General features: G+C 44.1%; 1 protein-coding gene across 1 annotated transcript; it reads left to right on the forward strand.

Annotated features, from left to right (window-relative positions):
* The first annotated feature begins 13820 nt into the window (after window positions 1-13820).
* On the forward strand, window positions 13821-49268 carry LOC139538464 (trimeric intracellular cation channel type B-like). Its single transcript, XM_071340544.1, has 6 exons — window positions 13821-14221; window positions 31624-31780; window positions 42234-42418; window positions 44472-44559; window positions 47343-47460; window positions 48166-49268. The coding sequence occupies exons 1-6, from the start codon at window positions 14098-14100 to the stop codon at window positions 48454-48456; spliced, it is 963 nt and encodes a 320-aa protein (XP_071196645.1). The 5' UTR covers window positions 13821-14097; the 3' UTR covers window positions 48457-49268.
* Window positions 49269-72089: the final 22821 nt, after the last annotated feature.

The following is a 72089-nucleotide window of genomic DNA, read 5'->3' on the forward strand; positions in this document are numbered from 1 at the left end:
TGCTTGTTGTGATAGTCTTTCTGACACAAACCATTTTTGAGATTAATGGTTTTTATACGACATCACATACATGACACACAACGATCGAATGACATATGTGACGTAGTGACGAGAGGACTTTTGACCCCTGCTGTATTCACATGCCATTGTCATACCTAAACGGGATGGCTACCATCACAAAGAGTGGAGACGGACAGTAGCGGTTCTTTGAAGGAATTTAAAGCCGAGTAGTAGTTTCACCGACACCCAACACTCCAGTTATAATAGAGCAGTCCCCTCCAGGCCTCCGGGTGGTGGTGTCATTAAGCTGGTCTAACTGGGAGGCAGTTCGCCTGGGAGTGATTAGGAGATTTCCCTCAAAACAGCCCTCCACCGCTCCCCTGTGGTGTGGTCTGCCTGCATCAGAAAAGACTGATCTGGAGACTCTTCCCTGTGTGACCATACGCTCCTAGATATTTTGCTGTGCACCAATGCAACCAGGAAACAAATCACCCGGATAATAATTGTTGTACTGATAGGCTTCACTGTGCAGTTGTTTCCAAGTGCCCTAGAGAAAAAAATATATAGTGCAGATTCATTCAATCCAAAGTCGACATATAACGAATATTAAAGAATGCATCGGTGGTTTGTATTTCTTGCAACTTTGTGAAGACGTGATGGGAATGCCTGTAACTACCACTTTGTGCAGTCAGTTAGCAATGCCGAAAACAGTCATTTCTAAAGAGTTTTCCCTAAAAAGTTCGAAATGAAATGCTCACTGCAAGTAGGCTTACCTGGCAGAAGGATAAGATAGCATGATGATTTGTATCAATCGTATCAATCGGGTGCTCTTTTGTCAAACAACACCCACTTGTCACAGACGTCAATTCAACGTCTATTCCACGTTGGTTCAATGTATTTTCATTCAGTGTGTGCCCAGAGGGATAGGGCAGTCTCTTGAAGTGAACAATTAAAATTAAAGGGCAATTATACCCTCCAAAATATATTTTTTTATTTACTTCCCCAGACCTCAAAAGGGTTCTCCTGAAGTGGTTTAAGCATCCAATTTACTTGTTTTTCTATTAAAATAGTATGATTTTGAGAGTGAAAATCGAAACCTGGAAAAACAAAACCGATAATTTTTTTTGTGTGGTTTTAGGTGTTATTATGGCTAATAAATGTATTGGCCTATAATTCTGAGTGGCTGGTATATTTTTTCATCTACCTGCCACAGTGGATGGTGGACCAAGAAGTTCGTTTTCATTTATCTAGGCATTTAGAAAACATATTCTTATTTTCAATGACAGCCTAGGAACAGTGGGTTAACGGCCTTGTTCAGGGGTAGAACAACATACGTTTACTTTGTCACCTCAGGGATTTGATCTTGCAACCTTTCGGTTACTAGTCCAACACTCTAACCACTAGGCTACCTGCCACCCCAGTTTGGAGGTACAGAAAGAAAAGGAAAGGGATAGCTTCTTTAGAATATCAATGATCATCGCAATGAATGAATGAATGACTGATCTCTTGCATGTTATCACTCACAACATGACGCTCTTAAAGAAAGGGTAGAATTAGCTATGTATTACATCTCAATACGTAGTCCTTTTACACAATTTTTGTATCAAAATGTTTGTTTTTTATATTAGTTTACAGAGCACAACATGTGCTTCAAAAGCAGCTAGAATTGATATAGGCCCACTATGCTAGAGCTCAATCAATAAAAAACATATATTAATATATCTTCTGGTGCTCCTAGATTTTGTGTTGGGAGCACCAGTGCTACCAAAAAAACATGTTCATTTAATGACTGTGGATTCTGTCAGACCAGAGATGGAGAGAGAAAATGGGTAGAAAGGCTGAGTGTATGTGTGAGAAAGAGTGAGAAAGGAGAGAGAGGAAGACAAAATGAGAGAGAGAGAGAGGAAAAGAGAGAGAGAGAGAGGGAGAGAGGAAAAGAGAGAGAGAGAGAGAGAGCTTGACGGAAAGAGAGAGAGGAGGAGGGAGAAAAGTAAAAAGAGAGAGCGAGACAAAGACAGAGACAGAGGAAGCGAATGAAAAAGAGTAAGGTTGAAGCCAACAATCCCCCAGCAGCCTTGGCGACACACAGGAACCCTCAGCAGCATTCCCAGCTTTCTCTGTTCCGCTCGGAAAACAGCCGCCGCATCCGGAGAAGGAAACATCTCCTGCCAACATCACAACAACAATCACACCAGCAAGATCTTTCCCACATCCTAGAACCGTTGAATGTAATGGCTTTTTCCATCGCAATTACAAGACTATAAGGATAGTTGTTGGTGGGGTATTTTGGAGCTATCTATCTATCTATTTATCATGTTATTCCCCTTCATTTTACAGCAATTGAAAAATGTTCCATTGCAATTTCAAAGACATTTCAAGGATGGTTGTTGGTGCTGTATATTGGAGCTCAGCTATCAAAGTTGTACGTAATCCCTTTTTGATTGTGGACTTTCTGATTAAATAAAGGTGAAATAAATGTGTTACTAAGGCAGGGCCTGATCTGACGTCAGCTGCAGTGTTCCATGTGTCGCTGTGTGTGAGGCAGGGGAGGAGAGAGTCATCACAGAGAGAGTGAGACGGATGTGCGAAGCTCGAGGGGTGGTGGGGTGGAGGGGTGGTGGGGTGGGTGGTGTGAAACATGCATGGAAGGACTGTGGTGAGGTCACATAATCGACATCGACGGTCTGACATTCCTGTGAAGGAACAATATAGTGACCTACACATCCCCTCTAACCCACTGTAACCACTGTAACCCCTCTAACCCACTGTAACCCTATGCAACCCACTCTAACCCACTGTAACCCACTGTAACCCACTCTAACCCACTGTAACTCATGTAACCCACTGTAACCCACTGTAACCCAATCTAACCCACTGTAACCCACTCTAACCCAATCTAACCCACTGTAACCCACTGTAACCCACTGTAACCCACTCTAACCCAATCTAACCCACTGTAACCCACTGTAACCCACTGTAACCCAATCTAACCCACTGTAACCCACCACGCTCTCAGTCAGGACAGTAGCAGGATGTACTAAATCTCTCTCTCCACAAAGTATGCTGCAGTGCAGACTCATAACGGAAGGGCCAGGCAAGAAGGGCCAGGCAGGAAGGGCCAGGCAGGAAGGGCCAGGCAGGAAGGGCCCTAAATGGAACTGTTGGCTCGACGCCACCGTCTGATTGAAACCAATTGTCTTGATTTCATACAATTAAAGTTAATCAGATGAGATAAAATGTTTGAAAAGAACAGGGATTAATCAGCTGTGTGTGTGTGCGTGTGTGTGTGTGTGTGTGTGTGTGTGTGTGTGTGTGTGTGTGTGTGTGTGTGTGTGTGTGTGTGTGTGTGTGTGTGTGTGTGTGTGTGTGTGTGTGTGTGTGTGTGTGTGTGTGTGTGTGTGTGTGTGTGTGTGTGTGTGTGTGTGTGTGTGTGTGTGTGTGTGTGTGTGTGTGCGCGTGTGTGTGTCCACAGTCATCTTCGGCATACCAGGGTAGCCTGAACTCTCAATCTCTTTATCATTAGGGGTAGCAAGCTGGTGGATTTAACAGGCAGACCATGGGGTCTGTGTATGGGTCCACGGCATACCCCTGTTTAAGCAGCGTGACAATGTGCTATTCACAGACTGAATGAAGAATATGCCACCAGTATAACCTCTTCCATGGTTTGTCATATTTGGTCTGAAACCACCAAAATGACACTGGTCTCAGGCCTCAGATATGTCGAGGCTCCTTCCACCCCTGCTCTTTCTAGGGATTAGTGGGCAGAGAGAGTCTGTATGACAATGTGTGTGTGAGTCACCATGCAATGTGTGTGTGAGTCACACAGGCACGTGACTGTGCCTGTGTCCTAAAGGGGTACCCTAGTCCTTATATAGTGCACTACTATAGCTCCTCTCTCTCTGACATTGACGTTTACGTTTGTGTCAGAAATATAAAGCAACCAAAATTACATTTCAGGAAGATTATGGTGGTGGGAGCAATACTGTAATCATAGACTTCTCAATGTCAGCGTTTCACAAAATGTCATGTGATATCCACACTGTGATGAAACCCACCACAGCCTTCAGACAAGCTCAGCTTCGGGAGGGGGAGGGAAAATATTTTTATAATAAAATGTGACTTGTTTCAGGAAACTAGGTACAGTTGAAGTCGGAGGTTTACATACACCTTAGCCAAATACATTTCAACTCAAGTTTTCACAATTCCGGACATTTAATCCCAGTAAAAATTCCCTGTCTTAGGTCAGTTAGGATCACCACTTTATTTTAAGAATGTGAAATGTCAGAATAATAGTAGAGAGAATGATTTATTTCAGCTTTTATTTATTTCATCACATTCCCAGTGGGTCAGAAGTTTACATACACTCAATTAGTATTTGATAGCATCTTCTTTAAATTGTTTAACTTGGGTCAAACGTTTCGGGTAGCCTTCCACAAGCTTCCCACAATAAATTGGGTGAATTTTGGCCCATTCCTCCTGACAGAGCTGGTGTAACTGAGTCAGGTTTGTAGGCCTCCTTGCTCACACATGCTTTTTCAGTTCTGCCCACAAATGTTCTATAGGATTGAGGTCAGGGCTTTGTGATGGCCACTCCAATACCTTGAATTTGTTGTCCTTAAGCCATTTTGCCACAACTTTGGAAGTATGCTTGGGGTCATTGTCCATTTGGAAGACCCATTTGCGACCAAGCTTCAACTTCCTGACTGATGTCTTGAGATGTTGCTTCAATATATCCACATCATTTCCCTACCTCATGATGCCATCTATTTTGTGAAGTGCACCAGTCCCTCCTGCAGCAAAGCACCCCCACAACATGATGCTGCCACCCCCGTGCTTCACGGTTGGGATGGTGTTCTTCAGCTTGCAAGCCGCCCCCTTTTTCCTCCAAACATAACGATGGTCATTATGGCCAAAAAGTTATATTTTTGTTTCATCAGACCAGAGGACATTTCTCCAAAAAGTACGATATTTGTCCCCATGTGCAGTTGCAAACCGTAGTCTGGCTTTTTTATGGCGGTTTTGGAGCAGTGGCTTCTTCCTTGCTGAGCGGCCTTTCAGGTTATGTCGATATAAGACTCGTTTTACTGTGGATATAGATACTTTTGTACCTGTTTCCTCCAGCATCTTCCCAAGGTCCTTTGCTGTTGTTCTGGGATTGATTTGCACTTTTCACACCAAAGTACGTTCATCTCAAGTAGACAGAACGCGTCTCCTTCCTGAGCGGTATGATGGCTGCGTGGTCCCATGGTGTTTATACTTGCGTGCTATTGTTTGTACAGATGAACATGGTACCTTCAAGTGTTTGTAAATTGCTCCCAAGGATGAACTGGACTTGTGGAGGTCTACAATCTTTTTTCTGAGGTCTTGACTGATTTCTTTTGATTTTCCCATGATGTCAAGCAAAGAGGAACTGAGTTTGAAGTTAGGCCTTGAAATACATCCACAGGTACACCTCCAATTGACTCAAATGATATCAATTAGCCTATCAGAAGCTTCTAAATCCATGACATAATTTTCTGGAATTTTCCAAGCTGTTTAAAGGCACAGTCAACTTAGTGTATGTAAACTTCTGACCCATTGGAATTGTGATTCATTGAATTATAAGTGAAATAATCTGTCTGTAAACAATTGTTGGAAAAATTACTTGTGTCATGCACAAAGTAGATGTCCTAACCGACTTGCCAAAACTATAGTTTGTTAACAAGAAATTTGTGGAGTGGTTGAAAAACAACTTTTAATGACTCCAACCTCAGTGTATGTAAACTTCCAACTTCAACTGTACATGTCGCGTGTCACTACTTCACAGGAGAGGCATTTGAACGTCAACATTTCTTTTTTATCAAAATGTGTTTTTGGGCAGAAATGCTTTCTGGAACAAGTTGTGGGTGCGTGCCCTCCTGTACTCCCTGTTCACCCACGAATGCGTCGCGCACACTACTCCAACACCATCATTAAGTTTGCCGACAACATGGCGGTGGTAGGCCTGATCACCCGACGACGATGAGACAGCCTATAGGGAGGCGGTCAAAGACCTGGCAGTGTGGTGCCATTGACAACTACAGGAAACGTAGGGCCGAGCACGCCCCTATTCACATTGACGAGGATATATTGGAGCGGGTCAAGAGCTTCAAGTTCCTCGGAGTCCACATTACTAACAATCTATCATGGTCCACACACACCAACACAGTCATGAAGGTCCAGAACAAATTCAAGGAAATGTACCAAAGCCATGAGTGCATGGAACTCCCGTCCATCTCATATAGTGCAAGTGAACAGCAAACACCTCACGGCACAACATCTCTCCCCCATGTGACCTACTTGTTGTGTGTATGTGTAACTGATAGATGCACACACACGCACACTACATGTTAATGTCTTTAAATGTTCAGTATGTAAATTGTAAAGTATTTTGTCTGTCATGTATTATTTGTTATGTGTCGGATCCCAGTAAGACTAGCTGTTGCCATTGGCGTTGGCTAATGGGGATCCTAATAAATCAAAAAATAAATCAAAGAGGGCACGGCAATGCCTCTTTCCCCCCAGAAGGCTGAAACTATTTGGCATCGGCCCTCAGATCCTCAAAAAGTTCTACAGCTGCACCATTGGGAGCATCTTGACCAGCTGCATCACTGCTTGGAATGGCAACTGCTTGACCGCAAGGCAGTACAGAGGGTAGCACGTATAGCCCAGTACATCACTAGGGCTGAGCTCCCTGCCATCCAGGAGCTCTATACCAGGCGGTGTCAAAGGAAGGCCCTAATAATTGTCAAAGGCTCCAGCCACCCAAGTCATAGACTGTTCTCTCAGCTACCTCATGGCAAGCGGTACCGATGCACCAAGTCTGGAACCAACAGGACCCTGAACAGCTTCTAACCCCAAGCCATAAGACCGCTAAATAGTTAGTCTGGGTAGCTATTTGGTTAATTATTTAACTATCTGCGTTGACCCTTTTGACGCTGCTGCTACTGTTTATTATCTGTCACTTTATTCCTAGTTATACCTGTTTGTTATACCTACCACATAGGCTGCATCCCACCTGGCGCCCTATTTGACCAGACCTCTGTGGACCCTATGGGCCCTGGTCAAAAGAGAGAGAGAGAGAGAGAGAGAGAGAGAGAGAGAGAGAGAGAGAGAGAGAGAGAGAGAGAGAGAGAGAGAGAGAGAGAGAGAGAGAGAGAGAGAGAGAGAGAGAGAGAGAGAGAGAGAGAGAGAGATGAGATGAGAGAGAGAGCGAGATGAGAGAGAGAGAGTGAGAGTGAGAGAGAGAGAGATGAGAGAGAGATAGAGAGGGAGAGAGAGTGTGAGACAGAGAGAGAGTGTGAGACAGAGAAGGAGAGAGAGAGAGAGAGAGAGAGAGAGAGAGAGAGAGAGAGAGAGAGAGAGAGAGAGAGAGAGAGAGAGAGAGAGAGAGAGAGAGAGAGAGAGAGAGAGAGAGAGAGAGAGAGAGAGAGAGAGAGAGAGAGAGAGAGAGAGAGAGAGAGAAGGAGAGAGAGAAATAGATTGAGTGAGAGAGAGAGAGAGAGAGAGAGAGAGAGAGAGAGAGAGAGAGAGAGAGAGAGAGAGAGAGAGAGAGAGAGAGAGAGAGAGAGAAAAGGAGAGAGAAAAGGAGAGAGAGAGAGACGAGAGAAAAATAGATTGAGTGAGAGAGAGAGAGAGAAAAGGAGAGAGAGAGAGACGAGAGAAAAATAGATTGAGTGAGAGAGAGAGAGAGAAAGAGTGGGAGAGGGATAGGGAGAGAGAGAAAGAGATAGGCAGATAAATATAGAGAGAGAACAGGGCTATGGATGGACGAGCATGGTGGTTCCCTGTATGTGCGATTTATAGCCCTCTGTCTCCCCTGCCTGCCTGTTCAACACAGGCATTACTCATCTGGACCAGCCGTGACGTGGTAGGGCCACTACCCAGCCAAACACTGCTCTGAGGCACACAGCAGGCATCGACCAATGATTGGCCCGGACCCAACCTGTGTGTGTGAGTGTGCGCGCACGTTTCTCTGTGTGTGTGTGTGTGTGTGTGTGTGTGTGTGTGTGTGTGTGTGTGTGTGTGTGTGTGTGTGTGTGTGTGTGTGTGTGTGTGTGTGTGTGTGTGTGTGTGTGTGTGTGTGTGTGTGTGTGTGTGTGTGTGTGTGTGTGTGTGTTTGGTGAGGGCCAGGCCACTCAGTGAGTGATAAACACACAGAGGTGATGATATCGGCTCTATTGTAACTCTTAGGCAGGGCAGGGGGTTGCCGGAGTGGAGGGATCAACCACTGAATCACCAGACCTGACTCAGACAGGAAAAGAGAATGGGAAGATGGAAGAGGCACAGCTGCTGCTCATGGAGGTCAATCCAGCTAATATAACAAACATCCAGAGGAAAACAGTCCCTCAGGATTCAGGAGTGTGTGAGTGGCTTTTGTGTATGTTTAGGAATGTCTTGTCACTATAGTTACCATAAATTGAATGTTTTGTCCCACTTTCCTTAAAAAACGGAGGTTAATGACTGACACGTCATTCATTCATTCATTCATTTGAAGCTCTTTCTTCAAAAAACAGACCAAACCAGAATGCTATTTGTCCCTAAACAGAGAGTACACAATGGCACCTAACCACTGTGACTGACCCAAAATGAAGGAAATCTTTGACTATGTAGACTCAGTGAGCATAGCCTTGCTATTGAGAAAGGCCGCTGAAGGCAGACCTGGCTCTCAAGAGAAGACAGGCTATGTGCACACTGCCCACAAAATGAGGTGGAAACTGAGCTGTACTTCCTAACCTCCTGCTAAATGTTTGATCATATTAGAGACACATACTTCCCTCAGATTACACAGACCCACAAAGAATTTGAAAACAAATCCAATTTTGATAAACTCCCATATCTACTGGGTGAAATACCAGTGTGCCATCACAGCAGCAAGATTTGTAACCTGTTGCCACAAGAAAATAGCAACCAGTGAAGAACAAACACCATTGTAAATACAACCTATATTTATGTTTATTTATTCTCCCTTTTGTACTTTAACTATTTGCACATCATTACAACACTGTATATAGACATAATATGACATTTGAAATGTATGTATTATTTTGGAACTTGTGTGAGTGTAATGTTCATTGTTCATTTTTTATTGTTTATTTCACTTTTCTTTATTATCTATTTCACTTGCTTTGGCAATGTTAACATATGTTTCCCATGCCAATAAAGCCCCTTGAATTGACATTGAGAGAGAGACAAATAAAGAGAGAGCGAGAGAGATAGTTGGGAGGGTTGGATAGTCACAGGGGGACTGTTGGGACAGAGGTGACAGTGAGGAGGAAGGGGAGGGGGATTGGAGAGTCACAGGGGGACTGGGGGACAGGGGTGACAGTGAGGAGGAATGGGAGGGGGATTGGAGAGTCACAGGGGGACTGGGGGACAGGGGTGACAATGAGCAGGCCTGGTGGGTGGGAACAGTGGAGATGTGGTGGGTGGGAACAGTGGAGATGTGGTGGGGGGTTACAGTGGAGATGTGGTGGGTGGGAACAGTGGAGATGTGGTGGGGGGTTACAGTGGAGATGTGGTGGGGGGTTACAGTGGAGATGTGGTGGGGGGTTACAGTGGAGATGTGGTGGGGGGTTACAGTGGAGATGTGGTGGGGGGTTACAGTGGAGATGTGGTGGGTGGGAACAGTGGAGATGTGGTGGGGGGTTACAGTGGAGATGTGGTGGGTGGGAACAGTGGAGATGTGGTGGGGGGTTACAGTGGAGATGTGGTGGGGGGTTACAGTGGAGATGTGGTGGGGGGTTACAGTGGAGATGTGGTGGGGGGTTACAGTGGAGATGTGGTGGGGGTTACAGTGGAGATGTGGTGGGGGGTTACAGTGGAGATGTGGTGGGTGGGAACAGTGGAGATGTGGTGGGGGGTTACAGTGGAGATGTGGTGGGGGGTTACAGTGGAGATGTGGTGGGGGGTTACAGTGGAGATGTGGTGGGGGGTTACAGTGGAGATGTGGTGGGGGGTTACAGTGGAGATGTGGTGGGTGGGAACAGTGGAGATGTGGTGGGGGGTTACAGTGGAGATGTGGTGGGGGGTTACAGTGGAGATGTGGTGGGTGGGAACAGTGGAGATGTGGTGGGGGGTTACAGTGGAGATGTGGTGGGGGGTTACAGTGGAGATGTGGTGGGGGGTTACAGTGGAGATGTGGTGGGGGGTTACAGTGGAGATGTGGTGGGTGGGAACAGTGGAGATGTGGTGGGGGGTTACAGTGGAGATGTGGTGGGGGGTTACAGTGGAGATGTGGTGGGGGGTTACAGTGGAGATGTGGTGGGGGGTTACAGTGGAGATGTGGTGGGGGGTTACAGTGGAGATGTGGTGGGGGGTTACAGTGGAGGTGTTGTGGGGGGTTACAGTGGAGATGTGGTGGGTGGGAACAGTGGAGATGTGGTGGGGGGTTACAGTGGAGATGTGGTGGGGGGTTACAGTGGAGATGTGGTGGGTGGGAACAGTGGAGATGTGGTGGGGGGTTACAGTGGAGATGTGGTGGGTGGGAACAGTGGAGATGTGGTGGGGGGTTACAGTGGAGATATGGTGGGGGGTTACAGTGGAGATGTGGTGGGTGGGAACAGTGGAGATGTGGTGGGGGGTTACAGTGGAGATGTGGTGGGGGGTTACAGTGGAGATGTGGTGGGGGGTTACAGTGGAGATGTGGTGGGTGGGAACAGTGGAGATGTGGTGGGTGGGAACAGTGGAGATGTGGTGGGGGTTACAGTGGAGATGTGGTGGGTGGGAACAGTGGAGATGTGGTGGGGGGTTACAGTGGAGATGTGGTGGGTGGGAACAGTGGAGATGTGGTGGGTGGGAACAGTGGAGATGTGGTGGGGGGTTACAGTGGAGATGTGGTGGGTGGGAACAGTGGAGATGTGGTGGGGGGTTACAGTGGAGATGTGGTGGGGGGTTACAGTGGAGATGTGGTGGGTGGGAACAGTGGAGATGTGGTGGGGGGTTACAGTGGAGATGTGGTGGGGGGTTACAGTGGAGATGTGGTGGGGGGTTACAGTGGAGATGTGGTGGGTGGGAACAGTGGAGATGTGGTGGGGGGTTACAGTGGAGATGTGGTGGGTGGGAACAGTGGAGATGTGGTGGGGGGTTACAGTGGAGATGTGGTGGGTGGGAACAGTGGAGATGTGGTGGGTGGGAACAGTGGAGATGTGATGGGTGGGAACAGTGGAGATGTGGTGGGGGGTTACAGTGGAGATGTGGTGGGGGGTTACAGTGGAGATGTGGTGGGGGGTTACAGTGGAGATGTGGTGGGGGTTACAGTGGAGATGTGGTGGGGGGTTACAGTGGAGATGTGGTGGGTGGGAACAGTGGAGATGTGGTGGGGGGGTTACAGTGGAGATGTGGTGGGGGGTTACAGTGGAGATGTGGTGGGGGGTTACAGTGGAGATGTGGTGGGGGGTTACAGTGGAGATGTGGTGGGGGGTTACAGTGGAGATGTGGTGGGTGGGAACAGTGGAGATGTGGTGGGGGGTTACAGTGGAGATGTGGTGGGGGGTTACAGTGGAGATGTGGTGGGTGGGAACAGTGGAGATGTGGTGGGGGGTTACAGTGGAGATGTGGTGGGGGGTTACAGTGGAGATGTGGTGGGGGGTTACTTTGGAGATGTGGTGGGGGGTTACAGTGGAGATGTGGTGGGGGGTTACAGTGGAGATGTGGTGGGGGGTTACAGTGGAGATGTGGTGGGGGGTTACAGTGGAGATGTGGTGGGGGGTTACAGTGGAGATGTGGTGGGGGGTTACAGTGGAGGTGTGGTGGGGGGTTACAGTGGAGATGTGGTGGGTGGGAACAGTGGAGATGTGGTGGGGGGTTACAGTGGAGATGTGGTGGGGGGTTACAGTGGAGATGTGGTGGGTGGGAACAGTGGAGATGTGGTGGGGGGTTACAGTGGAGATGTGGTGGGTGGGAACAGTGGAGATGTGGTGGGGGGTTACAGTGGAGATGTGGTGGGTGGGAACAGTGGAGATGTGGTGGGGGGTTACAGTGGAGATGTGGTGGGGGGTTACAGTGGAGATGTGGTGGGTGGGAACAGTGGAGATGTGGTGGGGGGTTACAGTGGAGATGTGGTGGGGGGTTACAGTGGAGATGTGGTGGGGGGTTACAGTGGAGATGTGGTGGGTGGGAACAGTGGAGATGTGGTGGGTGGGAACAGTGGAGATGTGGTGGGGGTTACAGTGGAGATGTGGTGGGTGGGAACAGTGGAGATGTGGTGGGGGGTTACAGTGGAGATGTGGTGGGTGGGAACAGTGGAGATGTGGTGGGTGGGAACAGTGGAGATGTGGTGGGGGGTTACAGTGGAGATGTGGTGGGTGGGAACAGTGGAGATGGGGTGGGGGGTTACAGTGGAGATGTGGTGGGTGGGAACAGTGGAGATGTGGTGGGGGGTTACAGTGGGGTTTGAATCTGTGTCTCCTAGCTAAAGCCTAGGGTAGGTATTACCTTAGGGTGCCAACTCAAGTCTTTTGTTTTCAGTCTTCTCTCACAGTCTTCTCTCACAGGCATAAACATGGTTGTTGTCACAGTAACCTGCTTTTGTAATTGTTCCACTGCTATAGGATGCATTTACCTCATCACCTGTCTAAACTGTACTCTCTCCCACTCGTACTGTGGGCGTGCCCTGGGCTACCTCAAGGTATTAAAATACATCCTTCACAGTTTCGGTGCTGTGTCATCAATCACATGGGGACGTTTCACCATGTCTGATATGAACTTCTCATAGGCCTATAATCCACTGTGAAACTAAATGTATATCTCTTTCACTTTAGGTAACAATTGCTGTCATCAAGGCAAAGGGTGGCTACTTTGAAGAATCACAAATATAAAATATATTTTGATTTGTTTAACACTTTTTTGGTGTTATGTGTTATTTCATAGTTTTGATGTCTTCACTATTATTCTACAATGTAGAAAATAGTAAAAATAAAGAAAAAACATGGAATGAGTAGGTGTGTCCAAACTTTTGACTGGTACTGTATGTTTGTCCAAGAAAACATTGAAAATCACATTAGCCTGCCTACTTATCAGGTTTCTGGTCAAATAAAGTCAACACCAATGTCACCAAGTATCTGATCTGTTGTCTCCATCGACTGGCCTTTACTGCGCACTACAGATCACTGGGTACTGGGCACGAGCTTTCCACATACATTTCCAATTGCTGACGAACAGAGAAAGCATAATTATACAATGCTGCCCTCTGGTGGCCAAATGATGTAGGTTCGTTGTGTCCGTTGAGCCTCAAACGGGATCAAAGTAGGTTCTTGTTCATGTACTGTTCCATCAAACTAAGCCTCCCCATAAAAACATGCATCCCCTCTTTCTTTTTGCCAAGGAGTCTACAGTAGGTAGCCTACACAAATTGCATTAAAAGTGCAATACTCTTAATATAACCGTGTGTTAGTGTGGCTTTTTTTGTGAATTTATGTAAATCACGAAACTCATCTGCAGAAACATTCTCAGCAACAAAAGAGTGATCAAATTAAGATCTTACACCTGTATACAGCAGTAGGTCTGCCTATGTAATTACCATGTAAACAGTCGCAACGATAATAACATGTGCATAACTGTACCCTTCTGCTCAGGTAATTACCATGATCTAAGTATATCTAAATAATGAACTCTCTGCCTATGTGTGTGTGTCCACGCGCGAGAACCTGTCCTCTGACTGTAAATTGTCCTATACCTGTAGCATTTCTACTCTAGACACACACACCTCTGATTGGCTAATCCTCCCACTATTTCCCAATCAGAGAGCTCGGCTTGCTCGATCTGCCACATCATAGCAATGGCGGACCGAAGTAGCAGGAATTCCGCGTCCTTGTATTTCCTATCCGGTGCCCATAGGGAGCCGTTGCTGAGCGACCAGCGGAGATCCCCAGAAGTCCGCAAACCAGCTGTTGGCTGCTTTTTTTGGCGCAATCGTCAGATCCAGCTGTTTTGGTCGGAAGACAAAACAGACAGGGACAGACCGGGGATAAACCAAACTGACTGCTTTGATGCTCGAAGTTGGACGTCTGCCGCGTATTGACACCTCGAGGATTAGACATAGGGAACACTCCAAGTGAAGGGTTCCACAGTAACAGAAATATGGATTTGTTTAGGGTTTTGAATTTGGACGAACTGTCCCATGGACTGGCTGGTCTGTCCATGTTTCCATACTTTGACACGGCGCACTATACCGTGTCAGTGATGGCTCTACGAGAACAGCCAGGTAAGCAAAGGACATTCAACAACGGGTTGTATTGGACAGATCTAGCTCATTACAATTGTTCAAACTTTTTTTATATAGCCTAATATACCAGCCTATTGAATGTTTTGGTTCTTTACTTTTCATATTTTAATGGCAATTTGTTGAATGTTAGGCAAGGCTACACTTTTTGCTCACCCACAGACAGAATTCAGCCCCTAGCCGCTAAATTAGCGTGTTTGAAAGAACATGAAAGTTGAGAGAACGTTCCACACAATTCTCCCTATTTGGCCACGTTGATATTGAGATCGTTTACTATCATGTTTACATTTTCTAAATCCCCACAACTGGATGGCATAATACAATTATGCAATGGATTATTGCTGCACGGATATTTTGAGTAGAGTAACATTTATGCTTTAGTCCACTTTCCAAATCTACTTATGGTTGACCTATTTGCCCAGTTGAAATTAATAAGGGCAAGTCACACCACTTTTGCACTCTTGAAGTATTTAAATATAACTTTTGAAGTACATATTTCTTAACAAAATACATGTGTTGTCCTAGTGATCTTAGTGGTTAGAGCGTTGGGCCAGTAACCGAAAGGTTGCTAGCTCGGATCCCTGAGCTGACAAGGTAAAAATCTGTTGTTCTGCCCCTGAACAAGGCAGTTAACCCACTGTTCCTAGGCCGTCATTGTAAATAAGAATTTGTTCTTAACTGACTTGCCTAGTAAAATAAAGGTAAAATAAAAAAATATTGAGTACTCCCAGTCCAACAACCATAGAGGTATTGTGTATTGTGCTGTATCAGGGTGGTTAGACTCATCATACTACAGTCATTTAGATCCAGATTGTACTGCTGAAGCTTTGCAGACATATTATATTCCTTTTGATACTCATTGCCAGGGATGGGAGGCGAGGCCCATCAATAATGTAATAGTCCTCCTTTCTGGTTATTTTCTCGCATCAAGGTTGCCTCAAGACTCACTGAGGAAACACATGGCCCAAATAAGTTCTAACAAAACTGGATTATAACACAGCATGTGCGATTCCAGTAGGAACCGAACAGGGCCAAGGCCTTGAGTTGCCTGACACTATGCCACATCTGTTATGTTGATATGTAACTCTGGTTGTGGCCCAGTCTGAAGACAGGTGGATTTTTACTGCCTCAACATTGACCTTTTCTCCAAACAAACCACACATGGGTTCAAGTACTATTTGAAATCATTCAAACACTTTTATTATTTACTCCAGTCTCATTGGAGTGCCAGATAGGCCAGGTTTGCGCTTTTGCAATATTCGATTGGTTCCATTGCAGCAGGCAAGTTCAATCAAGCCCAGATAAAGTATTTTAAATGATTTGAAATAGTGTTTGGGCTCAGGTCTGGATCAAACCTCCCATTGTTGTCCCTGGCGACCACAGTGTAACAGCAGTCTATTTTAGAGCAGCGTGGCTTCACTTACTTGTGTGGCATCTCATTCCTTCTGGCCTAGTGTCAATACCTCAGCCTGTACTCATATAGGCTATGGTTGTGTCTTAAATGGCACCTTATTCCCTATATACAGTAGTGCACTATTTTGACTGGAGCCCTATGGGTCAAAGGTAGTGCACTATATAAGGAATAGGGTAGCACTGGGGATATAGGCTCTGTTTCCCACAGGCTCTCTGGGAGTGATTGATGGATTGAGTAATGGAAGGGTTGGCCTGGTGCAGTTTCCCTTGGCTGTCAACCATCCCAAAATATCACACTGTCATCCAACACACACCGAGGGTCCTCGTGTCACCCCTCCTCTGGGTGTGTGTGTGTTTGTTTTTATTTGTTTTTATTTTTTATTCAACCTTTATTTAACTTTTCTTTATGTGTGTGTAACACGATATGTTTGTGGCCTTCATTTTCACGGATTCTACAACACATCAAGCCAAACGATAATAATGGAGTCTAGCGCCATATCAGAGATAGATTGTAGAACTTAAAACATTAGAACACTGGAGCTTATTAGAACACTGGAGCTTATTAGAACACCGGAGCTTATTAGAACATCGGAGCTTATTAGAACACCGGAGCTTATTAGAACACCGGAGCTTATTAGAACACCGGAGCTTATTAGAACACCGGAGCTTATTAGAACATCGGTGCTTATTAGAACATCGGTGCTTATTAGAACACACCGGAGCTTATTAGAACACCGGAGCTTATTAGAACACCGGAGCTTATTAGAACACTGGAGCTTATTAGAACACCGGAGCTTATTAGAACACCGGAGCTTATTAGAACACCGGAGCTTATTAGAACACCGGAGCTTATTAGAACACCGGAGCTTATTAGAACACCGGTGCTTATTAGAACACCGGAGCTTATTAGAACACCGGAGCTTATTAGAACACTGGAGCTTATTAGAACACCGGAGCTTATTAGAACACTGGAGCTGCTCTCTATTTTTAGACAGTGCTGGATCTTGTCATGATTCCCACAAAACACTTGGACTTGACATTTTTCCTTATAATAGCTGGCACATTCTAGACTAGAGGCTCAATGAAAAGCTCTACTGAACATTAGTTTGACCTTTACTGTTTATTATACAGACTTATAAATAGTAACATTATAATTATTTTTCACAGGGCCACTTTTACTTGTCTTTATAAAGAAGAGTTATCTCAAGCACTGTCCAAACTACACTGAGTGAGGTCTAACATGGAAAACAGAACATTAGTTATAAGTCATTGTACAGTGAACAATCTGTAACCTAATAATAAGTGTTCCATCCTCTAGCAGGACTCTCAGAGCAGAGAGAGAGAGAGCAGAGAGAGAGAGAGAGAGAGCCTCTCCCCAGTCTCTCCCAAACTCTAATGGACTATGTGATATAAGACTGTTTCCTCAGGGTGACATCTAAAGACACATAAAAGTGTTTTATGAACAGGCCTCTATAGAAACAAGGTGCTGTTTGCAACGTAATGAATGTACTCTGTAGACCGGAACTACAGAAGGACAGTGAGACAGGTAACACTACATTCTGTCCCTTCTGTTTGGAGAGCATTTGAAATGATCACAGACAGGGGCCATCTCTTCTAGCCTGGTTCCAGATCTGTTTGTGCTGTATAGCCAACTCCTATGTGGTCGTTGTTATTGAATGTGACAAGACAGCAAAAAACAGATCTGGGAACAGGCTAGAAGTCCCAAGGACAACACCAGAAGTGCAGGTAGAGCTCAGATCTGGGAACAGGCTAGAAGTCCCAAGGACAACACCAGAAGTGCAGGTAGAGCTCAGATCTGGGAACAGGCTAGAAGTCCCAAGGACAACACCAGAAGTGCAGGTAGAGCTCAGATCTGGGAACAGGCTAGAAGTCCCAAGGACAACACCAGAAGTGCAGGTAGAGCTCAGATCTGGGAACAGGCTAGAAGTCCCAAGGACAACACCAGAAGTGCAGGTAGAGCTCAGATCTGGGAACAGGCTAGAAGTCCCAAGGACAACACCAGAAGTGCAGGTAGAGCTCAGAGCTGTGCTCAGTTTGTCATTGCATCAGATTCCCACTTTACCCACAGGTAAGATTTGACTTGTAAATGCCCTCTGAATGCAAATCAAGCTGATTACCACAAGGTATCTTGAGTCCTGCTAGTCATGGTGTGACCTATACAGTCTGCTTAGAGATAGTGTACATCAGAGGAGGCTGGTGGGAGGTGCTATAGGAGGACAGGCTCATTGTAATGACTGGAGTGGAATAATGGAATGGTACATAACACATCCAACACATGTAAACAACATGTTGGATTCAATTCCATTTCTTTCTATTCTAGCCATTACAATGAGCCCATCGTCCTATACCTCCTCCCACCAGCCTCCTCTGGTGTGCAGTGCCTTCTATACTGGTCAACTAAACAAGCTGTTTCTACAGTGTGTCTCACTCTGCTGGTGTTTGGAACTCTGTGTCTCACTCTGCTGGTGTTTGGGACTCTGTGTCTCACTCTGCTGGTGTTTGGGACTCTGTGTCTCACTCTGCTGGTGTTTGGGACTCTGTTTCTCACTCTTGTTTGGGACTCTGTGTCTCACTCTGATGGTGTTTTGGACTCTGTGTCTCACTCTGCTGGTGTTTGGGACTCTGTGTCTCACTCTGATGGTGTTTGGAACTCTGTGTCTCACTCTGCTGGTGTTTGGGACTCTGTGTCTCACTCTTCTGGTGTTTGGGACTCTGTGTCTCACTCTGCTGGTGTTTGGGACTCTGTGTCTCACTCTGCTGGTGTTTGGGACTCTGTGTCTCACTCTGCTGGTGTTTGGGACTCTGTTTCTCACTCTTGTTTGGGACTCTGTGTCTCACTGTGCTGGTGTTTGGGACTCTGTTTCTCACTCTGCTGGTGTTTGGGACTCTGTGTCTCACTCTGCTGGTGTTTGGGACTCTGTTTCTCACTCTTGTTTGGGACTCTGTGTCTCACTCTGCTGGTGTTTGGGACTCTGTGTCTCACTCTGCTGGTGTTTGGGACTCTGTGTCTCACTCTGCTGGTGTTTGGGACTCTGTTTCTCACTCTGCTGGTGTTTGAGACTCTGTTTCTCACTCTGATGGTGTTTGGGACTCTGTATCTCACTCTGCTGGTGTTTGGGACTCTGTGTCTCACTCTGCTGGTGTTTGGGACTCTGTGTCTCACTCTGCTGGTGTTTGGGACTCTGTTTCTCACTCTGATGGTGTTTGGGACTCTGTTTCTCACTCTTGTTTGGGACTCTGTTTCTCACTCTGCTGGTGTTTGGGACTCTGTTTCTCACTCTGCTGGTGTTTGGGACTCTGTCTCTCACTCTGCTGGTGTTTGGGACTCTGTTTCTCACTCTGCTGGTGTTTGGGACTCTGTTTCTCACTCTGATGGTGTTTGGGACTCTGATTCTCACTCTGCTGGTGTTTGGGACTCTGTTTCTCACTCTGATGGTGTTTGGGACTCTGTGTCTCACTCTGTTGGTGTTTGGGACTCTGTTTCTCACTCTGATGGTGTTTGGGACTCTGTTTCTCACTCTGCTGGTGTTTGGGACTCTGTGTCTCACTCTGCTGGTGTTTGGGACTGTGTTTCTCACTCTTGTTTGGGACTCTGTTTCTCACTCTGCTGGTGTTTGGGACTCTGTTTCTCACTCTCCTGGTGTTTGGGACTCTGTTTCTCACTCTGCTGGTGTTTGGGACTCTGTGTCTCACTCTGCTGGTGTTTGGGACTCTGTTTCTCACTCTTGTTTGGGACTCTGTTTCTCACTCTGCTGGTTTTTAGGACTCTGTGTCTCACTCTGCTGGTGTTTGGGACTCTGTTTCTCACTCTGCTGGTGTTTGGGACTCTGTTTCTCACTCTGCTGGTGTTTGGGACTCTGTTTCTCACTCTGCTGGTGTTTGGGACTCTGTTTCTCACTCTGCTGGTGTTTGGAACTCTGTGTCTCACTCTGATGGTGTTTGGGACTCTGATTCTCACTCTGATGGTGTTTGGGACTCTGATTCTCACTCTGATGGTGTTTGGGACTCTGTGTCTCACTCTGTTGGTGTTTGGGACTCTGTTTCTCACTCTGATGGTGTTTGGGACTCTGTTTCTCACTCTGCTGGTGTTTGGGACTCTGTTTCTCACTCTTGTTTGGGACTATGTTTCTCACTCTGATGGTGTTTGGGACTCTGTTTCTCACTCTGCTGGTGTTTGGGACTCTGTGTCTCACTCTGCTGGTGTTTGGGACTCTGTTTCTCACTCTGATGGTGTTTGGGACTCTGTTTCTCACTCTGCTGGTGTTTGGCACTCTGTTTCTCACTCTGCTGGTGTTTGAGACTCTGTGTCTCACTCTGATGGTGTTTGGGACTCTGTTTCTCACTCTGATGGTGTTTGGGACTCTGTGTCTCACTCTGCTGGTGTTTGGGACTCTGTTTCTCACTCTGCTGGTGTTTGGGACTCTGTTTCTCACTCTGCTGGTGTTTGGGACTCTGTTTCTCACTCTGCTGGTGTTTGGGACTCTGTTTCTCACTCTGCTGGTGTTTGGAACTCTGTGTCTCACTCTGATGGTGTTTGGGACTCTGATTCTCACTCTGATGGTGTTTGGGACTCTGTTTCTCACTCTGATGGTGTTTGGGACTCTGTGTCTCACTCTGTTGGTGTTTGGGACTCTGTTTCTCACTCTGATGGTGTTTGGGACTCTGTTTCTCACTCTGCTGGTGTTTGGGACTCTGTGTCTCACTCTGCTGGTGTTTGGGACTCTGTTTCTCACTCTTGTTTGGGACTATGTTTCTCACTCTGATGGTGTTTGGGACTCTGTTTCTCACTCTGCTGGTGTTTGGGACTCTGTGTCTCACTCTGCTGGTGTTTGGGACTCTGTTTCTCACTCTGATGGTGTTTGGGACTCTGTTTCTCACTCTGCTGGTGTTTGGCACTCTGTTTCTCACTCTGCTGGTGTTTGAGACTCTGTGTCTCACTCTGATGGTGTTTGGGACTCTGTTTCTCACTCTGATGGTGTTTGGGACTCTGTGTCTCACTCTGATGGTGTTTGGGACTCTGTGTCTCACTCTGATGGTGTTTGGGACTCTGTTTCTCACTCTGATGTTGTTTGGGACTCTGTGTCTCACTCTGATGGTGTTTGGGACTCTGTTTCTCACTCTGATGGTGTTTGGGACTCTGTTTCTCACTCTGATGGTGTTTGGGACTCTGTTTCTCACTCTGCTGGTGTTTGGGACTCTGTTTCTCACTCTGCCGGTGTTTGGGACTCTGTGTCTCACTCTGCCGGTGTTTGGGACTCTGTGTCTCACTCTGCTGGTGTTTGGGACTCTGTGTCTCACTCTGCTGGTGTTTGGGACTCTGTGTCTCACTCTGATGGTGTTTGGGACTCTGTGTCTCACTCTGATGGTGTTTGGGACTCTGTTTCTCACTCTGATGGTGTTTGGGACTCTGTTTCTCACTCTGATGGTGTTTGGGACTCTGTTTCTCACTCTGCTGGTGTTTGGGACTCTGTGTCTCACTCTGCTGGTGTTTGGGACTCTGTGTCTCACTCTGCTGGTGTTTGGGACTCTGTGTCTCACTCTGCTGGTGTTTGGGACTCTGTGTCTCACTCTGATGGTGTTTGGGACTCTGTTTCTCACTCTGATGGTGTTTGGGACTCTGTTTCTCACTCTTGTTTGGGACTCTGTTTCTCACTCTGCTGGTGTTTGGGACTCTGTTTCTCACTCTGATGGTGTTTGGGACTCTGTGTCTCACTCTGATGGTGTTTGGGACTCTGTTTCTCACTCTGCTGGTGTTTGGGACTCTGTGTCTCACTCTGCTGGTGTTTGGGACTCTGTTTCTCACTCTGCTGGTGTTTGGGACTCTGTGTCTCACTCTGCTGGTGTTTGGGACTCTGTTTCTCACTCTGATGGTGTTTGGGACTCTGTTTCTCACTCTTGTTTGGGACTCTGTTTCTCACTCTGCTAGTGTTTGGGACTCTGTGTCTCACTCTGCTGGTGTTCGGGACTCTGTGTCTCACTCTGCTGGTGTTTGGGACTCTGTGTCTCACTCTGCTGGTGTTTGGGACTCTGTTTCTCACTCTGCCGGTGTTTGGGACTCTGTGTCTCACTCTGCCGGTGTTTGGGACTCTGTGTCTCACTCTGCTGGTGTTTGGGACTCTGTGTCTCACTCTGCTGGTGTTTGGGACTCTGTGTCTCACTCTGATGGTGTTTGGGACTCTGTGTCTCACTCTGATGGTGTTTGGGACTCTGTTTCTCACTCTGATGGTGTTTGGGACTCTGTTTCTCACTCTGATGGTGTTTGGGACTCTGTTTCTCACTCTGCTGGTGTTTGGGACTCTGTGTCTCACTCTGCTGGTGTTTGGGACTCTGTGTCTCACTCTGCTGGTGTTTGGGACTCTGTGTCTCACTCTGCTGGTGTTTGGGACTCTGTGTCTCACTCTGATGGTGTTTGGGACTCTGTTTCTCACTCTGATGGTGTTTGGGACTCTGTTTCTCACTCTTGTTTGGGACTCTGTTTCTCACTCTGCTGGTGTTTGGGACTCTGTTTCTCACTCTGATGGTGTTTGGGACTCTGTGTCTCACTCTGATGGTGTTTGGGACTCTGTTTCTCACTCTGCTGGTGTTTGGGACTCTGTGTCTCACTCTGCTGGTGTTTGGGACTCTGTTTCTCACTCTGCTGGTGTTTGGGACTCTGTGTCTCACTCTGCTGGTGTTTGGGACTCTGTTTCTCACTCTGATGGTGTTTGGGACTCTGTTTCTCACTCTTGTTTGGGACTCTGTTTCTCACTCTGCTAGTGTTTGGGACTCTGTGTCTCACTCTGCTGGTGTTCGGGACTCTGTGTCTCACTCTGCTGGTGTTTGGGACTCTGTGTCTCACTCTGCTGGTGTTTGGGACTCTGTTTCTCACTCTGCTGGTGTTTGGGACTCTGTGTCTCACTCTGCTGGTGTTTGGGACTCTGTTTCTCACTCTGATGGTGTTTGGGACTCTGTTTCTCACTCTTGTTTGGGACTCTGTTTCTCACTCTGCTGGTGTTTGGGACTCTGTGTCTCACTCTGCTGGTGTTTGGGACTCTGTGTCTCACTCTGCTGGTGTTTGGGACTCTGTGTCTCACTCTGCTGGTGTTTGGGACTCTGTGTCTCACTCTGCTGGTGTTTAGGACTCTGTGTCTAAGTGAGTTCCCGGTGAGAGATTGGATTCCAGCAAGCATTCATTGTGTCATTCATAACAATTTACCTACAGTACATGTCAGAATGCAGAAGTATAGTGCTCACCAAATCTTCACAGTGTAAACACTGCCTATCTCTCTCAGTACTGTATATTGTTGTGGAAATTCTAACAAGTGAGAGAGACTGTCATTTCTTCAAACAATAATTTGTATTAATAAAAATTGCAATAATGAAGCTGGTCGGCCACACACTCTTGAGTGTAGGACCGAGAGCTCAACAATACCGAAAATGCAGAAGTCTTATGTAGTAGACCTAAAAATGCTTTATCATGGCTGGTTCCACCCCTCCCCGGTAGATCAGGGCATCATAAACTATCAGGTGTGTGAAATCATAGCGCTAAAACAAGTGATAACGCCAGTTCCGTTACTCCCTTTTCTCAAGCCAGCCTCTGTTCTCTTCATATCTCAACACAGTTATGCCCTTGAAAGATACAAAAAGAACAGCTGCGGTCACTCTCAAAGGCTTTTTGTCTCTGGCCACACACCAAGTTTCTCAGAAGCAAAGATGATTAGAAACAATAACAGGTCTGTTCTATTCCTCAAGTTATCTCTATTTGGAGTCACACCATGAGACCAGTAGGCAGAGACCAGTAGGCAGAGACCAGTAGGCAGAGACCAGTAGGCAGAGACCAGCTGCAGGGGAACCATCCTTTCTCAGAAGCACAGCATTGGTAGTTATGAAAATCTCTTACTATTGTAAGAGGGAAAGGGGGATACCTAGTCAGTTGTACAACTGAATGCATTCAACTGAAATGTGTCTTCCACATTTAACCCAATGCCTCTGAATTAGAGAGTCAATATTCATGCAGATATAGTAAACAAAGCAGATAAATATGTAATTTTCCCTCACAATATCCACTGGGCAAATACTGTAATTCACAAAAAGGGACATTCAGTAGTTTCCATGACATAGTGTAGATGAAATATTTGAGGCTCTTCATGGGACTCTTGAAACACAAACATCTCTTGGACTCACTCTTTAAGTTCCCTTTACTTGCAGAAAAGCTTGTTTACTTATTCACCAGGGATGTTCTGTATTGACCAGCAACCTCTTCTACATGCAAAGTAGCAACAACCCACTCAATGAATAATGGTCCCTAGCTGGCAGCATTTTACATTTACATTTAAGTCATTTAGCTGACGCTCTTATCCAGAGCGACTTACAAATTGGAAAGTTCATACATATTCATCCTGGTCCCCCCGTGGGGAATGAACCCACAACCCTGGCGTTGCAAGCGCCATGCTCTACCAACTGAGCCACACGGGACCATGTTCACCCATTCTTAATGGCTTCTCTGTACCAAGGCATAGACAATTAGCCTGGTCCCAGGTCTGCTTTTGCTGTTTTGCCAAATGATCCTGGTCCCAGATCTGCTTATGCCTCTTGCAAGCAGTTGGGAACTTTGGAAAGACAGCACAAACTGATGTGGGACCAGGATAATAGACAAAGCACAAGCTTCACTAATTACAAATGTACTCAAGCTGTATTCACTGGAACTAAAAGTGTTCGTTGACAAAACCTCTCTTGTTTAGTTATGCTTTCTCAACCCACTAGGGACGAGGCCTACTGACTGTACGTAAGGATAGGCCTACTGACTGTACGTAAGGATAGGCCTACTGACTGTACATAAGGATAGGCCTACTGACTGTACGTAAGGATAGGCCTACTGACTGTACGTAAGGATAGGCCTACTGACTGTACGTAAGGATAGGCCTACTGACTGTACGTAAGGATAGGCCTACTGACTGTACGTAAGGATAGGCCTACTGACTGTACGTAAGGATAGGCCTACTGACTGTACGTAAGGATAGGTCTACTGACTGTACGTAAGGATAGGCCTACTGACTGTACGTAAGGATAGGCCTACTGACTGTACGTAAGGATAGGCCTACTGACTGTACGTACGGATAGGCCTACTGACTGTACGTACGGATAGGCCTACTGACTGTACGTAAGGATAGGCCTACTGACTGTACGTAAGGATAGGCCCACTGACTGTACGTAAGGATAGGCCCACTGACTGTACGTAAGGATAGGCCTACTGACTGTACGTAAGGATAGGCCTACTGACTGTACGTAAGGATAGGCCTACTGACTGTACGTAAGGATAGGCCTACTGACTGTACGTAAGGGTAGGCCTACTGACTGTACGTAAGGGTAGGCCTACTGACTGTACGTAAGGGTAGGCCTACTGACTGTACGTAAGGGTAGGCCTACTGACTGTACGTAAGGATAGGCCTACTGACTGTACGTAAGGATAGGCCCACTGACTGTACGTAAGGATAGGCCCACTGACTGTACGTAAGGATAGGCCCACTGACTGTACGTAAGGATAGGCCCACTGACTGTACGTAAGGATAGGCCACTGACTGTACGTAAGGATAGGCCTACTGACCGTACGTAAGGATAGGCCTACTGACCGTACGTAAGGATAGCCCTACTGACCGTACGTAAGGATAGGCCTACTGACCGTACGTAAGGATAGGCCTAATGACCGTACGTAAGGATAGGCCTAATGACCGTACGTAAGGATAGGCCTACTGACCGTACGTAAGGATAGGCCTACTGACCGTACGTAAGGATAGGCCTACTGACCGTACGTAAGGATAGGCCTACTGACCGTACGTAAGGATAGGCCTACTGACCGTACGTAAGGATAGGCCTACTGACCGTACGTAAGGATAGGTCCTACTGACTGTACGTAAGGATAGGCCTACTGACTGTACGTAAGGATAGGCCTACTGTAAATGATAGTCTGTAAATATCAGTTTCAAAGTTGTTGATAAGATCCCAAGAAAATTGCATTAGTTATCTAAACATATTTTAATAACAGCTACAGTAGCATTTAAAGAGTAAAAAAGCATTAAATGAATTGTTTTGACTTATAACCTTTATTTTACCTAGCTTGGTCCCAGATCTGTTGGTGTGGACATGACAACTGTTTGCATGAGGAGTTGGCAAGAGAGCACAAACAAATCTGGGACCAGGCTATATTTAAGCTTTGTTGCGTCTGTGTTATGGAGAAGGAGCCATGGCTTTCCTCCTCTTCTAATCCTGCGACCACTATTATATAACTGTTTCTTAAGCTTATTAAGAGGTTATTAAGGCTGTTAATAACCTGCCGTCAATTGACGACAACCTGCTTTCAATTGATGATTTGCATGATTGCAGTTATTTTGATTAGTGACGTTGTTGTGGTGTTGAGGTACCACAACCACTATTTCAGTTACTATGCTCCAATGCCAAACGCTGGCGACCATGGAGGCTGTCAGTTCTGACGTACGTGTGTGTTCAGATGGCTACTGCTGCGCAAAGCCGGCTGTCCATCTGTAGTGAACAGTGATGCACAAAATGTGATTTAATCAGCTATTCAATGGTTGTGCAAATGCTGGTTGTTGGTACGGCGACGCCTGCGAGTTGTAGTTGTGAAGAACTTTTGTGCTTGTTTTGTGTGTTGTGTGTGTGTGTGTGTGTGTGTGTGTGTGTGTGTGTGTGTGTGTGTGTGTGTGTGTGTGTGTGTGTGTGTGTGTGTGTGTGTGTGTGTGTGTGTGTGTGTGTGTGTGTGTGTGTGTGTGTGCGTGCGTGCGTGCGTGCATGTGTGTTATAACCTTGTACCCGGGTAATCACTCATCTGTATTGTTGTAGCCAACTCATGTGATGTTTGATGATATTAAACAAGAGTGTGTGAGATGCCCAGTGATAGTGAATGTTCCACTGCTGTTAGTTTGTCCTGTTAAACCTCTCTCCTCTTTGATATGTGGATGCTGGCTGTTTGGTTGGAGTTTAGTCTAGCTGTAACATTGACTCTGCCAACTCCAGACCACTCATTGTCCCAGGAGACCTGCATGTGTTCCATCTCTCCCCACTCTTTCCGTTTCTAATCCTGTTCTAATTTTCTCATTTCTAATGTTCCATTTTAAGTACAAAAAATCTTAGCCAGTTCATTACTGGTGTTAGGTTCTAATTCTCAGAGTACAAACTCAACGGACACTATGAACGCTTTAAACCAAGTTTATTCTTCCCAGAGGATCAGTAAGGCTGCGTTAGACAACATGGTTTCCCCCGTGGTAGTATACATACCCCACTTTGGATGGAGTCTCCTCCTTATCGCTACACATTGCATCATTATTGCTAGGCAGGAAGCTGAATGATATGAGCCCTAAACGGTTCCCCCCCTTATCAGTACTGCCACGTGTGATCGTTTTCCCTGCACTCAGCCCCTCCCAAGCTTCATTATGGCACCCCTCTTTTAGAACTAATGATTCATCATAGTTAAAGCTCAGAAACCAGACCTATCACTATACATGTATTTTACACAACACAACATGCTTGACCTTGCTGCTGTTGAGAGACTGAAACAAATATAGATAATGAAGTGTAGATTTACTCTGCGATGTCTGTAGTATTATAGACTACAGTAGTTGTGGTCAGGAGATAGAACTGTAAACTACATGGCTACACAGTTAGAACTGTAAACTACATGGCTACATAGTTAGAACTGTAAACTACATGGCTACATAGTTAGAACTGTAAACTACATGGCTACACAGTTAGAACTGTAAACTACATGGCTACATAGTTAGAACTGTAAACTACATGGCTACATAGTTAGAACTGTAAACTACATGGCTACACAGTTAGAACTGTAAACTACATGGCTACATAGTTAGAACTGTAAACTACATGGCTTCATAGTTAGAACTTAAAACTACATGGCTACACAGTTAGAACTGTAAACTACATGGCTACATAGTTAGAACTGTAAACTACATGGCTACATAGTTAGAACTGTAAACTACATGGCTTCATCGTTAGAACTGTAAACTACATGGCTTCACAGTTAGAACTGTAAACTACATGGCTACATAGTTAGAACTGTAAACTACATGGCTTCACAGTTAGAACTGTAAACTACATGGCTACATAGTTAGAACTGTAAACTACATGGCTACACAGTTAGAACTTAAAACTACATGGCTACATAGTTAGAACAGTAAACTACATGGCTACACAGTTAGAACTGTAAACTACATGGCTACACAGTTAGAACTTAAAACTACATGGCTACATAGTTAGAACAGTAAACTACATGGCTACATAGTTAGAACTGTAAACTACATGGCTACACAGTTAGAACTGTAAACTACATGGCTACACAGTTAGAACTGTAAACTACATGGCTACACAGTTAGAACTGTAAACTACATGGCTACATAGTTAGAACTGTAAACTACATGGCTTCACAGTTAGAACTGTAAACTACATGGCTACATAGTTAGAACTGTAAACTACATGGCTTCACAGTTAGAACTGTAAACTACATGGCTTCACAGTTAGAACTGTAAACTAGATAGCTACATAGTTAGAACTGTAAACTACATGGCTTCACAGTTAGAACTGTAAACTACATGGCTACACAGTTAGAACTGTAAACTACATGGCTACATAGTTAGAACTGTAAACTACATGGCTACATAGTTAGAACTGTAAACTACATGGCTACACAGTTAGAACTGTAAACTACATGGCTACATAGTTAGAACTGTAAACTACATGGCTACACAGTTAGAACTGTAAACTACATGGCTACACAGTTAGAACTGTAAACTACATGGCTACATAGTTAGAACTGTAAACTACATGGCTACACAGTTAGAACTGTAAACTACATGGCTTCACAGTTAGAACTGTAAACTACATGGCTTCACAGTTAGAACTGTAAACTAGATGGCTACATAGTTAGAACTGTAAACTAGATGGCTACACAGTTAGAACTGTAAACTACATGGCTTCACAGTTAGAACTGTAAACTACATGGCTACACAGTTAGAACTGTAAACTACATGGCTACATAGTTAGAACTGTAAACTACATGACTACATAGTTAGAACTGTAAACTACATGGCTACATAGTTAGAACTGTAAACTACATGGCTACACAGTTAGAACTGTAAACTACATGGCTTCACAGTTAGAACTGTAAACTACATGGCTACATAGTTAGAACTGTAAACTACATGGCTACATAGTTAGAACTGTAAACTACATGGCTACACAGTTAGAACTGTAAACTACATGGCTACACAGTTAGAACTGTAAACTACATGGCTACACAGTTAGAACTGTAAACTACATGGCTACACAGTTAGAACTGTAAACTACATGGCTACACAGTTAGAACTGTAAACTACATGGCTACATAGTTAGAACTGTAAACTACATGGCTACATAGTTAGAACTGTAAACTACATGGCTACACAGTTAGAACTGTAAACTACATGGCTACACAGTTAGAACTGTAAACTACATGGCTACATAGTTAGAACTGTAAACTACATGGCTACATAGTTAGAACTGTAAACTACATGGCTACATAGTTAGAACTGTAAACTACATGGCTACACAGTTAGAACTGTAAACTACATGGCTACACAGTTAGAACTGTAAACTACATGGCTACATAGTTAGAACTGTAAACTACATGGCTACACAGTTAGAACTGTAAACTACATGGCTACATAGTTAGAACTGTAAACTACATGGCTACACAGTTAGAACTGTAAACTACATGGCTACATAGTTAGAACTGTAAACTACATGGCTACACAGTTAGAACTGTAAACTACATGGCTACATAGTTAGAACTGTAAACTACATGGCTACATAGTTAGAACTGTAAGCTACATGGCTACATAGTTAGAACTGTAAGCTACATGGCTACATAGTTAGAACTGTAAACTACATGGCTACATAGTTAGAACTGTAAACTACATGGCTACATAGTTAGAACTGTAAACTACATGGCTACATAGTTAGAACAGTAAACTACATGGCTACACAGTTAGAACTGTAAACTAGATGGCTACATAGTTAGAACTGTAAACTACATGGCTACATAGTTAGAACTGTAAACTACATGGCTACATAAATATGCTTGTGCTTAGGACAGGAGGTTTCCCTGCCTGCCTCTCCAGGAGTCTTTAATCCTTCAGATTAACCAGCCAGACTCTACAGGAGTCGGGATAGAGTTGGGATAACCTTGTACACAAGACCAGGAAGTAGATTACTTGGGAACTGGAAAATGAAGACTAAGAAGGGCCAGATTCATAGTGCTATATATGGCTCTTAAAAGGGCATCAGCTGGCGTGTACCTCCTATGCTCACATGATGGACTAGTCAAATACAAGATCAAGTAGTCAAGTACAGATGAAGTTGTTGCGAACCTGATCCTGTGCATCAGCTAGCTATAGCTGGTTCATGATGTATTGCTTGTTTTCCTTTTATTTTGAAGCGCTGTGAGATAGTAGGAACTGGATCCTATTCTTGACCAGTACAACATCACCGTGTGAGCATACTATATTTAGCCTTATTTTTAATTGACCGTAAAATGTGTTAGTCATAGTAGGTGGGGTTTATTAGCTTGCTTGCCACACAGTTTGTGGTTTAATGACCTTTTGGCTGACCTGAGTGACCCCGCTACCAGTGTCTGTCCCTAATACTCAGAAGTCTTCAACTAGGATCCAGGATCAAGTAGTATCTAGAATTTATTTACTTGAGGCAGTGTCCATAGTCACAATCCTGAAAGGCTTTGCATTTGGGGAGACAGTACGGATACTGAGCAGATACCAGCACTAATCAACAATCAACTTTTGAGCTCTAAACGGATTCTCATATCCGTAGAAAACGGTGTGTAGGCGAGATGAGCACATATCCTGTCTCTGGGCCTGACCTGTTCTCAGTTGTATATCTACTGTCCCTGGAAGTCTGAAAGGACCTTCCTCAAACTGTTCATGAATGTTTAACAACCCTGGAAGTCTGACAGGACCTTCCTCAAACTGTTCATGAATGTTTAACAGCCCTGGAAGTCTGAAAGGACCTTCCTCAAACTGTTCATGAATGTATAACAGTCCGCAAAGTCTGAAAGGACCTTCCTCAGACTGTTCATGAATGTTTAACAGTCCGCGAAGTCTGAAAGGACCTTCTTCAGACTGTTCATGAATGTTTAACAGCCCGGGAAGTCTGAAAGGACCTTCCTCAAACTGTTCATAAATGTTTAACAGCCCGGGAAGTCTGAAAGGACCTTCCTCAAACTGTTCATAAATGTTTAACAGCCCGGGAAGTCTGAAAGGACCTTCCTCAAACTGTTCATAAATGTTTAACAGCCCGGGAAGTCTGAAAGGACCTTCCTCAGACTGTTCATGAATGTTTAACAGCCCGGGAAGTCTGAAAGGACCTTCCTCAAACTGTGACGCTCCTATAATGTGAAACTCCTCCACTGTAATCTCTCCTCTCACTATGAACATATTGCTCTGCTATGCTTTAGCTCCTCTGCAGTTTTACAGCAACACGTTTGCTAGAGCTGACAAGAAGAGAGCATTAAACAACAATTGTTCTAATTAATCAATCAATCAAATGTATTTTATAGAGCTCTTTTTCTTTACATCAGCAGTTGTCACAAAGTGCTTTACAGAGACCCATTGCGGCCTTTTACACCAGGTCAGCAGCTGTCACATTGTTCCAAAATAAGGTTAGGATGCTGATGAGAGAGAACGTCTATCAATAGCTGATGACTTCAACATGTACGATGATGACGATGATGATTAGGAGAATGAGGATGGAAGTCTCTGCTAATAGATTACTAAACCCCTCCAGGGTTTCTCATCATCCTTCACATGGTGTTTGATGTTATGCTATACTTGTTTTGCTATTTGACTTTAGTTTTAGATGAATTACACTAACCTCTGCTGGTGACTGGGTTACAGGAGCCCTGGAGGTGGCGAGGAGGAGCCCGTTTGCCTGCTGGTTCAGTTCTATGCTGTACTGCTTCGGAGGAGGAATTCTCTCTGGCCTCATGATGGCTGAGGCCCCCATAGCCCCTCTGTCCAACAGCATCAACGTCCTCATGGCCTCAGTCATCTGGTGAGTGGAGAGGAGAGAGAGGGGGAGGGAGGGAGAGAGAGAGGGAGGGGCAGAAGGAGGGGGAGAGAGGAAGACTGGGAGAGAAAGAGGCTGGGGTCCCTATAGCCCTTCTGTCCAACAGCATCACCGTCCTCATGGCCTCTCATCTGGTGAGAGGAGGAGGAGGGAGGGAGGGAGGGAGGGAGGGAGGGAGGGAGGGAGAGAGGGAGGGAGGGAGAGAGGGAGAGAGGGAGAGAGGGAGAGAGGGAGAGAGGGAGAGAGGGAGAGAGGGAGAGAGGGAGAGAGGGAGAGAGGGAGAGAGGGAGAGAGGGAGAGAGGGAGAGAGGGAGAGAGAGAGAGAGAGAGAGAGATCACAAGATAACATATGGTAAAGACATTTGACCAGTAGAATACTGTCTGTGGACCCTGAAAACCACTGTACCGTAGATTCTCTATGAGGCTCAGTGGTGGGAAAAGTACTCAATTGTCATACTTGAATAAAAGTAAAGATGCCTTCAATAGAAAATGACTCAAGTAAAAGTGAAAGTCACCAAGTAAAATACTCCTTGAGTAAAAGTCTAAAAGCATTTGGTTTTAAATATACTTAAGTATCAAAATGCATTATACTGTATTAAGCAAACCAGATGGCACAATTAAATGTTATTTAAAAAAATAAAATAATTACAGATAGCCAGGGGCACACTCCAACACTCAGACATAAGTTACAAACAAAGCATGTGTGTTTAGTGAGTCCACCAGATCAGAGGCAGAGGATGAGCAGGGATGTTCTCTTCATAAATGTGTGAATTGGACCATTTTCCTGTCAAAATATAACCAGTACATTTGGGTGTCAGGAAAAATGTGTGGACTAAAAAGTACATTATTTCTTTATGAAATGTAGTAAAGTAAAAGTTGAAAAATATATAAATATTAAAGTACAGATACCCCCAAAAAACTACATAAATAGTACTTTTTATGGCAAGTCAGTTAATAACAAATTCTTATTACAATGACGGCGTAGGAACAGTGGTTTAACTGCCTTGTTCAGAGGCAGAACGACAGATTTTTACCTTGTCCGCTCGGGGATTTGATCTAACAACTTTTCAGTTACTGGTCCAATGCTCTAACCACTAGGCTACCTGCAACTCTGACACCAGTGATGAGGCTCCCACATTCCAGATACACTATAACACAGCAGTAAACAGCTGATAGAGAAATGCTATTTTTGGAAAAATAATTGGGGGGGATGTATCAGAGAAACTGGTGTGTGACTGAAAAATAGAGGACCCATTAAGTTCCTTGATTAAAAAACATCCACCATGCTTCCTCTTCAATACCATAGTGTTTTAGTGCCCTCTGCTGGGCTGAAAGCCAACATGTATTTCAAATCAAATCAAATGCAATTGGTCACACACATATTTAGCAGATGTTAGTGTAGAAGAATGGAATTAAGAAATATATAAATATTAGGATGACCAATGTCGGAGTCCAGAGAATAAATATATATATATATATATATATATATATACACACATATATACACCCACTCATTAAAGGGTTTTTCTTTATTTTACTATTGTCTACATTGTAGAATAATAGTGAATACATCAAAACTATGAAATTACACATGTAATCATATAATAAACAAAGTGTTAAACAAATCAAAGTATATTTTATATTTGAGATTCTTCAAATAGCCACCGTTTGCCTTTATGACAGCTTTGCACACTCTTGGCATTCTCTCAACCAGCTTCATGAGGTAGTCACCTGGAATGTATTTCAATTAACATGTGTGCCTTCTTAAAAGTTAATTTGTGTAATTTCTTTCTTTCTTAATGCGTTTCAGCCAATCAGTTGTGTTGTGACAAGGTAGGGGTGGTATACAGAAGATAGACCTATTTGGTAAAAGACCAAGTCCATATTATGGCAAGAACAGCTCAAATAAGCAAAGAGAAACGACAGTCCATCATTACTTTAAGACATGAAGGTCAGTCAATACGGAAAATGTAAAGAACTTTGAAAGTTTCTTCAAGTGCAGTCACAAAAACCATCAAGCACTATGATTAAACTGGCTCTCATGAGGACCGCCACAGGAATGAATGACCCAGAGTTACCTCTGCTGCAGAGGATACGTTCATTAGAGTTACCAGCCTCAGAAATTGCAGCCCAGATAAATGCTTCACTGAGTTCAAGTAATAGACACATCTCAACATCAACTGTTCAGAGGAGACTGTGTGAATCAGGCCTTCATGGTCGAATTGCTGCATAGAAGCAACGACTTAAGGACACTAATAAGAAGAAGAGACTTGCTTGGGCCAAGAAACATGAGCATTGGACATTAGACCAGTGGTAATATGTCCTTTGGTCTGGAGTCCAAATTTGAGATTTTTGGTTCCAACCGCCGTATCTTTGTGAGACGCGGTGCGGGTGAACGGATGATCTCTGCATGTGTATTTCCCACCGTAAAGCATGGAGGAGATGGTGTTATGGTGTGGGGGTGCTTTGCTGGTGACACTGTCTGTGATTTATTTAGAATTCAAGGCACATTTAACCAGCATGGCTACCACAGAATTCTGCAGTGATACGCCATCCCATCTGGTTTGGGCTTAGTGGGACTATCATTTGTTTTTCAACAGGACAATGACCCAACACACCTCCAGGCTGTGTAAGGGCAATTTTACCAAGAAGGAGAGTGATGGAGTGCTGCATCAGATGACCTGGCCTCCACAATCCCCCAACCTCAACCCAATTGAGATGGTTTGGGATGAGTCAGACCGCAGAGTGAAGGAAAAGCAGCCAACAAGTGCTCAACATATGTAGGAACTCCTTCAAGACTGTTGGAAAAGCATTCCAGGTGAAGCTGGTTGAGAGAATGCCAAGAGTGTGCAAAGCTGTCATCAAGGCAAATGGTGGTTATTTGAAGAATCTCAAATATAAAATATATTTAAACTTAGTTTATGTGAACTTCTGACCCACTGGAATTGTGATACATTGAATTATAAGTGAAATAATCTGTCTATAAACAATTGTTGAAAAAATTATTTGTGTCATGCACAAAGTATATGTCCTAACCGACTTGCCAAAACTATAGTTTGTTAACAAGAAATTTGTGGAGTGGTTGAAAAACGAGTTTTAATGACTCCAACCTAAGTGTATATAAACTTCTGACTTCAACTGTACCTCTACTGGTATACCGTCAAGCCCTGTTTTTTTTCCAGACTGAAAAGATTTTATTGCCTCAAAGTTCCTCGTCTGTAAGTTGGCCTTCACACCAGTCTTTCTGTAAATGTGTTAATTTTACATTATTATTATTATTAGGAAAGAAATCCTTACGGTTAACATCATTCAGTGGAAATGGAGGAGACTGAAAATAAAACATATGCTTAAAATATTTTGCTTCCTCTTTCAAAATATAATTTGGTGAATCATGGATAACTCCATCATTTGTAACGAGTTTCTGTAAATTATTTTTGTTAGAATTTCTGTGTTGAAGATTCAAGGAAAATGTTGTGCATTTTTTCCCATTTTCCATCCAATTTACTTTATTTTTGGAATACATTACACTTGATCCTTCTTGAATAAGTACCTGGATTTCTTTTAGTTTTTCCTCTAACCTATTTTGTGCCTCTATAGTACAGTTTCCATTACCATCTACCTGCTCTGTTGCTTCCTCTATTTCCTTTATTAGTCTAATCTCTTTTGACCTAAACTGCCCTTGTTTTAATGATGAGTATTGAATGGCTTCTAAAAGTACATTTGAAAGTGTCCCTATGTTGTACAAAAAAAAGTAAATAATGAATTACTTTGTCTTAGTTAAGAACAAATTGTCATCCAATAGGCTTTGATTAAATGTCCAATATACCCGTCCACGTGGAAATTCTGTAAGAGTTATATGGAAGCCAATTAGATAATGGTCCGATTCATTTCTGTCTCCTATTAATACGTTTTTTAACTTTTGATGCCAGCAAGAACGAGACTAGGAAGTAATCAAGACGGCTAGCTTGATTAAGCCTCCTCCATGTATATCTCACTAGGTCAGGGTTTTTAAACCTCCATATATCCACTCGTTCTAATGTATCCATGATCTTTGTGATCTCCTTATGTGCTTGAGGGTGATAGTTTGTAAAATGATTTCCTTTACGAATCATTGAGGTACTTAAAACGGTATTATAATCTCCCGCCATAATAATAGATTATTTTAGTTGCTTGTGATAGATTATTATATATATTTTCGATAAAGTGTGGATCATCATTATTTGGCCCATATAGATTCATTTGCCAGATCTGTTTTTGGTCCAATAGCATATTTAAAACAATCCATCTTCCTTGCGGATCTGTTTGCACAATCGGATCAACATTTGTATTAATTAGTATAATCACCCCTTTGAGTTTCTTTGACCATGACAAAAATATATTTCCTTTTTCCACCCAATCTCATCTATATTTGTAAAATGAGTTTCCTGTAAACAATAGATATTATATTCTTTATTTTTTAGCCATGTAAAAATGGATCTTCTTTTTTTATGATCTGCTAAGCCAATACTTATTTCCACACTTACCATAATGATACCCAAGTTTCAATTATACTTACCACAACCAATGTTTGTAAACTTACCATTAAAAAGCGGCATGATAATTAAGTGTCCATATAGCTGTACCATAATAATTTGCACTGTTAATAAGCATACTGTAGATGCAACTTTGTAAACCTCCAATTGTCCTAATATTCCACCCACTAAAACCTCCCAACATATCTAGGTCTGTTGTCACTAAGACCATCACACCATCACCCTGACTTATGACGCACCTCTGCGTCCTAAGGCAAACCCTTGGCCGCCAATTTGCGTTGGCCAGAGGGAAATATGGGCAGTCCCATGATAACATAATTGTCTATGAGAATGCCTAAGAGAACTAACCAAATAACATTAAAAAATAGTAACAAAAAATTAAAACAATAATAGATAATATTAATATAAATAATAACAGCACAATCTTATACATGCCTGCTCAAATGTGAAAGTCCTAGCAAGGCTATAAGCATGTCAGCCCAGCCTGCTCACTTCATTGGATGCAATTGTTCGTAAAATATTTTAAATATATGAAAAAAATAAGATAAAACAACCTTAATATATCACAAGACCAGAGTCCCCTTTTTAAAATGTCCATTACATGCAAGACATATTTCATGTAGTCCTCATCATATCCTGTTGTAATTCTGACAAAAAAAGGAAAAAGGAACATAGATTCAAACGGCCGCTAATGACTGCAAGTAAAAATGTGTCTTAGGCATCACATTATATGCTGTTGTATCGTGCCAGAGCCGACCAAAAGCCAACCCCGGGGTCTCCCTTATGGGAAGGCATACTCAAGTTCAATTCACAATCGATTCCGACACAGCCATGACACAACAGCCAAGAACACATGCAGTACTGACAATCCAGAGCGAGTAAACCTGTAAAACCAACCCTCTCTCCACCTTACACATTATGTTTTTTATTCCAGGGTCGTTGCTCTATCACCTCTATCCACATTTTGGGGTTTTGGTAGGTTTTAATAGTCACGGTGGGAACAACATCACCTATACACTTCCTGATAAACTCAGTCACCGTGTCCGTGTATACGTCAATGTTATTCTCATAGGCAACCCGGAACATATCCCAGTACGCGTGATCAAAACTATCTTGAAGCATGCATTCCGATTGGTCAGACCAACGTTGAACAGACCTTAGCACGGATACTTCCTGTTTTGAGTTTCTGCCAGTATTTTTTTTATAGAGTAGCTTACTGACTTGAACTAGATTGATTGTTTATTTTGTCTCAATCCAATATTTAATTTAGATATGTATATTTAAGAACCTGTTAGGTTCTGGTTACCTTTTGCATTATACTGTATAAGTATACTGGAAGAGTAGCTTCTGCCTTGAGAGCAGCTAATGGGGATCCCTAATAAAATACAACTAAGTAGTAGCCATATTAGGGATATTTTGATCAGTGGAGGATGGTGGGTGGAGCTATTTGAGGACGGGCTCATTGTAATGGCTGGAATGGAATTAATGGAATGGAGTCAAACATGTGGCATCCATTTGTTTGATGTGTTTGAAACCATTCCATTCTAGCCATTACAATAAACCTGTCCTCCTATAGCTCCTCACACCAACCACCTCTGATTTCAATAGCACCCACATTGGATGATTGTGACTATGAGCTAGTGTGACAGAATATACAAATAAGCGGGTAAATGACCACACAGAGGAATGGACAATAAGCCAATTATTCAGCCATTAGCCATGCTCCAGCCTGAGAAGATGAATCACTGTATCATATCAACACACAAGCTCAAGCCAGGCAATGCACATCATAGAAAACCCAAAACAGAATCATTCGTGTTTGCTTTTTTTTTAAATAAAACAAAATGCTGCACACATTGTAAATCTGTCAACTGTGCAGTATTTCTCAGGCATTGAAGGATTGGTTTGTTCTCCAGTGGGACGTGAATATTGTATTTATTCAGCTTACTACTACCTGACTGTATATTCTTGCCCGCAGACCACCGCCCGGCGACCAAGGGGGTCACATCACATGTTAGAAAACGCTTTTCACATGTCTTGTCTTATCATCAGGGGAATGATAATGGCAAGGGGAAGTCATCAACATTTTCAAATAAATAGATACAGTAGATATTATTTCATTATTTTTACCTCACATTATATACTGAACAAAAATATAAACGCAACATGCAACAATTTCAAAGATTTGACCGAGTTACAGTTCATATAAGGAAATCAGTCAATATAAATCCATGAATTAGGCCCTAATCTATGGATTTCACATGACTGGGCAGGGGTCCCGCAGGTGAAGAAGCCGGATGTGGAGGTCCTGGGCTGGCATGGTAGAGAAATGAACATTAAATTCTCTGGCAACAGCTCTGGTGGACATTCCTGCAGTCAGCATGCCAATCGCACGCTCCCTCAACTAGACATCTGTGGTGTTGTGTGACAAAACTGCACATTTAAAAGTGGCCTTTTATTGTCCCCAGCAGACGGTGCACCGGTGTAATGATCATGCTGTTTAATCAGCTTCTTGATATGCCATACCTGTCAGGTGGATTGATTATATTGGAAAAGGAGAAGTGCTCACTAACAGGTAGCCTAGCGGTTAGAGCGTTGGGCCAGTAACCGAAAGGTTGCTAGATCGAATCCCCGAGCTGCCAATACAAAAATCTGTCATTCTGCCCCTGAACAAGGCAGTTAACCCACTGTTCCTAGGCTGTCATTGTAAATAAGAATTTGTTCATAACTGACTTGCCTTGTAAAATAAATACATTTCCAAGAAATAAGCTTTTTGTCAGAGATTTTTTTATTTCAGCTCATGAAACATAGGACCAACGCTTTACCTGTTGCGTTTATATTTTTGTTCAGTATAATTGGAAGAGGAAGGATATACTCTAACATAGGAGTTACCTTTCAATCTTACAGGCCTTTTCATTAAGAGCAGCTGTTTAGCTGGTGAACAGAGGTTAGCCATGTGTCGGCAGAAATGTATTAAGTCAAGAAAGCTTAACAGCAGCCAGCGGCACTTTCCGCACTGGTAGCCAACTGACTGGTAGCCTATTGACTGGTAGTCTATTGACTGGTAGCCTATTGACTGGTAGCCCATTGACTGGTAGCCTATTGACTGGTAGCCTATTGAATGGTAGTCTGTTGACTGGTAGCCTGTTGACTGATAGCCTATTGAATGGTAGTCTGTTGACTGGTAGCCTGTTGACTGATAGCCTACTGACTGGTAGCCTACTGACTGGTAGCCTATTGACTGGTAGCCTGTTGACTGGTAGCCTGTTGACTGGTAGCCTGTTGACTGGTAGCCTATTGACTGGTAGCCTACTGACTGGTAGCCTATTGACTGGTAGCCATTGACTGGTAGCCCATTGACTGGTAGCCCATTGACTGGTAGCCTATTGAATGGTAGTCTGTTGACTGGTAGCCTGTTGACTGATAGCCTATTGAATGGTAGTCTGTTGACTGGTAGCCTGTTGACTGATAGCCTACTGACTGGTAGCCTATTGACTGGTAGCCTACTGACTGGTAGCCTATTGACTGGTAGCCTGTTGACTGGTAGCCTGTTGACTGGTAGCCTATTGACTGGTAGCCTACTGACTGGTAGCCTATTGAATGGTAGTCTATTGACTGGTAGCCTATTGACTGGTAGCCCATTGACTGGTAGCCTACTGACTGGTAGCCTATTGACTGGTAGCCTATTGACTGGTAGTCTATTGACTGGTAGCCTATTGAATGGTAGTCTGTTGACTGGTAGCCTATTGACTGGTAGCCTATTGAATGGTAGCCTATTGAATGGTAGTCTGTTGACTGGTAGCCTATTGACTGGTAGCCTGTTGAATGGTAGTATGTTGACTGGTAGCCTGTTGACTGATAGCCTACTGACTGGTAGCCTACTGACTGGTAGTCTGTTGACTGGTAGCCTATTGACTGGTAGCCTATTGACTGGTAGTCTGTTGACTGGTAGCCTATTGACTGGTAGCCTATTGAATGGTAGCCTATTGAATGGTAGTCTGTTGACTGGTAGTCTGTTGACTGGTAGCCTATTGACAGGTAGCCTATTGAATGGTAGTCTGTTGACTGGTAGCCTATTGACTGGTAGCCTGTTGAATGGTAGTATGTTGACTGGTAGCCTGTTGACTGATAGCCTACTGACTGGTAGCCTACTGACTGGTAGTCTGTTGACTGGTAGCCTATTGACTGGTAGCCTATTGACTGGTAGTCTGTTGACTGGTAGCCTGTTGACTGGTAGCCTGTTGACTGGTAGCCTGTTGACTGGTAGCCTGTTGACTGGTAGCCTATTGACTGGTAGCCTGTTGACTGGTAGTCTGTTGACTGGTAGTCTATTGACTAGTAGCCTATTGACTGGTAGCCTATTGACTGGTAGCCTGTTGACTGGTAGCCTATTGAATGGTAGCCTATTGACTGGTAGCCTATTGACTGGTAGTCTATTGACTGGTAGCCTATTGACTGGTAGCCTGTTGACTGGTAGCCTGTTGACTGGTAGCCTATTGACTGGTAGCCTGTTGACTGGTAGCCTGTTGACTGGTAGCCGGTTGACTGGTAGCCTGTTGACTGGTAGCCTGTTGACTGGTAGCCTATTGACTGGTAGCCTGTTGACTGGTAGTCTGTTGACTGGTAGCCTATTGACTGGTAGCCTGTTGACTGGTAGCCTGTTGACTGGTAGCCTATTGACTGGTAGCCTGTTGACTGGTAGCCTGTTGACTGGTAGCCGGTTGACTGGTAGCCTGTTGACTGGTAGCCTGTTGACTGGTAGCCTATTGACTGGTAGCCTGTTGACTGGTAGTCTGTTGACTGGTAGCCTATTGACTGGTAGCCTGTTGACTGGTAGCCTATTGACTGGTAGTCTATTGACTGGTAGCCTGTTGACTGGTAGCCTATTGACTGGTAGCCTATTGACTGGTAGCCTGTTGACTGGTAGCCTGTTGACTGGTAGCCTGTTGACTGGTAGCCTATTGACTGGTAGTCTATTGACTGGTAGCCTGTTGACTGGAAGCCCGTTGACTGGTAGTCTATTGACTGGTAGCCTGTTGACTGGTAGTCTATTGACTGGTAGCCTATTGACTGGTAGCCTATTGACTGGTAGCCTGTTGACTGGTAGCCTATTGACTGGTAGCCTGTTGACTGGTAGCCTGTTGACTGGTAGCCTGTTGACTGGTAGCCTGCTGACTGGTAGCCTGTTGACTGGTAGCCTGTTGACTGGTAGCCTGTTGACTGGTAGTCTATTGACTGGTAGCCTGTTGACTGGTAGCCTGTTGACTGGTAGCTTATTGACTGGTAGCCTACTGACTGGTAGCCTATTGACTGGTAGCCTACTGACTGGTAGCCTACTGACTGGTAGCCTGTTGACTGGTAGCCTATTGACTGGTAGCTTATTGACTGGTAGCCTATTGACTGGTAGCCTATTGACTGGTAGCCTATTGACTGGTAGCCTGTTGACTGGTAGCCTACTGACTGGTAGCCTGTTGACTGGTAGCCTATTGACTGGTAGCCTGTTGACTGGTAGCCTGTTGACTGGTAGCCTACTGACTGGTAGCCTATTGACTGGTAGTCTGTTGACTGGTAGTCTGTTGACTGGTAGCCTATTGACTGGTAGTCTGTTGACTGGTAGCCTGTTGACTGGTAGCCTGTTGACTGGTAGCCTGTTGACTGGTAGCCTATTGACTGGTAGCCTGTTGACTGGTAGCCTGTTGACTGGTAGCCTATTGACTGGTAGCCTATTCGTGGGTGATTTTTCAAAGCCTATGTCAGATACTCCAGTGAGTGTAATTTGCTTAACATTAGGTGTTGAGAAATATCATTAGAATGAATGTGATTCAAAATTATTTTATTCTGTTGTTGATAGCGATATTCATAAAAACATTGGGGGGGGAAATGAAGTCTATTTGTCTATGTTCTAGGTACCTGGTGTTCTACTGCCCCCAGGACATGGTGTATTCCTGTACTGCCCTCTTTCCTGTGCGTCTGGTGCTGACGGGCATGAAGGAGGTGACCCGCACATGGAAAGTCCTGGGGGGCGTGGCTGAGGCACACAGCAAGTACAAGGATGGACTGCTGGTGATGATCGCTATAGGATGGGCTAAAGGTAGGAATATTGCTGTTTTAGTATATACTGTACATGTATATATACACAGACAAAGTCTCTCTTCATGGTATAGTATAATTTGTTTTTAAGGTAAGTACCTTTGTTTACAAGTACACGACATGGCCAAAAGTATGTGGACACCCCTTCAAGTTATTGGATTAGGCTATTTCAGCCACACCCGTTGCTGACAGGTGAATAAAATCGAGCACACAGTCATGGAATCTTTATAGACAAAAATTGGCAGTAGAATGGATTTACTGACGAGCTCAGTGACTTTCAATGTGGCACCGTCATAGGATGCCACCTTTCCAACAAGTCAGTTCGTCAAATTTCTGCCCTGCTAGATCTGCCCCAGTCAACTGTAAGTGCTGTTATTGTGAAGTGGAAACGTCTAGGAGCAACAACGGCTCAGCCTTGAAGTGGTAGGCCACACAAGCTCACAGAATGAGACCACAGAGTGCTATTCGCGGAGCGAATAAAAATTGTCTGTCTTTGGTTGCATCACTCACTAGATGCCAAACTGCCTCTGGAAGCAACGTCAACACAAGAACTGTTCATCGGGAGCTTCATGAAATGGGTTTCGATGGCCGAGCAGCTGCACACAAAAGCCTAAGTTCACCATGCGCAATGCCAAGTGTCGGCTGGAGTGGTGTAACGCTCGCTGCCATTGGACTCTGGAGCAGTGGAAGCGTGTTCTCTGGAGTGATGATCACGCTTCACCATCTGGCAGTCTGACGAACGATTCTGGGTTTGGCGGATGCACAACCTGCCGGAATGCATAGTGTCAACTGTAAAGTTTGGTGGGGAAGAATAATGGTCTGGGGCTGGTTTTCATGGTTCGAGCTAGGCCCCTTAGTTCCAGTGAAGGGAAATCTTAACACTACAGCATACGATGACATTCTCGACAATTCTGTGCTTCCAACTTTGCTTCCAACAGTCTGGGGAATGCCCTTTCCTGTTTCAGTATAATAATTCCCCGGTGCACAAAGCGAGGTCCATACAGAAATGGTTTGTCAAGATCGGTGTGAAGAACTTGACTGGCCTGCACAGAGCCCTGACCTCAACCCCACGAACACCTTTGGGATGAATTGTAACGCCGACTGCGAGCCAGACCTAATCGCCCAACATGATTTTGGAATGAAATGTTCGACAAGCAGGTGTCCATATACTTTTGTGTATGTGTTGTGAATGCAATACACACAACCATACAGATTAAGGGCTTGTAAGTAAGCATTTCACTGTAAAGTCTACCTACACCTGTTGTTGCGCAGGTGACAAATACAATTTGATTTGAATCTGTCAACCTCTGGCCACCATGCGCTATGCTAGGGAACCACTCAGTGGTGTAGTTCAGAGTAAAACCAAGTAAATACAGTTTACCCACCTTTTGCAGGAAAATGCATTGAAAGTATAGGGAGCGTTACCTCTTTCAGTGCGACCGACGGTCAGATTTTACCCACCTATTTTTTATTTACCACTACATCACTGGTAGCACTGTGTGTGTACTGCTCACTGACAAGCATGTGGAAGATATGGCCAGATCTAGTACACACACACAGATATATAAACTCTCTCTCACACATTCAATATAAATTGGTTATAAATCAATTTGGGGGGGGGGGGGGGGGCTGTTGGTAATCATTCATAAGACAAGTTTCGGGAATGTAATGGATATTAAACACATTACTATTGTGGTTATTAGTCCTGACCTTTTGGTCCGTACGAATGCTGCTAAATAACATGAGGTTGCGTTGACACTAATTGTGATCCTGAAGATTATAGTTTCGCTGTTCAGCTCTGTGCTTTGAATAACAAGCAGCCCAGCAGCCCTTACACATCACAAAGAAATAGAGCTTTCTGATTTGACTTTGTTGAGGTGTTATTAGACCTTAAGACTTTTCAGCTACTAGCCTGGTCGCAGATCTGTTTGTGCTTTATAGCAAACTCCTTTTTATGCCAAACAGACCATAGGAGCCAGACAGCACAAACGGGTCTATAAAGATGTTATACCAGTCCAGGACAATGACGCAGGGTCGTATCTCTTTCTCTTCAGGTGCTGGAGGAGGTCTGATCAGTAATTTTGAACAGCTGGTAAGAGGAGTCTGGAAGCCAGAAACCAATGAGCTTCTCAAGATGACCTAGTAAGTCCCCTCCTCTCCCAGAGCTCGTACTGTAGGATCAGTTAGTAATTCCTCTGCTCTCCTTGGGCTTGAACTATAGGATCAGTTAGTATGTCCCCTCCTCTCTGAGGCCTCGTGCTGTAGGATCAGTTAGTATGTCCCCTCCTCTCTGAGGCCTCGTACTGTAGGATCAGTTAGTATGTCCCCTCCTCTGAGGCCTCGTACTGTAGGATCAGTTAGTATGTCCCCTCCTCTGAGGCCTCGTACTGTAGGATCAGTTAGTATGTTCCCTCCTCTGAGGCCTCGTACTGTAGGATCAGTTAGTATGTCCCCACCTCTGAGGCCTCGTACTGTAGGATCAGTTAGAAGGAGGAATGTGTTCAGTGTCTGTGTTAGCCTGGTCCCACGTCTGTTTGTGTTGTTTATAGCTAACTCCTATGTTTGGCATGACAATGACAAGCAACGCGCATGGCCCGCCCTCCTGAGGATCTTTTACTCCTGCGACTCTTTCATACTTTTGTCGTTTTTCCCCCGTTAACGTTACGACCACGTAAAGGTTTGTAATGACCTGTCAAACACATCACAGTAATGGCTGAAATGGACTCAATGGAATACATTGTCTTTCCATTGCCTCTATAAGAATGATAAAGCTTAGTCGGGATTTAACGCATCGTCTCAACACTTACATGAGAAGAAAGATAACTTTATTTTTATGGGTGTTATTTTTTGTGGATTTGAAAAAAGTAATAATTTAATACAGTTGAAATGATTACCAATGAAATGCCTCGAAATGAAAGCTACTTCCCAAAAATGAACATTCAGATTGTATTGATGATATGTCTGATCTCGCAAACATTGGAAAGTCTGTATACATGTAGATAGGTGTAATCTAGAGCCAAGCGTGTTGATTTGTAATCTGAGGGCATCCGGCTGTTGACACACCTTGTTGAATTATGCAGCAGAACATGACAACAACAGTAATTCATGACGCAGTCTAGACAGCACAGGTGATTGCATGTAGGCCTAGGCCCCTAGATAGAGCAAGGTTTTGGTGGTTTAAGCCCCGCTCCACCCCTTTATGTTAATGTATTAATATATGCAAATACACCGGTGTATTTATGCAAATGAAGCACGTATAATTTTCTTTCTTTTAACACAAAATACCTTATAACATTACAAAATCTATATATGAGTGCAATCTAAGATAAAAAAAAATAAAAAAAACATTTTACAATAAATTGAATATCTGAATTCCAACAAATCCCTGGACTCATTTTTTGTTAGACGGTTCGGAGTATCTTCATCCATTGTCCAACTGTTGCGTTTATTACAGTTGTTTAAAAAAAACAATTGACAATTTTGATGACTGTCGCTACAATGACGTGTCAAACTCATTTCATGGAGGGTCGAGTGTCTGCGTGTTTTCGCTCCACCCTTGTACTTGATTGATGAATTAAGATCATTAATTACTAAGGAACCCCCCTTACCTGGTTGTTTAGGTCTTAATTGAAAGAAAAAAACAAAAACCTGCAGACACTCGGCCCCCCGGTGGAATGAGTTTGATACCTCTGATGTAGGCTTTAAAGCACAAACTGATCTGAGACCAGGCTAGGTCTGTGTGATGTTGTACACAGAAACCAAATGATGTAATTGGAGATTCACTGAGTGACACATCGGTTACTGGCTTGCTGAGTATGTAGACGTTGACCTCTAAAACCGCTGTGATGAATGATAATGCATGTCTTTATTCTCATGAGAGAGAGAGAGGCCCTCCTTGTCCCCAACCAAGGAGGGCCTACTGCAACACCTAGATCTTCTGCACAGATTCTCAGTAAGACAAAAATAATTGCGTTCCAAAAATACAAATTCCATCGAGACACCGTTGCCCTAGAGCACACAAACAACTATATATACCTTGGCCTAAACATCAGCGCCACAGGTAACATCCACAAAGCTGTGAACGATCTGAGAGACAAGGCAAGAAGGGCCGTCTATGCCATTCAAAGGAACATAAAATTCGACATACCAATTAGGATCTGGCAAAAAATACTTGAATCAGTTATAGAACCCATTGCCCTTCATGGTTGTGAGGTCTGGGGTCCTCTCACCAAACAAGAATTCACAAAACGGGATAAACACCAAATTGAGACTCTGCATGAAGAATTCTGCAAACATATCCTCTGTGTACAACATAGAACACCAAATAATGCATGCAGAGAAGAATTAGGCCGATATCCGCTAATTACCCAAATCCAGAAAAGAGACGTTTAATTCTACAACCACCTAAAAGGAAGCGATTCCCAAACCTTCCATAACAAAGCCATCACCTACAGAGAAATGAACCTGGAGAAGCATCTCCAATCCAAAGTTAAATCTAGAATCGGCTTCCTATTTCGCAACAAATTTGTTTTTCTGCTCTTTTGTACACCAGTATTTCTACTTGCACATCATCGTCTGCACATATATCACTCCAGTGTAAACTGCTAAATTGTAATTACTTCGCCACTATTGGCCTATTTATTGCCTTACCTCCTTATTTATTTTGCACACACTGTATACAGATTTTTCTAGTACGTTATTGACTGTATGTTTGTTTATCCCATGTGTAACTCTGATGTTTTTGTCGCACTGCTTTGCTTTATCTTGGCCAGGTCGCAGTTGTAAATGAGAACTTGTTCTCAACTGACCTACCTGGTTAAATCAACGTGAAACAAAATAAATTAAAAAAGAGAGAGAGAGAGAGATCTGTTCATAGCCATAATGATGAAGTTACTAATCTGACTGACCTCTGACTTTGTGTGCAGCCCTACTAAGATCACCCTGATAGGAGCAGTGCTATTCGCCCTGCAGCAGACCCAGTACCTGGCCATCCAGAAGCACCACCTCATGTTGCTGTACACCGTCTTCACTGTTGTCAACAAAGTCAGTCACTAACCTGATCCTATCCCTAGCCTCAACCCTAACACTGACAGGGCAGGGCCTCTACAAAGACATAGGGCCAGTTTCCTGGACCCAGATCAAGCGTAGTCCCAGATCTGTTTGTGCTATATAGCCAACTCGTATGGTCATTGTGGCACAATCAGATCTGGGATCAAGATAGATCAAGCCTACATCTGGACCAGAAAGCATGCTCAATGGAGAATCTCAACTACTTTTTAGTCCAGAAATGGCTTCGATCTTGATCTGGGAAACCTATCAATACATAATGTTTATGGCAATCAAAAACATTCTTTCTCCATGTTGACTATCTCACAACATCCAGTCCATGTTATTTGAAGGACCTATCTTTATACTTATATTTAGCTATGACTCAACTTTAGTCTTGTATTGCCTCTAGCAGAGGAATTTTGCATCATTTTCTTCTCGTTGCATCATTCCTCCTCAATCCTCTCACAATGAGTGATGTTTCCTGCTCTTGACATCTTATAAATCTAATCACAGGTTCTCAGAACTCTCCCAACTGTTAGATTAGAGTTCTCCTATCAACTCATTAAAGTTACATTTAATCTGATAAATCATATGATAAATCTTGTCTACTTCTTTATTAGTCATTCTGTAGTCATTTTCATCACTTCATCCTGTCTCTCCATCTCTTTAAATCCTTCCATCTATTTATTTTCCCCCCAGACAAGTATGATGCTGACCGGCTCCTCCTCTTCGCCCTTCGCTCCCATCGAGTCTGTTGTGCACCGCACGTTCTTTGCCGGGCCATCACCATCCTTCACGTCTGAGACCAAGACCTCTGTTGTGAAGAAGGGCACCGGTGAGAGCTTGAACAGAGCAGCGGTTCCTGAGACCTCCAAGGCCCCAGGGTCCTCGTCCAAGACTGCAGCACACAACAGGGGAAAGGGCTCACCAAAGAAGGCCAAAGTGCAGTCGGAGAGCACTGAGACAGACAGCTGCAAGAAGAGTGACTAGAGTCCTTATACTGCGGTGTACTGTATAGAAATAGAATCTATAGAACGGACAGTTGTTTAGCATACTGTAATTTGACTGGTAAAGCCATGGGTGCACTTAATGGGGCTGTCCATTCTAGAAATGATATTTATATTCTGTGCTGCCCTTCTTATCCTGGCTAGGACAATCTATTCTCTGTGTCCTGTGGCACTGTCGTCCTGTGATAGGTCCCAATTTGCTACCACACCTTTTTTTGTCCTAACCCTTTGATGTTTGTAGATCTGTAAGCTGGAAGCAATATGATAGAAGCTTCACCACTACACTGCTTATGTTCATTGTATACCTGTCCAGAACCTTCAGATCTTCAAACATGGAAGGGTTATGGGCGAGCTGGAGGAGTAGGGAGCAAATTGGGTCTGTCTGTCTCACTCTAGGATGAGAGCAAATAGAATATGTGCTGATTTTAATATATTATACAGTAACGTAGCTTTATAATCCTTTTCTAATTCTGTGATGATGCATCCTGTTTTCTACGGAGTTTTGGTGAAAAATACTGTCCATGGTGCTGATCAGCCACTTTTTATCTGTATATTAATAATAATATATTCTGTTTTATGTACCCGTACATTTCCTACTATGAAATGTTTTAAGAATTTACATGACAATTTATATAATTATTACTCAGGTCTTCTATTATATTTATGCTTAAGAAAATGCACTTGAATGCAGGAATTTCTAAATGGAATGCTTTTTGCGGCACTTTGCTGCAAACACTGCCTCTTTTGTGAATACTTTAACTTCTATTGAAAAGTAAATGTTCACATGCACTTTAATCTGACTTGTTGTCGTTCTTATCACAACCGAAATACAAAAACTTGGTCATTTGTAAACGTTTGTGTGATAAACCTTTTAGTGAATAACCTTTTAGTTAATAACCTTTTAGTTAATAACCTTTTAGTTAATAACCTTTTAGTTAATAACCTTTTAGTTAATAACCTTTTAGTTAATACACTTGTAGTTAATAACCTTTTAGTTAATAACCTTTTAGTTAATACACTTGTAGTTAATAACCTTTTAGTTAATAACCTTTTAGTTAATAAACTTTTAGTTCATACAAGTAATGTATCTCCCGAGTGGAGCAGTGGTCTAAGGTACTGCATCTCAGTGCAAGAGGTGTCACTACAGTCCCTGGTTCAAATCCAGGCTGTATCACATCTGGTTGTGATTGAGAGTCCAATAGGGCGGCGCACAATTGGCCCAGCGTCGTTTGGCTTTGGCCGGGGTAGGCCGTCATTGTAAATAAGAATTTGTTCTTAACTGACTTGCCTAGTTAAATGAATCATATTTTCAGATACACAGCCTCCATGCTCTGTGGAGTCAGTTGTTATGAATGTATTTGAAATATTCACATATTTCCTCAATGATATTCTGAGCATTGGCAAGGTTCTATAGCTGTTGTTATTGTTAGCTGTGGTAATGTCCAGGGCAAGACACATTTAACAAGGCAAAGGAAAGGTCAGATTTAGCTGAAGAAATACATCAATATCTCAGTCTGCTTTACCTTTAAATGGAAAAGAGGTGCAATTATTTTAATTATGTAATTCGTGCAATGTGTCTCTGTCTATGGCTTGTAATTGCCCTAATGTTTTCTTAATTGATTTGGAACAGAAACCAACGGGAGCTCACAGACGTAACCTTTCTTCCTTTGAGATGAAAAAAGAGTGAAACATTGCATCATTGTAGCATCAGAATGTGATTGATACTTCATCCACTTTAAGCAGCGTAGGAAAATGAAATCCTGAAATCCTGAAATCCCTTCAAATTCACGAGATTACCTTTAGAGAGTTTGGAAAAGAGTCCCACGGGAATACAAATTAAGAACAGAGGTAGTGCTCAAAGACTAGAAGTAAATGAGTGTTGTAGCAGATATCTGTCCATCTGTAATGATCAAAGTCCACAGAAGTGCCACCACCTCCGCATGTTAATTAGAGTGCCATCTACCTCTTGTGTGTACTGAGTCTCAGGATGAACTCTGAGCCCTGGGAAGTTTAAAGTAACATTTACAGGCAGGGATTTTCATTCTCTCTCTGTCTCTCTCTGTCTCTCTGTCTCTCTCTCTCTCTCTCTCTCTTTCTCTCTCTCTCTCTCTCTCTCTGTCTCTCTCTGTCTCTCTCTCCACTATAGAATGATGCAGGTGAAGAACAGCTCTGCTCCCAGCCTAGCCCCCCCCCCCCCCCCCCCCCCGGTACACAAAAACCATGGCATGGCCCGATAGGCCTGGGCAGGGGTCCCAGAATAAGCCAAGGGCATGGCATGCTATGCATTGGGACTGTCTGGTTGTCTCTCTGTGTCAAACGGAAAGGAGAGAGGAGATTAGGCTGGAATGGCGGCTCAGTTAAATAGAGGGTCTGTGTTCCAAATGGCACATGCTTTTGAGCAGTGCCCAGAGGACTCTGACTTTAACCAGTTAAATATCCATTAATAACCATGAACACTCTAAATGCTGGAAATTCCATTTAAGACAATATCACCTCCCATGATGACATCACATCCCAAACACCAGGCATACACAACAGCGCTGTTGCTTGACAAGTGGGCACGCTAGTTACCATACCAACAGAATGCTGGTTGCAGGGAGATTCTAATGTGTTTTAATCCCTCCCACCTGGACCGATTTGCTCTCTGATGTCAGTTGGAAATCCACACTGAATGATTCTCATTTAAATCCCAACTGTAACAGACAGTCAGCAGAGTGCTTTCACTGGAGCTCTGGTCAAAAGCAGTGCACTATTTAGGGAATAAAGTGCTTCAGATGCACCCTCAGACTGGAGAGGCACACTATCACCCCCACCACTAGTGTACTTGTTATTTCATCATCACGGTAGAAAGGGGTGCATGTACAGGTATCTTCCACCGGGGGGCATGGGGTGTCCCTCCTTGTCTGGCTGGAGGAGGAGAGGAGAGCATGCAGAGAGGCCGCTATTGGCCGGGACGGGAGGAGAGGACGGTGCTGGTGGGCTGGCCAGCTGGGGGCTCCTCTCCCTCAGAGGGAATGGTAGCTGTCCACAGCACAGCCACAGAGTGGCACGTCCCTAACAAAGGCGGGCAGAGTCCATCAAAACCAAACAAAGAGACCTCAGTCACACACACACGGCACGCAGACACACACACGTATGGAAGTGCACACACACGGACACACATGTCTGGACGTGCACACACACGTACACACACACACTTCCCACCAACGACCAGCGACCAGCCGTGCAGCCAGACGCAGATAAAGACCCTGTGTACATCCTTCTCCACACACACCAATACCGAACACACACCAATACCGAACACACACCAATACCGAACACACACCAATACCGAACACACACCAATACCGAACACACACCCACACCAACAACTCACACACACCAATACCTCACCCACACCAATACCGAACACACACCAATACCGAACACACACCAATACCAAACACCTACCAAAACTGAACACACACCAATACCTCACCCACACCAATACCTCACCCACACCAATACCGAACACACACCAATACCGAACACCTACCAACACCGAACACACACCAATACCTCACCCACACCAATACCGAACACACACCAATACCGAACACACACACCAATACCGAACACACACCAATACCGAACACACACACCAATACCGAACACACACCAATACCGAACACACACACCAATACCGAACACACACCAATACCGAACACACACACCAATACCGAACACACACCAATACCGAACACACACACCAATACCGAACACACACCAATACCGAACACACACCAATACCGAACACACACCAATACCGAACACACACACCAATACCGAACACACACCAATACCGAACACACACCAATACCGAACACACACACCAATACCGAACACACACCAATACCGAACACACACCAATACCGAACACACACCAATACCGAACACACACCAATACCGAACACACACCAATACCGAACACGCACACCAATACCGAACACACACCAATACCGAACACACACCAATACCGAACACACACCAATACCGAACACACACCAATACCGAACACACACCAATACCGAACACACACACCAATACCGAACACACACCAATACCGAACACACACCAATACCGAACACACACCAATACCGAACACACACCAATACCGAACACACACCAATACCGAACACACACCAATACCGAACACACACCAATACCGAACACACACCAATACCGAACACACACCAATACCGAACACACACCAATACCGAACACACACACCAATACCGAACACACACCAATACCGAACACACACCAATACCGAACACACACCAATACCGAACACACACACCAATACCGAACACACACCAATACCGAACACACACACCAATACCGAACACACACCAATACCGAACACACACCAATACCGAACACACACCAATACCGAACACACACCAATACCTCACCCACACCAATACCGAACACACACCAATACCGAACACACACCAATACCGAACACACACACCAATACCGAACACACACCAATACCGAACACACACACCAATACCGAACACACACCAATACCGAACACACACCAATACCGAACACACACACCAATACCGAACACACACCAATACCGAACACACACCAATACCGAACACACACACCAATACCGAACACACACACCAATACCGAACACACACCAATACCGAACACACACCAATACCGAACACACACCAATACCGAACACACACCAATACCGAACACACACCAATACCGAACACACACACCAATACCGAACACACACCAATACCGAACACACACACCAATACCGAACACACACCAATACCGAACACACACCAATACCGAACACACACACCAATACCGAACACACACACCAATACCGAACACACACCAATACCGAACACACACCAATACCGAACACACACCAATACCGAACACACACCAATACCGAACACACACCAATACCGAACACACACACCAATACCGAACACACACCAATACCTCACACACACCAATACCGAACACACACCAATACCGAACACACATCCTCCATGTCTTTATTCAACCTTGATCTAAGGTGGTTGTTTCTTTCAAAAGTAAAGGACATTAGCTACACTACAACATATGACATCCAAGATTTGGATTACAAATGTATGGTCTATCTTGTGTTTCTCACTGCCCCTGCAAGCAAACACTCTTGTATGGTGTTGGTGGTGTGTTCCTTAAGTTGTGTGATTGATAGTCGTCTGACTATCCTCTGGCTTTACATTGGAAAGTGACAGGCTTCCCAGCTAACAATTCTAGGGAGAGAGAACGTTTTTATAATGTTAACCGTAATGTTCCCCAGAGTGTTCAGTTTTCCGTTAGTTAGGGGAACATTCTATGTATGTTAACAAAAAACATACTGAGAACCTATTTAGCATGTTGTTAAAGATAGAAGAACATTCCCTCAATGTCAGACAGAATTTACAGAGAACGTGGTTGACATGTTCTCAGAATATCCAATATTTATGTTCTAGACACGTTTCATTGGAACACTGCAAGAGCATTTCTTTGTCCAGTTTTCTGAGGGTTAGGAGAATATTGCATCAACTTCCCACCAATCATACACAGAACATGGTTGTCATGTTCTCAGAACGTAAAATATTAATGTTTTAGACACGTTGCAGGAACATTTCTGTGTATCAGTTGTCACGACGTCACCTGATGGGCCCAAAGAAATGCCCCCCCCCCCCCCCCCCAAAAATGGTTTCATTAGAAATCCCTCCTTGTTACTGTTGCCGAGCCCATCAAGGCCCTGATTGGTGAACTACTGATCTGATCCATTCATAGCTCTTTGTCTGTTGGCAAGGTTAAAGACACACATACACAGTGTTTTTAACATACGCTGTTTTCAACTTACATATTTGACACACTTTGACATACATGATTACATGTTCATAAAAATGTTCATAAAAAAAAGAAAAAATTATGATGAGGCCAAATCAGCGGGTGCAGTTCCCCTTTAAAAGATAATTTAGGGGTGTTGTAACTGTTGCTGTCACGCCCTGGCCTAGAGATCCTTATTCTTCTCTATGTTTGGTTAGTTCAGGGTGTGACTCGGGTGGGAAAGTCTATGTTTTCTATTTCTTTGTTTTTGGCCGAGTATGGTTCCCAATCAGAGGCAGCTGTCTATCGTTGTCTCTGATTGGGGATCATATATCAGTTGTCATTTTCCTTTTGGGCTTTGTGGGATCTTGTTTTCTGTTTAGTGTCTGTGCCTAACAGAACTGTTCGTGGTCGTTTTTTTGTCTTTGTTATTTTGTTTTGGTGTCATCAATAAAAAGACGATGTACCGTTGCGCCTTGGTCCACTCTTCATTCTACAAACGAGAGCCGTTACAGTTGCCAAATAATGACATTGACAAGTATTGCTAAGAATGTGAGAGAATAACGTGACTCAAACTCAGGTCACCAGTGACGAAACACCCAAACCACTGTTCCAATAAGGAATATCCCTGGGGCATGTGCTTATTAGGCCAGTATAGTTAGGCCCTGTCCAGAAGTGAACCCTAACCCCTCTTCCCTAAGCACTTGTGTAGATCTGAAACAACTGGATAGGTGTAAACAACAAGGTGAATGTACTTTGAAGTAAATTCAGCTCTGTTAAAAGGTACCCTCAAGAACAACTATTACTGGTCATAGTGATTCAGGAGTAACATTAAAACAGGTTCATATGCCTCATCAACATTAGACAACTGTACAGAAAGCCCTTAACTCATTGAAATAATTCAATCAAATCAATGATGACAGAATATTCAAATGAACTGCTAACTGGCACAGACATGGTGGTGTAGCAGAGGGATCAGAATGCTGTGGACTTTGAGGTTGTGAGTTCAAATCCCACGTGAGGACATGTTGAGTAATAATGACTGTATAAATGAACACGTGTAATGTAATTGTGTGTCAAATAAATTGGAAACACTGTATGTTAATAGCATTGTTTGTTTGGGTGTGAGTGTCCCTAATCTTGCCAACAAACAAAGAGCTATGAATGGATCAGTGGTTCACCAATCAGAGCCTTGATGGGATTGGCCACAGTAACAAAGGGTAATAATGAAACAATTGTTGTTTTTTGGGGGAGAATGCTTCTTTGGGACCATCAGGCGACGACGTCGTGACGACTGATACACAGGAATGTTCTTGCAACGTTCCCATGAAACCTGTCTAGAACATTAATACGGTGAGCTCCAAAAGTAAACATGTATTGTGTCATTTTGGAATCATTTTTTATTGTAAATAAGAATCGAATATGTTTCTAAACATTTCTACATCAATGTGGATGCTACCATGATTATGGATATTCCTGAATGATTCGTGAATAATGATGAGTGAGAAAGTTACAGATGCACAAATATCATACCCTTAAGACATGCTAACCTCTCAACAATACAATAACATGGGAGCTTAGCATTTCTGGGGAGGTATGATATTAAAGCGTCTGTAACTTTCTCACTCATCATTATTCACGATTCATTCAGGACTATCTGTATTCATGGTAGCATGCACATTAATGTAGAAGTGTTCTTATTTGCAATAAAAAGTGACTCCAAAATGAAACAATAAATGATTCCCCATTCAGTTCTGTTGGGCACAAAATAATCTGAAACAAACAGCAAATGCATCCAACAAGTTTGTAAAGTCGCACGCTTGATGTAGTCATTACGTGCTAAGAATATTGAACCAAATGTTAAGCTTTTGACAACTTGGATAAACATATAAGTGAATTTGTCCCAATACTTTTGCTCCCCTAAAATGGGGGGGACTATGTACAAAAAGTGCTGTAATTTCTAAACTGTTCACCCGATATGGATGAAAATACTCTCAAATTAAAAATGTCATCACTTCAAATCCAAAGTGCTGGAGTACAGAGCCAAAACAACAAATGTGTCACTGCCCCAATACTTTTGGAGCTCACTGTATCTTATGTTCTGAGAACATGGCAAACATGTATTCTTGGTGGGACGTTGATGGAATATTCTCCTAACCCACAGAAAACTGGACACATGAATGTTCTTGCAATGTCTCTATGAAACATTTCTAGAACATTACAGTTTTTCTTGATTGCTAGGACACTTTTAATTAGACTAGTGTCTTCTTGATTTCCATCATAACCTAATTATTTAGCATAACACAAATGTTTTTAGCAAAACTATAAGTAATTTCTCATCGCTTTCACAGACAATGCAAATGCTAAGCACATTTTTGCAAACAATATACACAACTCTCTACAAATTACACAAAACTCAGCTGAGTAAATCATGACAAACAAAATTAAAACATACGGTCAGAGCTGATACAATTATTCCCATGAATGTGAACCTGTTCTGCCCTTGTGCAAAACTTCTTTGCGCAATTGTTCAATCAGCTAGCAGTCCTTCTTCATGCATAAAAGAGGGCACCTCTGAGTTGCTGTTTGCAAGAATAGACCAAGTAAGAGGCTGAGGGCAAGGACTAAGTAGAGGTAGAGGGACCCATAGAGGAAGAATGTTCAGCTTTCAGTTAAATGGAAAAAAGGTTCAATAATGCTTTTTGCTTCTGGATATTCATGCTCTTGAGTGACAAAAAATGCAGCCCATCCTGTGCTAATATGTTTACTTGCCTTTTATGGTGCATATTATAATAGTATCAACCAATGGGCCAGACAAAGAAAAGAGGGTTAACCATGTTAGAGTATATTGATAGTTGTAGTTAGTATTTATTGGGACATTGTATAACGATTGATTGAAATAACTTCTAATTGGATAGCAAGTTGTATGTTTTGATGGAGGTAGTGTCAAGTATGTCATGTGTTGAGAGTCAATGCATTTTTGCAAATGGAATGTGCCATTTTGGCCAATGTGTTTCAGTTTGGGTTAATTGTTTTGAAAAAGTGAATTCTGTTTGGACAAATGTGCTCAAGCAATCGAGAAGAACTGTGACAGCCATGTACTGTGTTAGTCTGGTGGGACGTTGATGGAATAATCTCCTAGCCCCCAGAAATCTGGACACATGAAGGTTCTTGCAACATTCCATAAAACGCATCTAGAACATTAATGTTGTATATTCTGAGAACATTGTTACCACGATCTAGATAAGTTCTACTAGTTGACATGAAGGGAATGTTCTCCTAACTTTAACACCAAAACATGCAAAGAAGGTTTTTGGCAACATAGAATGTTCCCCTAACTAATGCAAAACTGGACACTGAAACTGTAACGGCCATCAACAGAAGTGGACCAAGGTGCAGCGTGGTGCAGCGTACATTTTCCTTTTTATTTAAAATGTCGCCAACAAAACAACAAACGAAAGAAACAACAGTGAAGCTTACAGGGCTATAGTGCCACAAACAAAGTTAACTATCCACACTGAAAGGAGGGAAAAAGGGCTACCTAAGTATGGTTCCCAATCAGAGACAACGATAGACAGCTGTCCCTGATTGAGAACCATACCCGGCCAAAACATAGAAATAAAGAAACATAGAAAACAAGACATAGAATGCCCACCCCAAATCACACCCTGACCAAACCAAATAGAGACATAAAAAGTCTCTCTAAGGTCAGGGTGTGACAGAAACACTAGGAGAACATTACAAAAACGTTCTCTCTCCCTAGAATTGTTAGCTGGGAAGAGAGAGATATTTCCATCTTTTAATACATCTTCTGTTTGGCTCGAAAGGAGCAAAAAGCACCAACATGGTTGATGTTGCCAAGCTGTAGTCAGATTTGTACTAAGAGAGAGCGTGACCATGAGCCAGACAGAGAGAGAGAGAGAGAGAGAGAGAGAGAGAGAGAGAGAGAGAGAGAGAGAGAGAGAGAGAGAGGGAGAGAGAGAGAGAGAGAGAGAGAGAGAGAGAGAGAGAGAGAGAGAGAGAGAGAGAGAGAGAGAGAGAGAGAGAGAGAGAGAGAGAGAGAGAGAGAGAGAGAGAGAGCGAGAGGGTTCAAGGCTTTCAGCGCGATGGTGTCACGTCAGGCCATCATGACAGAGCAGCAGTGATGCACACTGCCTCTTTTCAGATAGAGAGAGAGCGAGAAAGAAAGGGAGAGAGATAGAGAAAGGGAGAGAGATATAGAGAGAGAGTGAGATAGAGCGACCTGAACTGAATGCCAAAGCAACCCGCTGTCTGAGCTCTGAGCCCAGGCTATTCAAGATCTGACTTGTATAGTAGGAACAGCTGCAAAGAGAATGTAAAAAATGGAGCTGGCTTGGTACTCACTCTTTAGACTGAGGAGAAAGCAAATACCAACTGAACCAAATACAAAATGTTCTCTTGTTCTGCAATTCAATTTGAGGGTCAAAGGAGTAGCAGTATCCATGGACCTAACTCACTAATGTTCCCAACTGTTTCTAACTGGTGTTTTGGAGCTTCTTTTAAACTGTGGTTCTATACGTAGTTCCTCTCATCTTGGTGATGGAAGGTGATTCAGTAGTTCCTCTCATCTTGGTGATGGAAGGTGAATCTGTAGTTCCTCTCATCTTGGTGATGGAAGGTGAATCTATAGTTCCTCTCATCTTGGTGATGGAAGGTGAATCTGTAGTTCCTCTCATCTTGGTGATGGAAGGTGAATCTGTAGTTCCTCTCATCTTGGTGATGGAAGGTGAATCTGTAGTTCCTCTCATCTTGGTGATGGAAGGTGAATCTGTAGTTCCTCTCATCTTGGTGATGGAAGGTGAATCTGTAGTTCCTCTCATCTTGGCGATGGAAGGTGAATCTGTAGTTCCTCTCATCTTGGTGATGGAAGGTGAATCTGTAGTTTCTCTCATCTTGGTGATGGAAGGTGAATCTGTAGTTCCTCTCATCTTGGTGATGGAAGGTGAATCTGTAGTTCCTCTCATCTTGGTTTATCTAGTCAGGTGAAGGCCTCCTTGATGTTATGAAACAATCTATTGTCTCTTTTTGTTATGATCAGACAGATGCATAGTTTAGATTAAGGTTAAGGGTCACAGGAGCAGCAGCAGTATCCAACTCAATGTTTTAGAACGTCTTGTAGTCTGTAGACTAGTTCCTTTCTGCTTGGTTTATTTAGTCAGCTGAAGGTATCAGTTTATTTGAAGGTCTCCTTTATGCTATGATAAAAGAGCACACACATGGAACGGAAGGATCATGATCATGTGCCTCTGACCCCCCCCCCCCCCCCCCCCCCCCACTCTTTTATTTGAGGTGAGCAGATGGCTGTTCTTCTCTAGTGTGACACTCCTCTCATTCTGGGTCCTTTTCATCAAGTCTTACAAAGCCGTTATAGTAGACAGACTGTACCTTATGTGAGCAGCAGAATCATGAAGGAAACATTCAACATAATGTCTGAGGACACTTTGTTCATAGCACAGTGCAGTATTGCCTACAGTATGTAGATGCTGTCTGTGGCTCTATGCTGCTCCTTGGAATTTACAGTGGGATTATGGTCGGTCGGTCGGTCGGTCGGTCGGTCTGTCTGTCTGTCTGTCTGTCTGTCTGTCTGTCTGTCTGTCTGTCTGTCTGTCTGTCTGTCTGTCTGTCTGTCTGTCTGTCTGTCTGTCTGTCTGTCTGTCTGTCTGTCTGTCTGTCTGTCTGTCTGTCTGTCTGTCTGTCTGTCTGTCTGTCTGTCTGTATTTCCCTGTTCTTTCTCTTTCTCTCCTATCACTCTTCTCTCTCTATTTCTCTTGCTTTCTCTCCCCCCTTCTTCCTCTCTCCCTCCCTTTCTCTCTCCCCCTGGGGGACCCATATATCACAGTGTCCCCTCCGTCCCTTCCACCCTCCCCCCTCCCTCCTCTGTGCCCCTCCTGTATGCAAAGCAGGTGGCAGGGTCCAGGAGGTGGGCGTGTTCCACCCGTCTCTCTCTCTCTCTCTCTCTCGCTCTCTCAATTCAATTCAATTCAAATGACTTTATTGGCATGGGAAACATATGTTAACATTGCCAAAGCAAGTGAACTAGATAATAAACAAAAGTAAAATAAACACTAAAAATTAACAGTAAACATTACACTCACCAAAGTTTCAAAAGAATAAAGACATTTCAAATAAATAAACATGAATATGGGTTTTATCTACAATAGTACACTGTGGTATTTCACCCAATAGATATGGGAGTTTATCAAAATTGGGTTTGTTTTCAAATTATTTGTGGATCTGAGTAATCTGAGGGAAATATGTGTCTCTAATATCAAATCAAATCAAATTTATTTATATAGCCCTTCTTACATCAGCTGATATCTCAAAGTGCTGTACAGAAACCCAGCCTAAAACCCCAAACAGCAAGCAATGCAGGTGTAGAAGCACGGTGGCTAGGAAAAACTCCCTAGAAAGGCCAAAACCTAGGAAGAAACCTAGAGAGGAACCAGGCTATGAGGGGTGGCCAGTCCTCTTCTGGCTGTGCCGGGTGGAGATTATAACAGAACATGGCCAAGATGTTCAAATGTTCATAAATGACCGCTCCTGCGGTCTTTAGAGAGTTGAAAACAGCAGGTCTGGGATAGGTAGCACGTCCGGTGAACAGGTCAGGGTTCCATAGCCGCATGCAGAACAGTTGAAACTGGAGCAGCAGCACTGCCAGGTGGACTGGGGACAGCAAGGAGTCATCATAACAGGTAGTCCTGAGGCATGGTCCTAGGGCTCAGGTCCTCCGAGAGAGAGAAAGAAAGAGAGAAAGAGAGAATTAGAGAGAGCATACTTAAATTCACACAGGACACCGAATAAGACAGGAGAAGTACTCCAGATATAACAAACTGACCCTAGCCCCCCGACACATAAACTACTGCAGCATAAATACTGGAGGCTGAGACAGGAGGGGTCAGGAGACACTGTGGCCCCATCCGATGATACCCCCGGACAGGGCCAAACAGGAAGGATATAACCCCACCCACTTTGCCAAAGCACAGCCCCCACACCACTAGAGGGATACCTTCAACCACCAACTTACCATCCTGAGACAAGGCCGAGTATAGCCCACAAAGATCTCCGCCACGGCACAACCCAAGGGGGGGCGCCAACCCAGACAGGAAGATCACGTCAGTGACTCAACCCACTCAAGTGACGCACCCCTCCTAGAGACGGCATGAAAGAGCACCAGTAAGCCAGTGACTCAGCCCCTGTAATAGGGTTAGAGGCAGAGAATCCCAGTGGAGAGAGGGGAACCGGCCAGGCAGAGACAGCAAGGGCGGTTCGTTGCTCCAGAGCCTTTCCGTTCACCTTCACACTCCTGGGCCAGACTACACTCAATCATATGACCCACTGAAGAGATGAGTCTTCAGTAAAGACTTAAAGGTTGAGACCGAGTCTGCGTCTCTCACATGGGTAGGCAGACCATTCCATAAAAATTGAGATCTATAGGAGAAAGCCCTGCCTCCAGGTGTTTGCTTAGAAATTCTAGGGACAATTAGGAAGCCTGCGTCTTGTGACCGTAGCATACGTGTAGGTATGTACGGCAGGACCAAATCAGAAAGATAGGTAGGAGCAAGCCCATGTAATGCTTTTGTAGGTTAGCAGTAAACCCTTGAAATCAGCCCTTGCCTTAACAGGAAGCTAGTGTAGGGAGGCTAGCACTGGAGTAATATGATCAAATTTTTTGGTTCTAGTCAGGATTCTAGCAGCCGTATTTTGCACTAACTGAAGTTTATTTAGTGCTTTATCCGGGTAGCCGGAAAGTAGAGCATTGCAGTAGTCTAACCTAGAAGTAACAAAAGCATGGATTAATTTTTCTGCATAATTTTTGGACAGAAAGTTTCAGATTTTTGCAATGTTACGTAGATGGAAAAAAGCTGTCCTTGAAACAGTCTTGATATGTTCGTCAAAAGAGAGATCAGGGTCCAGAGTAATGCCGAGGTCCTTCACAGTTTTATTTGAGACGACTTTACAACCATCAAGATTAATTGTCAGATTCAACAGAAGATCTCTTTGTTTCTTGGGACCTAGAACAAGCATCTCTGTTTTGTCCAAGTTTAAAAGTAGAAAGTTTTCAGCCATCCACTTCCTTATGTCTGAAACACAGGCTTCTAGCGAGGGCAATTTTGGGGCTTCACCATGTTTCATCGAAATGTACAGCTGTGTGTCATCCGCATAGCAGTGAAAGTTAACATTGTGTTTTCGAATGACATCCCCAAGGGGTAAAATATATAGTGAAAACAATAGTGGTCCTAAAACGGAACCTTGAGGAACACCGAAATTTACAGTTGATTTGTCAGAGGACAAACCATTCACAGAGACAAACGGATATCTTTCCGACAGATAAGTTCTAAACCAGGCCAGAACTTGTCCGTGTAGACCAATTTGGGTTTCCAATATGGTCTCTCTCTCTCAATTTTTCATTTAAATTCAATTTGCTTTATTGGCATGATATAACAATGTACATATTGCCAAAGTTTACTTTGGATATTTACAAAATTAAGATAATAAGGATCCGAGTTGTCAACGGGACAACAGTAACAACAATAACCAAAGGTCAAAATAACCATACATTCAACAATAACAATAAGCATACAGTAGAGGACATGTGCAGGTTGATTGGTCTGTCAGACAATGTCCCTCATCTTATGGCAGGCAGCAATGTAGTGCGCTGCCAACCCACAGCTCTCTGCGTCCTCCCCCAACAGGACGGGTAGCCTATTCTCATCAGAGAGGTCTTTAAAACCTTGAATAAGGGTTTCAAATTTGGGGAAATGACACTCTCTAAGTGTTTTACATTTGTGACATTTTGTCAGGAAATGCAGCTCTGTCTCAAGTTCTGCTGTGGTGCAGTGGTTGCACAGCCTTTCCTCTACAGGGAGCCAGGTTTTCCTGTCTACCCTTCTCAATGGCAAGGTTGTGCTCACTGAGCCTGTACTTTGTCAAGGTTTTTCTAAGGTTTTGATCAGTAATCATGGTCAAATATTTAGCCACGGTGTACTGTTAATTTGGGGACAGATTTCACAGCATTTTGCTTTGTGCTTGTGCTTGTGCTTGTGTTTCCCAATAAGCAATGTACAGTCGTGGCCAAAAGTTTTGAGAATGACACAAATATTTATTTCCACAAAGTTTGCTGCTTCAGTGTCTTTAGATATTTTTGTCAGATGTTACTATGGAATACTGAAGTATAATTACAAGCATTTCATACGTGTCAAAGGCTTTTGTTGACAATTACATGAAGTTGATGCAAAGAGTCAATATTTGCAGTGTTGACCCTTCTTTTTCAAGACCTCTGCAATCCGCCCTGGCATGCTGTCAATTAACTTCTGGGCCACATCCTGACTGATGGCAGCCCATTCTTGCGTGGAGTTTGCTTGGAGTTTGTCAGAATTTGTGGGGTTTTGTTTGTCCACCCGCCTCTTGAGGATTGACCACAAGTTCTCAATGGGATTAAGGTCTGGGGAGTTTCCTGGCCATGGACCCAAAATATTGATGTTTTGTTCCCCGAGCCACTTAGTTATCACTTTTGCCCTATGGCAAGGTGCTCCATCATGCTGGAAAAGGCATTGTTCGTCATCAAACTCTTCCTTGATGGTAGGGTGAAGTTGCTCTCGGAGGATGTGTTGGTACCATTCTTTATTCATGGCTGTGTTCTGTGAGTGAGCCCACTCCCTTGGCTGAGAACCAACCCCACACATGAATGGTCTCAGGATGCTTTACTGTTGGCATGACACAGGACTGATGGTAGAGCTCACCTTGTCTTCTCCAGACAAGCTTTTTTCCGGATGCCCCAAACAATCGGAAAGGGGATTCATCAGAGAAAATGACTTTACCCCAGTCCTCAGCAGTCCAACCCCTGTACCTTTTGCAGAATATCAGTCTGTCCCTGATGTTTTTCCTGGAGAGAAGTGGCTTCTTTGATGCCCTTCTTGACACCAGGCCAGCCTCCAAAAGTCTTTGCCTCACTGTGCGTGCAGATGCACTAACACCTGCCTGCTGCCATTCCTGAGCAAGCTCTGTACTGGTGGTGCCCCGATCCCGCAGCTGAATCAAATTTAGGAGACGGTCCTGGCGCTTGCTGTACTTTCTTGGGCGCCCTGAAGCCTTCTTCACAACAATTGAACCGCTCTCCTTGAAGTTCTTGATGATCCCATAAATGGTTGATTTAGGTGCAATCTTACTGGCAGCAATTTCCTTGCCTGTGAAGCCCTTTTTGTGCAAAGCAATGATGACGGCACGAGTTTCCTTGCAGGTAACCATGGTTGACAGAGGAAGAACAATGATTCCAAGCACCACCCTCCTTTTGAAGCTTCCAGTCTGTTATTCGAACTCAATCAGCATGACAGAGTGATCTCCAGCCCTGTCCTCGTCAACACTCACACCTGTGTTAACGAGAAAATCACTGACATGATGTCAGCTGGTCCTTTTGTGGCAGGGCTGAAATGCAGTGGAAATGTTTTGGGGGGATTCAGTTCATTTGCATGGCAAAGATTAATTGCAGGTAATTGTAGTTCATCTGATCACTCTTCATAACATTTGGAAGTATATGCAAATTGCCATCATACAAACGGAGGCAGCAGACTTTGTGAAAATTAATATTTGTGTCATTCTCAAAACTTTTGGCCACGACTGTAGTTTTGTTTTGATTGTGTTGTAATTTGTTTTATTCTGATTGATTGGATGTTCTGGTCCTGAGGCTTCAGTGTGTTAGTAGAACAGGTTTGTGAACTCAGCCCCAGGACCAGCTGGATGAGGGGACTCTTTTCTTTGCTCAGCTCTTGGCATTGCAGGGCTTGGTAATGATATGAGAGGTTTCAAATGTTTCCAAAACTTAATTGCTATTTTTTGAGTTTTTATTATTAGTGGATATTGGCCTAATTCTCTCTCTCTCTCTCTCTCTCTCTCTCTCTCTCTCTCTCTCTCTCTCTCTCTCTCTCTCTCTCTCTCTCTCTCTCTCTCTCTCTCTCTCTCTCTCTCTCTCTCTCTCTCTCTCTCTCTCTCTCTCTCTCTCTCTCTCTACATGGAAAGTGACGGAGAGGGAAAGGTGAAAGAGCTCACCTTCACTGTACTCAGTGAAACAAGGCTGAGGCTGGAGCTGGAGACAGACTACTAACACCCAGAAACAAGGCTGAGGCTGGAGCTGGAGACAGACTACTAACACCCAGAAACAAGGCTGAGGCTGGAGCTGGACACAGACTACTAACACCCAGAAACAAGGCTGAGGATGGAGCTGGACACAGACTACTAACACCCAGAAACAAGGCTGAGGCTGGAGCTGGAGACAGACTACTAACACCCAGAAACAAGGCTGAGGATGGAGCTGGACACAGACTACTAACACCCAGAAACAAGGCTGAGGATGGAGCTGGACACAGACTACTAACACCCAGAAACAAGGCTGAGGATGGAGCTGGACACAGACTACTAACACCCAGAAACAAGGCTGAGGATGGAGCTGGACACAGACTACTAACACCCAGAAACAAGGCTGAGGCTGGAGCTGGACACAGACTACTAACACCCAGAAACAAGGCTGAGGATGGAGCTGGACACAGACTACTAACACCCAGAAACAAGGCTGAGGCTGGAGCTGGAGACAGACTACTAACACCCAGAAACAAGGCTGAGGATGGAGCTGGACACAGACTACTAACACCCAGAAACAAGGCTGAGGCTGGAGCTGGACACAGACTACTAACACCCAGAAACAAGGCTGAGGATGGAGCTGGACACATACTACTAACACCCAGAAACAAGGCTGATGATGGAGCTGGACACAGACTACTAACACCCAGAAACAAGGCTGAGGATGGAGCTGGAGACAGACTACTAACACCCAGAAACAAGGCTGAGGATGGAGCTGGAGACAGACTACTAACACCCAGAAACAAGGCTGAGGATGGAGCTGGACACAGACTACTAACACCCAGAAACAAGGCTGAGGATGGAGCTGGACACAGACTACTAACACCCAGAAACAAGGCTGAGGATGGAGCTGGACACAGACTACTAACACCCAGAAACAAGGCTGAGGATGGAGCTGGACACAGACTACTAACACCCAGAAACAAGGCTGAGGATGGAGCTGGACACAGACTACTAACACCCAGAAACAAGGCTGAGGATGGAGCTGGACACAGACTACTAACACCCAGAAACAAGGCTGAGGCTGGAGCTGGACACAGACTACTAACACCCAGAAACAAGGCTGAGGCTGGAGCTGGAGACAGACTACTAACACCCAGAAACAAGGCTGAGGATGGAGCTGGACACAGACTACTAACACCCAGAAACAAGGCTGAGGCTGGAGCTGGAGACAGACTACTAACACCCAGAAACAAGGCTGAGGCTGGAGCTGGAGACAGAATACTAACACCCAGAAATTAGAAAGCTCATTTGAATTTCCTTTGACTGGCAGGGGCAGGACAGTTTGTGTGTATGTGTGAGTGTGTGTGTGAGTGCATGTTTGTGTGTGCACATTTGTGTGTGTGTGTCTGTGTGAGTGTGTGAGTGTGTTTGTGGTGTTTAAATGTAGATCTATATTCAGAATGAGTCTCCTCCTTCCACTGGAAGAGCCACAGATGTCCACTCCATGTTTGGACAATCACAATGTGTCTGTCTGCAGCACAACACAACAGACAGCAGCTGGCTGGTTTTGATGCACCATGCTGTGCGTCTTCTAGTCTAATATCTTACATGTGTAATACACTGCCTTTGTCTAATCTTGAGGAAAGAGCCTCACACACAATTTTGCTGCTCATAGAAAACCAACCTATTGAGAATAATCAGGCTCGATCCTCAGTGGTTTTGTTATCAGTGCTAGATATCTCCACAGTGACATTGTACTTGATTATGAAACTATCAATGTAATATATGATGAGACAACTCAGTTTGGCTATGGGACCATGATCTAGTGTATTAGCTGAGTCAAATGAGCTTCTGAAGCAACAATGGGAACAATGAGAGATAGAAGAATGGGAAAAATATGAGATAAAACAATGGGACAACTAAAATATACAACAATGGGAACAATAAGTTAAACAACAATGGGAACAATGGGAACAATAAGTTAAACAACAATGGGAACAATGGGAGAAATGGGAGATAGAACAATGGGAACAAGATCTTGAAATGATTCACAAGATAGATGACAGATAGACCAGACCGTTGACTAAGCAAAGGCATTAGGAACTAGAGGAGGAACGACTAAAGAGAGGGAAGAAAGAGTGTGCGTGAACAGGCAAAGAGAAAGAATGAGAGAGCGCGTCAGAGAGAAAGGGAGAGAGAGAGGGAAAGGGAGAGAGAGGGGAGAGAGAGAAAGAGAGAGAGAGAGATGGAGAGATTTAAAGAGAGAGAGAGAGAGAGAGAGAGAGAGAGAGAGAGAGAGAGAGAGAGAGAGAGAGAGAGAGAGAGAGAGAGAGAGAGAGAGAGAGAGAGAGAGAGAGAGAGAGAGAGAGAGAGAGAGAGAGAGAGAGAGACCACTGCCTACAGCTTACATGTCCTGAGGAAAATGTAATCTTCAGACTTTGCAGATAATGTTACCATGAGAACAGCAGACCCATCCATTGTGAGTAAGGAACGAGAGAGAGGGAGAGAGACAAAGACAGAGACAGAGAGAGAGCCCAGATGTGCTCCAGCAACCATCAGTCTCACCCATCTTACAGTTTATGGTGTCATGGACCAGACCAGACCCAGCTTTAGCCCCAGCCCACCTCTGTAATGCCTCAAGTCAAGTCTATCCAGGATTTCGGAACGAGGAGAGAGGAAGAGGAGAGAGGAAGAGGAGAGGAGAAACGGGCAACAGTTTGAAACCACAGCTGAGAAAAGTGGTGGACAAATAAGAGGAAGCAGTGAAGAACACCCTTCTGTTGTCATAGAGCTCACAAATTAATCTCCTATTTTTACTTTTGTAACCATAAAACCTATGTGTCTTTTTTGTAGAGCAACTCTGAGTATGTCGTGCAGAGGTTCAGCAATGGTTTCACTCAGCACTGATCTAGTTTCTGACATCTCAGGGGAAGGAGCTGGATTCCCTATCCATCTGTGTGAGCTCAACAATTCATTCAGTTGGCAATCAAAGCGTCGTGGTGGAAGTGGATCTGAGCCATGGTGCTCTAGAGACCTCATTTCCTCAATAAAGTGTCTGCGTCTGAAATGGAACCCTATTCACTATTTAGTGCACTACTTTAGACCAAAGACCTATGGGCCTCCCTATGGGCCCTGGTCAAAAGTAGTGCACTACATATGGAATAGGGTGCGATTTGGGACCGTGTCTCAGAAGAATCTAGAGGAGCGTCACTGTTACCAGGGAAAATGAGGAATATTACAGTTGGTGCTGGTTGATGATGAAACACATAATGATACCATTCTACTGTACCGTGTGAAAGACCTACTCATCATTCTGTTCTTATGAATAGACCACATTTGAATACATTTGAGTGTTTTTAACATATAGATATGTTTAATTTGAGGTCAAGAGACCTCTTTTCCAAGGAAGACCTGCATGGCCAAGAGGGCCGCTGCAATTATATGCCTGAAGAGTGGAGGGAATGGTGGAGAGCATGGTGGAGAGAACGGTGTAGAGCACGGTGGAGAAGACGATGGAGAGCACGGTGGAGAGGACGGTAGAGAGGACGGTGGAGAGCACGGTGAAGAGCACGGTGGAGAGAACGGTGTAGAGCACGGTGGAGAGAACGGTGGAGAGCACGGTGGAGAGGACGGTGGAGAGCACGGGTGGAGAGGACGGTGGAGAGCACGGTGGAGAAGACGATGGAGAGGACGGTGGAGAGCACGGTGGAGAGCACTGTGGAGAGCACGGTGGAGAGAACGGTGGAGAGCACGGTGGAGAAGACGATGGAGAGGACGGTGGAGAGCGCGGTGGAGAGGACGGTGGAGAGCACGGTGGAGAGCACGGTGGAGAGCACGGTGGAGAGCACGGTGGAGAGGACGGTAGAGAGGACGGTGGAGAGCGCGGTGGAGAGCGCGGTGGAGAGAAGTCATTAATCACTGATGCAACGTTTCAAGGGCTATTTGGGTTTGCAAATGTACCCTGTGGCTTAGCATCACTGACCCTCTGACCAAGACCTTGTTATGTCAGATGTTGAGCTCTGCTGCTCTCAGAATGCTCTGGCCTGGTCCTAGATCTGTCTCTGTCACGCCAAACACAAACATATCTGGGACCAGACTGCTCTCAGAATGCTCTGGCCTGGTCCTAGATCTGGCTCTGTCACGCCAAACACAAACATATCTGGGACCAGACTGCTCTCAGAATGCTCTGGCCTGGTCCTAGATCTGGCTCTGTCACGCCAAACACAAACATATCTGGGACCAGACTGCTCTCAGAATGCTCTGGCCTGGTCCTAGATCTGGCTCTGTCACGCCAAACACAAACATATCTGGGACCAGACTGCTCTCAGAATGCTCTGGCCTGGTCCTAGATCTGGCTCTGTCACACCAAACACAAAATCTGTACAGTAACAAACAAACATGGACAACGGTATGCTTACTGTACACTAACAAGCAAACATGGACAACGGTATGCTTACTGTACACTAACAAACAAACATGGACAACGGTATGCTTACTGTACACTAACAAACAAACATGGACAATGGTATGCTTACTGTACACTAACAAACAAACATGGACAACGGTATGCTTACTGTACACTAACAAGCAAAACATGGACAATGGTATGCTTACTGTACACTAACAAACAAACATGGACAACGGTATGCTTACTGTACAGTAACAAACAAACATGGACAACGGTATGCTTACTGTACACTAACAAGCAAACATGGACAACGGTATGCTTACTGTACACTAACAAACAAACATGGACAACGGTATGCTTACTGTACACTAACAAACAAACATGGACAACGGTATGCTTACTGTACACTAACAAGCAAAACATGGACAATGGTATGCTTACTGTACACTAACAAACAAACATGGACAACGGTATGCTTACTGTACACTAACAAGCAAACATGGACAACGGTATGCTTACTGTACACTAACAAGCAAACATGGACAACGGTATGCTTACTGTACACTAACAAACAAACATGGACAACGGTATGCTTACTGTACACTAACAAACAAACATGGACAACGGTATGCTTACTGTACACTAACAAACAAACATGGACAACGGTATGCTTACTGTACACTAACAAACAAACATGGACAATGGTTCTGAGGAACTACAGTTACTGGAAAATGTTTAATCGAGATCATTCTTACCAAGTTTTGTGAAAATATGCTTTGGGACGACTTTTGTAGGATCACAAGTCCTGGAAAGTTGTAAATGAGAGGAATAGAGCATGTTATGATGAAAAATGCACCCAAACTGTGTTTGTGGATACTACACAACATGGCACCAACAAAAAACTGCAAATCCCTTTAAACAGACATCAACACATGCAGTAAGCATATCTATTGAGAACAAGTAGGATTTTATTTGAGATAATCCAACCACTTGTCTTCTTGTGAACTTCCTTCCTGCTTTGTAAAAGCTCCCTTCAGAACTCTTTGCATTTTTCAAGCTGGGAAGCATTCAGGGATACTTTGAAAATACGAAATGAAAGGGAGAGTCTCACATTAGGGCACGGGGTGACTACAATAACTGTTTGATAAAGGTTGGGGTTGCATAGCTACAATAGAGGGAAATAGAGAAAGGGCTTATTCCCATTGGCTTAGGTAGATGAGGCTTCGTCTGCTTCCCAAATGTTCCTTATTCCCTATATACAGTAGTGCACTGATTTTGACCAGAGCTCTATTGGCCCTAGTCAAAAGTAGTGCACTAGATAGGGAGTGCCATTTGAGACACATCCTGATATTTCCTGTGCTGTGTTGTGTGGACTAAAGCCTCCAGTGAATGATGGGCATGTCTGTTTTTGACAGGTTGGTGATAAGGAAGTGCCCTCGGGTATTAGATGTCATTCCTTTTCACTGTGGAAAAGAGGTTAGAAGAGAGAGAGAGTTAGTACCTTTGGTGAGAGAGAGAGAGAGAGAGAGAGAGAGAGAGAGAGAGAGAGAGAGAGAGAGAGAGAGAGAGCGCGAGAGAGTACCATTGGCGAGAGGGAGAGGAGAGAGAGAGGAGAGAAAGAGAGGAGAGAGGAGAGAGGAGAAAAGAGAGAGGAGAGAGGAGACAGGAGAGAGAGAGAGAGAGCGCGAGAGACCAAAGGAGAGAGAGAACGCACCCGGCCTCACCCTACTAGAATCTGAAGTCAAATGTCTACTGCTTGCTGATGATCTGGTGCTTCTGTCCCCAACCAAGGAGGGCCTACAGCAGCACCTAGATCTTCTCCACAGATTCTGTTAGATCTGGGCCCTGACAGTAAATCTCAGTAAGAAGAAAATAATGGTGTTTCAAAAAAGGTCCAGTTGCCAGGACCACAAATACAAAACAATCTAGACACCATTGCCCTAGAGCACACAAAAAACGATACATACCTCAGCCTAAACATTCCACAAAGCTGTGAATGATCTGAGAGACAACGCAAGAAGTCCTTCTATGCCATCAAAAGGAACATAACATTTGACATAGCAATTAGGATCTGGCAAAAAATACTTGAATCAGTTATAGAACCCATTGCCCTTTATTGTTGTGAGGTCTGGGGTCCACTCACCAACCAAGAATTCACAAAATGCATGCAGAATTCTGCAAAAATATCCCGTGTCTATCGGGTGATATACCACAGTTTGCCATCCGAGCAGAAC

The sequence above is a fragment of the Salvelinus alpinus genome, chromosome 1 (assembly GCF_045679555.1).
Source record: "Salvelinus alpinus chromosome 1, SLU_Salpinus.1, whole genome shotgun sequence".
NCBI classification, from domain to species: domain Eukaryota; kingdom Metazoa; phylum Chordata; class Actinopteri; order Salmoniformes; family Salmonidae; genus Salvelinus; species Salvelinus alpinus.

Excerpts from the sequence above, each read along its gene's own strand:
- LOC139538464 (XM_071340544.1), top strand. The coding sequence starts at position 14,098 with ATGGATTTGTTTAGGGTTTTGAATTTGGACGAACTGTCCCATGGACTG. Across the intron at positions 14,222-31,623 it reads GGCTCTACGAGAACAGCCAG|GAGCCCTGGAGGTGGCGAGG; the intron begins GTAAGCAAAGGA and ends ACTGGGTTACAG. Across the intron at positions 31,781-42,233 it reads CTCATGGCCTCAGTCATCTG|GTACCTGGTGTTCTACTGCC; the intron begins GTGAGTGGAGAG and ends TCTATGTTCTAG.